The 72,089-nt window shown below is 34.9% G+C and overlaps 1 pseudogene; it reads right to left on the bottom strand.

The window, feature by feature from the left end:
• Positions 1 to 23,400: 23,400 nt before the first annotated feature.
• LOC133096169 (platelet glycoprotein 4-like) lies at positions 23,401 to 57,655 on the bottom strand (annotated as a pseudogene).
• Positions 57,656 to 72,089: the final 14,434 nt, after the last annotated feature.

Below are 72,089 nucleotides of genomic sequence, written 5' to 3'. Positions count from 1 at the left end.
TTTAGGCAGTCTGTCTGCTGATGGGTGGGGCTGTGTCCCCACCCAATTAGTTGCTTGGCCTGAGTCATTTCCACACTGGCACCTAGAGACTGTTGGGTGGGACCAGGTCTTCATGCTAATGACCTGGAGGAAGGATTCTACAATGGCACTCACCAGCACAAACATTTACATAGTAGAAGGACCTTTCAAGAATGGCTCCCACCAGTTCTTATGTCCCCAGGGTAAGCTTCAGGCACCCCCTGCCTGTCTGGCGATCTTTCTAAGACAGGTAGTTCTGGCCCATGCTCCTATCAAATAACTCTTTTGCTCTGGGTCCCAGAGTGTGTGAGGTTTTTCTGTGCCCTTTAAGAATGAAGTCTTTATTTCCCCAAGTTCTGTGGGACTCCCAAAATTAAGCCTCACTGGCCTTCAAAGCCAAATACTCTGGGGCCTTGTCTTCCTGGTGCAAGACCCCTGGGCTAAGGAGCGTGACATGGGGCTTAGAAGTCTGACTCCTGTAGGAGAACCTCTGCAATGTAATTACTCTCCAGTTTGTGGGTTGCCCATCTGGGGGTGTATGGTACTTGACTATATCACAAGTCTGCCTCTCCTACCCATCTTGTTTTTGTTCGTTCTTTGTCTTTAGTTGTAGAAGATCTTTTCTGGTAGGTTCTGGTCTTCTTACTGATGGTTTTTCTGCAAATAATTGTGATTTTGGTGTGCTTGTGAGAGGATGTGAGCTCAGGGTCTTCCTAGTCCACTATCTTGGCCTATCTCTCCTGAATAATTTCAATCAGATTACTTTCAAAATATAATCACTGTTGTTCTTGTTTACCAATTTTCTTGTTTAGTGTATTTCTGTAACAGCGTATTATAAGTAGCATAGGCTTCTTTAAGAAAATCTAGAGTTTTCAAGATAAATAGCACTTAGTTTAGCTCAGTTGCTTCAGTTTACAGATGAAGCAAATCAAATCCACTCAGAAAGTTATTGACAGTTAGGACTAAATTTGGCAGCTGGTCTATTTTTCTTCAACCAGTTCTTCTTTCCCCTTCACATATATGGATCATAATTTGTCTGGATGACCATTTCCTAAGGCCTGTTCTACACAATACTCATCCTGCAGGTTGTTCTGCAAAAATATGTTTGAGAAATACTACATAACATAGCTTGTTCTTGGTGATTCTTGGTACATCCTTATAAAAAATGAGAGAATCTATCTTAAAGAAATCTAACTCCTCACCTCAGTTTACCAAACCCTGAATGAAATGTGCTTGCCTTCTTCCCTCTGATGTTTCCTGCTACATTACTTTTGCCTCCAGGCAGAAAAAATTCTCTGCTTTGAGGACTCATGCAATTAGTTCAGACCCACCTGGATAATTTCCCTATTTCAAGGTCTGTAACCTTAATTACATCTGTAAAGTTCCATTGCCATATAACAAAACATACAGGTTCTAGGGATTAGAGCATAGGCAACTTTGGAGGGCCACACTGCTTATTGCAAATTCCAAATCATGTCTTCCCTGATTACCCAATATGAAGGAACTACTCAGCCACTTTATCACGTCACCTTAATTGAATTCTTTATACATGCCTTTTTCAAAAAATGTTATATCACTTGCTATAATGTAAGCTTAATAAGAAATGAGAACTAGAATCTGATGATCCTGGAATAATATTTGGCCCATAATAGGTGTTCAGTAAATATTTTCTGGCTGAATTTTGTTAAACTCAGGTTTTCCAAACTTATTACTCATAAAATTTAAGATACATGCTTGTTCGAGAAACCAAATATTGTGTGAAACGGGACAGTTTTTATGTTCTTATCTGTATACACATACATATATAAACAGACACATATATGCAAACATGTATATACATATACATGTGTGTGCACGCACATGCGTTTGTGTTTGTGTGCACTTGTACTTCCAATTGTTTATCTGTTTCAAAATTTTATATGTAATGCGAAATTTTTCTCATGACTGAGAAGTTAAGGTTCAGGTGCTTTAGGTACCCACTCAAATAATCTATTTGCATTTGGAGCTTGACTGCTGCCAGCTAAATTTGAGTGTTGGGCTCATTTATTTCCATTCAAGCACTTTCTTAGGAGTAAAGGGGCTTCTTTTCTGAGCCAACATGTATCTTCTTTGTCTTCCTTATACTGTACCCATTTATCAGGAGCTCTTGAAATATATGAAATATGCATAATCCTTCTATCACTTAGTAGCACTATTGGAAAGAAGTACTAAACATTTCTCTATGTTGGCTTTCCCAAATTAGAATTCTGTGTTACTACCCTAAATATTCAATGGAAAAAACTGTGTCCCATGCTTACATTTAGAAAACATTGGATTATAGGAATATTTGTGTCTTGGAACATATATCATGCTTTTATATTTATTGACTCCCCAAGAGGGCTATTTAGTTTGCAATATTTCCCAAATATTTTACAAGAGGACCAGTTTTTCCTATATAGCATCTATTATTATATCCCAGAATTAGTGTTCTAAGGGACACCATTTAGTAAACATTACTACAGAATATCTTAATTCTCAAATATAAGAAACTTCAAGATTTCCAATTTTATTAACACAGGTAGTATATAGGCTGTTGGTTACTTCAAAGACAACTTTAAAACCTTCTAGCTTTGGGGGTTTTTTATTATTCAAAATTGGTTTTGTTTTTATGGTAATATAACTTAACAACATCTCCATGGCTTGACACAACAACAGTTGATTTCTTTCTCATAACACATGCCTCACACGAGAGCTGGTGGGGCTGTGCTCCACACGGTCACCCGGGAAGTCAAGCTGATGGGAGCCCACCATCTCATCTGCACATTGTCAGGTGCAGCAGCAGCTGATAAGAACCTGAATGCTCTGCAATGCTTCTGAGGAAGTATTTTGTGGCACTTCCATCCATGGACAATCAGCCAGAATTTATTGCATAACTGCTCCTAATTGTAGGGGTCTGAGAGATGCAGGGGAGTGGACAAAATATTTGGGGCTACCACTGTATCTGCCACAGCTAATAACACTCCTTAACTTCTTTTTATGAGCAAAATTTCCATGGCATTAACAGATTGGTGTCTCCTGAATGTCATGATAGCTTAATGTAAATATTGTACAATGGTGAATAGAATTTGTCACAGAATGAGGACATATTAAATACAAAGGAAGATTAAATCATTAGTAAGATATCGCACATGTAAGAGTAAGAGAAGAATTTCAGAAAGTTACAGCAGGGAATTAAAGGCATATTTAGCATTCAGTTAAAAATGGTAGCTGTGTGGTCCAGGAATGTGTTATATGGTACGAAAAGTTAATAAGACAATGCAGTTACTACCATGATCAGATGATTAAAGTTAGCATGTCAGTAAAAGCCACAGAATAGGGAAAACAACTATTTCAAATATTGAGCACTTTATATGTACTTCTTTCTGCCTAAGCGCTTTATATTCATGCATAGATTAAGTATATTACAGTGTTCTTTTTTTAAAAAAAGACAAGAAAATAAATTGTGAGAGGCAAGCAAAATAGCGGCAGCCAAGGGTACTTTTAAAAAATGTACTTGGCATTTATAAGTATTAAGTAAAAAGAAACCATGGTCATAAAACTTTGGGAAACACTGAACAGTAATTTTTCCTCTTGGATATTTTATAGCACATTAAGTGCTCTGAGAAGTCTTCCCAGAAGAAATCACTTTAGTGTCTTTTACCCACGTTTACCAAACTTTTTATCATATAGCCAGAAAGAATAAAGAAAAACTAACCTATTATACCCTGCTCAGCCTGGCATACAACTGAAAGAAACAAAAAGAGGCCTTGCTTACTGCTTGCTTTCAAAGTGGTAGATTCCTGAAATTCAGTCTTCCTCAGCTATGATATAAGCCTACTATGTGTACAGTCCATTTGACCTTGTTGCATCTCCCCTGTGAGATTTGAGGTCAAGGGGAACTGACAGCCAATAGGCTAATACTCATGCTTTTTTACTGAGCTGTAACAAAGTCTTTAGTCTCTGTCCCAGGAGTATCATGTGCCTTCTGCCAACATCCGTGAACAGTTTAGGCTAACTTATTAGCCTGTAAGTAGGGTAAATTCAAATCCAGGATACAATAGTGCAATGTAGTAATAATAAAATTTTTGCTCTTTCCATAAGTTGATTAATTTGAGTAATTTTTGCCGGGCTACTAATTTTGACAGAGGAGACATATGAGTTACTAGACAACCAACTCACAGATGCTATGATCTAACAGAGTTACAAGGCCTTTGTGTGTGTGTGTGTCAATATCACATTTTATTTTTTTTTAATTTAATTTTTTATATTACAGCATAGTTGATTTAAAATGTTGTGTTAGTTTCAGGTGTATAGCGAAGTGATTCAGTCATACATATACATGTATACATTCTTTTTCAGATTCTTTTCCCATATAGGCTATTACAGAATATTGACTACAGTGCCCTGTGCTATACAGTAGGTCCTTGTTGATTATTGATTTTATATATAGTAGCATGTATATGTTAATCCCAAACCCCTAATTTATCCCTCCCCCCACTATTCCCCTTTGGTAACTATAAGTTTGTTTTTGAAGTCTGTGAGTCTGTTTCTGTTTTATAAATAAGTTCATTTGTATCATTTTTTTAGATTCCACATATAAGTGATATCATATGATATTTATCTTTCTCTGTCTGACTTACTTCACTTAGTAAAATAATCTCTAGGTTCATCCATGTTGCTGCAAATGGCATTATTTCATTCTTTTTATGGCTGAGTAATACTCCTTTGTATATATGTACAATGTTTTCTTTATCCATTCTTCTGTTGATGGATATTTAGTTTGCTTCCTTGTCTTGAATGTTGTAAATAGTGCTGCAGTGAACACGGGGGTGCATATATCTTTTTGAATTAGACTTTTCTCTGGATATATGTGCAGGAGTGGGATTACTGGATCTTATGGTAGTTCTATTTTTAGTTTTTTAAGAAACCTCCATACTGTTCTCCATAATTGTTGTACCAATTTACATTCCCAGCAACAGTGTAGGAGGGTTCCCTTTTCTCCACACTCTCTCCAGCAATTATTTTTTGTAGACATTTAGAGGATGGCCATTCTGACCAGTGTGAGGTGACACCTAATTGTGGTTTTGATTTGTATTTCTCTAATCATTAACGATGTTGAGCATCTTTTCATGTGCTTTTTGGCCATCTGTATGTCTTCTTTGGAGAAATGTCTATTTAGATCTTCTGCCCATTTTTTGATTGGGTTGTTTGTTTTTTATGTGATATTGAGCTGCATGAGCTGTTTGTATATTTTGGAAATTAATCCCTTGTCGATCACTTTGTTTGCAAATATTGTTTTCCATTCTGTGGGTTGTCTTCTTGTTTTATTTATGGTTTTCTTTGCATGCAAAAGCTTTTAAGTTTAATTAGGTCCCATTTGTTTATTTTTGTTTTTATTTTTATTACTCTAGGAGACAGCTCGGAAAAGACATTGCTGTGATTTACGTCAAAGAGTGATCTGCCTATGTTTTTCTCTAAGAGTTTTATAGTATCTAGTCTTACATTTAGGCCTTTAATCCATTTTGATTTTATTTTTGTGTATGGTGTTAGAGAATGTTCTAGTTTCATTCTTCTACATGTAGCTGTCCTGTTTTCCCAGCACCACTTATTGAAGAGACTGTCTTTGCTCCATTGTATATTCTTGCATCCTTTGTTGTAGATTAATTGACCATAGGTGTGTGGTGTTATTTCTGGGCTTTCTATCCTGTTCCATTGATCTGTATTTCTGTTTTTGTGCCAGTACCATACTGTTTTGATGACTGTAGCTTTGTAGTACAGTCTGAAGTCAGGGAGCCTGATTCCTCCAGGTCCTTTTTTTTTCCCCTCAGGATTGGTTTGGGTATTCAGGGTCTTTTGTGTTTCCATACAAATTTAAGAGTTTTTGCTCTAGTTCTGTGAAAAATGTCATTGTAATTTAATAGGGATTGCATTGAATCTGTAGATTGCCTTGGGTAGTTTAGCCATTTTGACAATATTGATTTTTCCAACCAAAGAACATGGTATATGTTTCCATCTGTTTGTGTCATCTTCAAGTTCTTTCATCAGTATCTTATAGTTTTCAGAGTACAGGTCTTTTGCCTCCTTAGGTAGGTTTATTTCTAGGTATTTTATTCTTTTTGATGCAATGGTAAATGGTGTTGTTTCCTTAATTTCTCTTTCTGATCTTTCCTTGTTAGTGTATAGAAATGCAAGAGATTTCTGTGTATTAATTTTGTATCCTTCAACTTTACCGATTTTCTGGATGAGCTCTAGTAGTTTTCTGGTAGCATGTTTAGGATTTTCTGTGTATAGTATCATGTCATCTGGAAACAGTGAGAATTTTGGATTCATTTTATTTCTTTTTCTTCTCTGATTGCCATGGCTAGGACTTCCAAAGCTATGTTGAATAAAAGTGGTGAGAGTGGACCTCCTTGTCTTGTTCCTGAACTTAGAGGAAATGCTTTCATCTTTTCACCACTGAGTATGATGTTAACTGTATTTTTGATGTATATGGCTTTTATTATGTTGAGGTAGGTTCCCTCTATGCCCACTTTCTGGAGACTTTTTATCATAAATCGGTGTCGAATTTTGTCAAAAGCTTTTTCTGCATCTGTTGAGATGATCATATGGTTTTTATTCTTCAATTTGTTAATGTGGTGTATCACACTGACTGATTTGTGGATATTGAAAAATCCTTGCATGCCTGGGATAAATCCCACTTGATCATGGTGTATTATCCTTTTAATGTGCTGTTGGATTCAGTTTGCTAGTATTTTGTTCAGGATTTTTGCATCTATCTTCATCAGTGATATTCACCTGTAATTTTCTTTTTTTTTGTGGTATCTTTGTCTGATTTTTGTATTGGGGTGATGGTGGCCTCATAGCATGAGTTTGAGAATATTTCTTCCTTTGCAATTTTTTGGAATAGTTGCAGAAGGATAGGTGTTAATTCTTCTTTAAATGTTTGATAGGCAAGGTCTTAATTAACATTTGAGTGCTTACTCTCTTTCATTTACTGTGGAAATGACTTTATATGCCCTAACTTGTTTACTACTCAAAGACACTCCATGATGGAGGTGCCAGTATCTTCATTTTACAGATGAGGAAACTAAGACACAGAGGAGTTAATTAATTTTCTCAAGGTCACACAGTATGTGGTAGGCCTGGAATTCAAACCTAGGTATCAGAACCAAATTTCTATCCATCACATCAAGAGAAAGGAGATATAGGAATTTTAAATTTATTCACAGTAGAAACCAGAACAATTGTTACAAAAATAATAATAAAAGATCTCATTGAAGAAAGATTTTTTGAAATATTAAAAACTTGAATTTGTAAATTTCTACCCATTAAAAGAAAAGCAAATCAAAATTTAATTGTCCAACAAGTGTAAGGAATACCTGAGACGAGAGCAAATGAGTTTTGAACTAAAAGGGAGGGCCCTACCGATTGAAGATACGGTTAACACTTCTCATTTAATCATTCAGATCGTATCAAGCAGAGCAGCCCCATTCAGATGGTAACACGGGCCTCTAATCCCCAAAGTCCAGAGTTCCTTGTTGGTGTGGCAAAGCAATTCAGTCAGCTGAAGAATAGCTGTTTTATGTAGTCCGACTTCAACATAACATATACTTTACATAACTGTGACTGGTTAGCATAATTGTAGTGTTGTAGAAAACTTTCAGGTTAAGCAAGCCACTCAAAATGATTACTCATGATACCAAGATCTACAAAATTGAAGCACCTGCTGCTACAGGGGTCAAAAAACTATAGCATGTGGGCCAAATCTAGTTCACCCTTTGTTTTGTGAATAAATTTTTATTGTGACACAGTCACACCCATTTGTTGGGTATTGTCTATGACTGCTTTGTGCTACAATGACAGAGCTGAGTAGGGGCAACTGCCACAGAGGCCATATGACCTGCAAAGCATGCAATATTTCCTATCGGGTCCTTTACAGAAAAAGTTCGCTGGCTCCTGTGTTAGTCCTTTAAGCACATTTTCATCAATAATAAATATCTTCTTTAGCATGTATATAAAAGTGAGTCAAACATGCAGCTTTAATGTCTAAAAGTGAACATTATTATTAGTATATGCTGAACTTTGAGAAATTTTATTTGTAAATATTTCTACAATGTGACAGGGAATTAAACTATTTGACCATTAATGTTTATCTCGTTTACTGATGTCAGTGGTTAAACCTACACATTAACTTGCCCATTTCATAGTTACTTTTAGGGACTTTTCCTTTCCCTAGAGGTCCAGGGATTTTCTCTCTTAACATTTCTCACGATAGAGCTTGCTATCTGTTCGTGGCCTTTGGTCTACACAGATCTTGGACTGTCTATTTATCTTTCTCAACCAGTTTCAGTCTTTCTCAACCAAATGATTTCAGGCAACTACTATCAAACCGTTGCTAAAAGATACTTATTTGCCACCTGGGCTTTATACTGCATACACTATTTGTAATTTTTTGTTTATTTAGCAAGTGTGTTGAATATTTTCCCTGTATTTTGCATGCTGGGTTACTCTAAATAAACAGAAATTTGTTTTTGATCCCAACATAACTATAGAGTCGGGTAGGAAATTACCTTGACACAGTAGTGGCCTCCAAATACACTTTGAGGCACTCTCCCAGAGGTCTTAGAACAAAAAATCTCAGAGAACTTTAGATGGTTGAATACCATAATTTAAAAATCAGTTTAAAATACATAGTGAGAAATTAGGAGAGAGAGATGGGATAGGTTTCCAAACTTTGGAGAGGGTGCAAGCAGGGCAGAAGACTCACTACACCTGAATCCTGAGGTACATGATTCAAGAGCAGGGGAGTCCAAACTCCAGAAGGTACTTGGTGTCTAATTCTACCCTTGTTGTGTTGGAGAGACACAGGAGCAAGTATTGCCACAGCTGTAGACAACCAGTGACCTGATGGACAGCATCGTTTTTACTTTTGTTTTTTCCCTGTGTGATATGGACAGGGGACAAATAGGATACCTCTGTGTCTCCTACAAATGTATTGTCTTACACATTTACTGACTCGTGTGCTTGACATTTCCACCCCTTCCTTTTTTCAAAAAATGCTACACTTTATATCTAATGAGTCACACTAGCTTCTTCCTTTCACACTTAGTTTCATCTATTCTTGTTATTTGTTACTCTTATTAGCATAGCTGAATACACTTTAAAAAACTTGTATAATTGAGAGACAGTCACTGCTCCATATCCACAGGCTTCCCATTCACAGATTCAATCAAACTTGGAGTTCAGTCTGTGGTTGGTTGAATCTGGAGATGCGGACGGTGGACATGGAGGATCAACTGTACTACATCATTTTATATATAAGGGACTTGAGCATCCCTGAATTTTGGTGTCTGTGGGTGTCCTGGACCAGTCCCCTGCAGATACCTAAGGATGACTGTCTAACATTACCTTAGTTTCAGGTGTACAACATAATGACTTGATATTTGTATATGTTGCAAAATGATCACCACAATCAGTCTAGTTAACAGCTATCACTGTAAATGGTTACAAATATTTTTTCTTACGATAGACTTTTAAGATTTACTATATTAGCAGCTTTCAAATATACAATACATTATTATTAACTAGAGTCATAATGTTGTACATTACATGCTCAGGACTTATTTATTTTATAACTGGAAGTTTGTACCTTTTGACTTCCTTCACACATTTCCCCCACACCCACCCCTTGCCTCTGACAGCCACTGATCTCTTTTCTGTACTCATGAATTTGTTTTCTTTTTTCTTTTGGATTCCACATGTAAGTGAGAGCATATGGTATTTGTCATTCTCTGTTTGACTTATTTCATTTAGCATAATGCCCTCAAGGTCCATCTGTGTTATCATAAATGGCAGGATTTCAAGTTTCATGGCTGAATAATATTCCATTCTGTGTGTGTGTTTGTGTGTGTGTGTGTATCAGATTCTTTATCCATTCATTCACTGATGAACACTTAGGTTATTTCCAGATTTTGGCTTTTGTATGTAATGCTGCAGTGAGCATGAGGAGTGCATATATCTTTCAAATCAATGTTTTTGTTTTCCTTGGATAAATAGCCAGAAGTGGAATTGCTGGATCGTATGGTAGTTCTACTTTTAATTTTTTTAGGAACCTCCAACCTTTTCCCAAGTGGCTGCACAATTTACATTTCCAAAAACAGGACACAGGGGTTCCCTTTTCTCCATATTCGTGCCAACACTTGTTGTCTCTTGTCATTTTCGTGGTTGGTATTCTAACAGGTGTGAGGTGAGATCTCACTGTAGTTTTGATTTGCATTTCCCTTATGGTTAGTGATGTTTGAGCATCTTTGCACGTACCTATTGGCTATCTTTATGCTTTCTTTTGAAAAATGTCTATTCAGATCTTCTGCCTATTTTTAAATCAGGTTGCTTTTTTTGCTATTCAGTTTCATGAGTTCTATATATATTTTGGGTATTAATCCCTTGTTACATATATGGTTTGCAAATATGTTCTCCCATTATGAGGGCTGCCTTTTAATTTTATTGGTTTCCTTTGCCTTGCAGAAGATTTAGAGTTTGATATAGTTCTATTTGTTTGTTTCTGCTTTTGTTGCCTTTGTTCTTGTTGCCAAATTCAAAAAATTTTCACCAAGAATGATGATAAGTAGTTTATAGCCTATGTTTTCTTCTAGGAGTTTTATGGTTTCAGAGCTTACATTCAAGTCTTTAATCCATTTTAAGTTAATTTTTGTGTATGGTGTAAGATGGTGGACTAATTTCATTCATTTGCATGTGGCTCTCCAATTTTTCTAGTACTATTTACTGAGGAGACTATCCTTTCCCCATTGTATATTTTTGTCTCCTTTGTCGTAAATTAGACAATCATATATGCATGAGTTTATTGCTGGGCTCTCTATTTTGTTCCATTGATATATGTGTCTGTTTTATGCTAATACCATACTGTATTGATTACTATAACTTTGTAATATAATTTGAAATCAGGGTTCATGATATCTCCAGCTTTGCTCTTATTTCTCAAAATTGCTTTGGCTATTCAGGATCTTTTCTGGTTCCATACAAATTTTAGGATTATTTGCTTTATTACTGTGAAAAATGCCATTGGAATTTTGATAGAGATTGTGTTGAATCTGTAGTTTGCTTTGGGTACTACAGACATTTTAACAATATTAATTCTTCCAATTCATGAGCATGGAATATCTTTCCATTTCTTTCTGCCTTCTTCAATTTCATTCTTCATTGTCTTACAGTTTTCAGTGTGCAGGTTTTTCACCTCGTTTTTGCCCCTTTTATTTCTTGTCTGATTGCTATGGCTAGGACTTTGAATACTATGTTGAATAAAAGGGTAAGAGTTGGCACCCTAGTCTTATTCCCAGTCTTAGAGGAAAGGCTTTCGTGTTTATACTATTGAGTTTCATATTAGCTGTGGGCTTGTCATATATGGCATTTATTATGTTGAGGTAAGTTCCCTCTAACTTTGTTAAAAGAGTTTTTATCATACATGGATGTTGACTTTTGTGAATGTTTTTCTGTATCTATTGAGATGGTGATATGATTTTTATCTTTCATTTTGTCAATGTGGTATATCACATGGTTTGATTTGAATATTTTGAACCATCCTTGGACCCCTGGAATAAATTCCACTTGAACATGGTGTATGATCCTTTTAGTGTGTTGTTGAATTTGCTATGCTAATATTTTATTGAGGATTTTTGCATCTATGTTCATCAGGGATATTGGCCTGTAATTTTCTTTTATTGTGGCCTGCTTATCTAGTATTGGTATCATGGTAATGCTGGCCTCATAAAATGAGCTTGGAGTGTTCCCTCCTCTTCTATTTTTTGAAAAAGTCTTAGAAGGATTGGAGTCATTTCTTCTTTCAATGTTAGGTGGAAATCACCAATGAAGTTGTCAGGTCCTGAACTTTCGTTTGGCGAGAGGTCTTAGATTACCGATTCAATCTCTTTACTAGTAATTGGTCTATTAAGTTTTTCTGTTTCTTCATGATTCAGTCTTAGCAGTTTGTATGTTTCTAGGAGTTTATCCGTTTCTTCTCGGTTTTCAAATTTGACATATAATCGTCAATAGTTGTCTCTTAGGAACATTTGTATTTCTGTGGTATCAGCTGTAATGTCTTCTCTTTCATTGCTAATTTTTTTTAAATTTGGGTCCTCTTTATTTCTTGGTGTATGTAGCTAACGATTCATCAATTTTATTTCTCTTTTCAGAAAATCAGCTCTTAGTTTCATTGAACTTTTCTATTTTCTTTTAGTCTCCATTTATTTCTGCTCTGATTTTATTTCCTTCCTTCTACTAACTTAGGAGTTCATTTTTTTTTTCTTTTTTTAGTTCCTTGAAGTGTGAGGGTAGGTTGTTTGAGATTTTTCTTGTTTCTTGAGGTAGACATTTATCACTGTGAACTCCCTCTTAAAACTGCTTTTGCTGCATCCAATAAATTTTGGTATTTTGTATTTTCATTCTCATCTGTCTCAAGATATTTTTTGATTTCTCTTTTGATTTCTTCTTTGACCCTTTGGTTGTTCATTGGGATAGTAGCATGTTGTGGAATCTGCACATATTTGTGAATTTCCCAGTTTTGTTCTTGAAATTGATTTCTAGTTTCATATCATTGTGATCAGAAAAGATGCATGATATTATTTTAATCTCTTAAAGTATTCTTAAATTTATTAAAATTTGTTTTGTGGTTTAACATATGATCTATCCTGGAGATCCATGTACACTAGAGGAATGTGTATTCTGCTTTTGGACGGAATGTTCTATCTACATCTATCTATATCTATATGTATATCCATATCCATATCTATATCTATATATAAGTCCATCTTGCCTGACTTATCACTTAAGCCCAATGTTTCCTTATTGATTTTCTGTCTGGATGATCTATACATTGATGTAACTAGGATATTAAAGTCTCCTACTAGTATTGTATACCTGACTATTTCTCCATTTACTTTTGTTAATATTTAGTTTATGTATTTAGGTGTTCCTGTATTGGATGCATAAATATTTACAATGCTTCATCCTTTTTAGATTGACCCCTTTATTATAATGTAGTGCTCTCCTTTGTCTCTTATCAGTCTTTGTTTTAAAGTCTCTTTTGTCTGCTATAAGCATAGCTACCCCCGCTTTCTTTTGGTTTCCAGTTGCATGAAATATGTTTTTCTATTCCTTCACTTTTAGTCTGTATACATTCTTATGTTTGAAGTAAGTCTTTTGTTGGCAGCATATGTATGAGTCTTTTTCTTTTTAATCCATTTGGCCACTCTTTGCTTTTGATTGGAGAATTTAGTCCATTTAAATTTATAGTAATTATTGATAGATATGTACTTACTGTCACTTTGTAAATTGTTTTCTATTTTGTAGTTTCTGTTTCTTCTCTTGTTCCCTTCCTTTTTGTTTTAATGACATTTTTAGTGGTAAGCTTAGCTTTTTTTCTCTTTCTCTTGTCCATCTATTTATAGCTTTTGCTTTGTGGTTCCCATGAGGCTTACATATAACAACTTATATTTATAACGGTCTATTTTATCTTGATAACTACTTAAGTTTGAACACATCCTACAGGTCTACATTTTCACTCTCCCCCTGATATTTTGTTTTTGATGTCACATTTTACATGTTTTTATCTTATATATCCGTTAAGTAATTATTGTAGTTATGGTTATTTTTACTACTTTAGACTTTTAAACTTCATACTAGCTTTACCATATATAATGTTTACCTTTACCAGTGAGATTTATACTTTCATATGTTTACCTGTTACTAATTAGCACCCTTCTTTCATCTTAAAAGGTCTCTTTAACATTTCTTGTAAGGCTGGTTCAAAGGTAATTTCTTCCTTTAGCTTTTGCTTGCCTGGAAATTTTTAATCTCTCTTTCAATTCTGAATAATAACTTTGCCAGGTAGAGTATTCTTGTTTGGAAGATTTTTTTTTCTTTCTGCACTTTGAATATATTATGCCTCTCCCATCAGTACTGCAAAGTTTCTGCCGAAAGTTCTGCTGATGGTCTTATGGGGGTTCTGTTGTATGGAACAAGATGTTTCTCTCTTAATGCTTTTAAGATTCTCTCCTTGTCTTTTACTTTTGATGTTTTATAATGTGTGTTTGTGTGGGTCTGTTTGGGTTCATCTTATTTGGAACTCTGTGTGCTCCTGGATCTGGATGTCTGTTTCCTTCCCCTAGTTAAGAAAGTTTTCATCCATTATTTCTTCAAATAAAGTCTCTGCGCCTTTCTCTCTTCTCCTTCTGGGTCCACTATAATGCAAATGTTAGTCCACTTGATATTGCCCCATAAGTCCCTTAGACTATCTTCAGTTTTTTCACTCTTTTTTCTTTTTGGTGTTCTGACTGGATGAGTTCCACTGCCCTCTCTTTGAGTTCATTGATTCTTTCTTCTGCTTCATTTACTCTGATATTTAACACATCTAGTGTGTTTTTCAGTTCAGTTATTGTATTCTGCAGCTCTGTGACTGCTATTTCATACTTTCTTACATTTTCTCTCTCTGTGTTGAAGTTCTCATTGTGTTCTCCTGAGTTCGGTGAGCATCTTTATGACCATTACTTTGAACTCTTTATCAGGTAAATTACTTATCTCCATTTCATTAAGGTTTTTTTTTCTGAGGTTTTATCTTGTTCTTTTTGTGAAACATATTCCTTTAATTCTTTAATTTGCTTGACTCTCTGTGTTGGTTTATATGCATTAGATGAAATAGCCACCTCTTCCAGTCTTGAAGAAGTGATCTTGTGTAGAAAATGAACCATATCACTCATTCATGCCCTAGCTCTTGTTTGTCTCTCACATATCTGTGATTGTCCAAGCAGCCTGTTTTATTTTTAATGGCTGCAAGTATTTGAGAGTGTACAATACCTATAGTGTCCCAAAGAGGAGGAGTTCAGTGAGCACCTAGATTCAAGCTGATTGGAAGCCAGACCTCAGGCTGCAGCTTTTAAAATATGCAAATTTATACTATCCTGTGGGACCACCATTGTAAGCACCCTTGGCTACCAAAGACAGATATTCCAGAGGTGTTCTCCTGGGTGGCAGTTGCAAAAATCAGGGCTTCAGCCAAGTGAATAAGCTCCTTTCTGGGAGATACCAGTGAGCTGTGGTGAGACAAAGGGAGAGAACTGAGCTGGCATTCACCAGCCTATGTTCCATGAGAGTATTTCCATAGACCTCTAAATGTGTGCCAGTCCTGAAGTCTGCCCCTCAGCAATGCTCCAGTACAAACAAATAGGCCTCTGTCACAGAAAGAATGGGGGTGTTTCAGTCTGTTTTCTGTGCAGTGGCCTGGGGGTGGTAGTCAACCAAGAACTGTCTCTCTAATTTGTTACAGTCCCATGAGACTTAGGAACACAAGGCCATCTGGCCTCTAGAGTCAGGCAATTAAGGGGTATCCCCTGGGAAGTAGCCTTCAAAGTCACAGCACCACATATAAAAGCAGAATCACCAAATTCATGTAAATTTGCTCCCCTCTCTGAGATACAGGTTCTCCTTAGCACTGCAGAGAGAGAATGTGAAATTGGCATCTGCTGGTTGGAGTGAGGCAGAGGGAGAGCATAAGCATGGTGTCCATGGTGGGGGTAGGGAACAAGGAAGAGGGAGAGTGTGAAGATGGTGTCACCAGCCTCTGTCCCAGGAAAGTATCCCAGCAGGCCCCTGTATGTGTGTTAAATGAGATGCCTGCCCCTCAGTCTGACATTTTAAGGTTAGCAAATGATCCTCTTTCATATACAATCTGGGTGCCTCCTGCTCTGCTACTTCTGTACCTGCTCCTGGGGCAGGTGAATCTGAGCGTGTGAGCCCTTTAAGAGCCATTTCTCAGTTTGTTATACCCTTGTGGGTCTCATGGATGCAAGATCTGTTGGCTTAGAAAGCTGGATGTTCTGGGGGCTCATCTTTCAGGTGCAGATATTAAAAGCTAAGGTGCTCAATGTAGGGTTCAAACTCTTTGCTCCTTTGGGAAGAGATATGGGTTTTAAGTCTCCTCCTGAATGTTGGTTGCCTTGCTGGGGGTGGGATTTTTGACGAGATTGTGTCTCAGCCTCTCCTGCCTGCTTTGCTGTGGAGTTTTTCTCATTTGCTCTATGTGTAGGAATCGTTCAGCTAGCGTTTAGTTTATTCAGAGAAAATTGTTTCTTATATAGTTGTAGATTTGAAGTGTCTGTGAGAGAAGGTGAGTTCAGGATCTTCCTATGTTGCCATCTTCAACTGGAACCAGAGGTAAATATTCAGTAATAACACAACAAATATAAATAATACAGAAAAATAACACATTTCAGGAAGAAATTGTTTGTAGAAGAAATTTCTGAATCCTAGTGACTCAACTGCCCATTCAGTTGGTTACTCCTCTGATACCCCTCCTTATACTTCTAGAAACATGCTACATGTGTGCTGGTGGCAGGCTGGGGTGGGAAGAGAATGGGGGATGGGCAAAAGGAAGTGGCTGACTATCAATACAGATAATTCTCACAATCTTATAGGACCTTTAATTTTAAATGATTATTCAGATATCTATGGAAAAATGTGCAACATTAATGTGTTAATATTTCAAAAAAGTTTCAGAAATAAGAAAATTTTTGGAATCCTGCTCCCTGGTCTCTATCAAAATCTGAAGATATTTAATACTTTCTCACAATCCAGATTTCTATTTTAAGATGGTTCCTCAGAAGTCTCCAATAACTAAATTCTCCTCTTTAATATTTAGGAGGTGGAGTTTAAAAAACTACCCACCACTTATTTCCTATCCTTTCATGTAGGCCCATCTTTCTGTAATGACCATAGTCCTCAACTATGTAGACTGAGGGTAGGATTAGAGAAGAACAGTAGCTGTCAACTTGGCTCTTTGAGCCTAGATAGTTCTCTCCTCCACACTGGCCTTATTTATTCTTCTGTAACTGTATAGACACTCATTCTTCTCTAAAAAAAAGCCCTCATCTTTGTATTCTTCTCCTTTTCTCCTGCTCCTTATCCCACTCTAGACATCCTACAAACTAGCAATCCAGACCATTATTTTGCCCAGAGTAAAGCTCCATAGCTGTCAATATATTCCTTATAACTTATATAATATGTAAAACTCCTGGATGCTGAAGAGTCCCTTTATCCCAGTGGATAATTTCCATCTCAGATAAATTCTGGAGACTATCTCCAGTGTTAGGTCAGAGGCAGGTAAGAGATACTATGTCCTACTTTACATGCAGTCAGTATGAATATTTGTCATAAATATTGTCAAGCAGATCAAATAACATATTCCAGAAAATTGAGACAGTAAAGTTAGTAGCACTTCATCTTCTACCCTGCCATATAGATTAGCTCTAATACTATCTGAAAATACCATTACAGGCTCAACAAGGCAAATTACAAAACTTAGTGGAATATTTATAGCAGATTTTCAAGTCTGATGGGTTTCCTTTTGTCTCAGTATGCTTATATAGCTTTGCTCTCTTAAGTCCTTGATAAATCAAAGTAATACCAGCAACAAGTCAAATAAAACTGTTACATAGGTGGTCCAATTTCTGTATGACTTAAATCAGGACTTTTCCAATTTTTTTTTGTATATGTGAATCACTTGAGGATCCTATTAAACTACAGATTCTGATTCAGTAGGTCTGGGTTAGCATCTGAGATTCTGCATTTTTTAAAAAGTACTCAGGTGTTCTGAGGCTGCTGACTCATATTTCACAGAATTAAAGAAACAGAACTTTAAAACATTTATGTTTTCCTAGCTATGTCACAGTTCTCCTTCATGAGTGTGTAGAATGGAGCAGTTCTGAAATGTGCACACATAAGCTTACTAGCATCTGAGAACAGTTGGGAAAAGAAAATAGGAGTTAATTTGTCAATAATTCATGCATAGACAAAAGCAGCTAATATATAATTATAGTAGCAATATCAAACAACTTTGAAGTCAAACACATTCAAAAATTATAAATGAAAAGTAAATCATTATTCTAATCATGGAAGTCTTTATGTTCACAAATATTTAAAAATGCAGCTACCTTTGAGCCAGGAAAGGAAAAAGCAGAGTATGCCTGTATGTATTTGATAACAATATTCAACACTAAGTCATTTTTAGTTCATTAGCTCAGCTCACTGCAAATAACTCAGAAAAACAATCATAGGCAATTCTGTTAGTATATGCAGAAAAGGGTAAGGAACAGTGATCATTTAAGTGGAGTGGTTATTTAGAGTTGTAGATGGGCCAGAAGAGGAAGATGAAGAGAGAGCAGCCACAGTGTCTCTAATACATTGAACTTCAACCGGAAACACTGAACTGAGAGGTGGAACTCACCTGCAACAAACTCCAGCTCCAAAGATAATTAATGTGTAGCTCAGATATTGATGATGGGACAGATTATTGCACATGTAAAAATCTAAACACAAATATCCAGCACCTTCACAAGAGTAAAATTTCAGGGATAACTAGTTTGCCTATAGCTACATTTTTTTCCTGAAATGAAATCCTCTTTTTTTCTGAGAACTGAAAGCTGTGTACATTCTTCTCTTCATGTACTTGTCAGCAAGAGTAAACGTTAACCCATTTTAATATGCTATAGATTCTCTAATTTGTGTTAACGCCTTTGCAGATGCTATAGATTTTCAAACTTTTGAACAGCTAGAGTTTTGTGGTGATTTACAAAATGGTTCTGTTTTTCTATGGAATAAAGCATACAAATTCATCCATGTGTGAAATTACACTTTCTGTAGGGCAAACTACAAGTCATACATTGTATGCATTCCCAAAAGTGCCTCATCCCATCTCAGTGTGTGCACACACACACACACACACACTCACATGCACACACATCCAAATATATTTTTCATTAAAAAATCTATGATTTTTTAAAGAAAGTATCATATTTTCTACTGGGTATTTTTAATGTATTTCACTATTGTTTGTGTATGGATTTTCTTTCATCTTGTTCATAATTTATAGGGTTTAAAGAAAATATGGTGAGGAATGATAAAGATTAGAATATACATATATTTAGTTAAATAATACTAAAGACACATAAGTCAAAATCTTTTTCCTGATGTATAAATACTATGAGATTCATTTCTGTATGAAGATTTAAAAATCTGAGTCATTGATTGGTTATATGGTTCTACCATGAGGTGGATATGCAATTTCTCACTCACTTCTTTTGAAGAGTTTCTACTTACATCATTCAGCCCTACTTATTTTAAGAACTTAAAAAGTATCCTTTATATTCCTCCTAGATCAACATGTCCACAAATATCCTAATGCAAAGAGAGTAGACTTTCAAGTATCAGAAGAGGATGTCTAGGATCTCACATGTCCATATCTTAAGAGGATACTTTTTTTCCCCTCCCAATTAAATGAAAGGACATTACATCAGTATATTTTGAATATCTTCAGATTTTCCAAACATCCTTCGGAAATGGTGGTATCTTGGTTTGGGGTTTTCAGTATTTACTGTGGCACCTAATATGAGGAGACTGAATTATTCTTGATTTTAGTAGCCAAACAAATCAGTTACAAATACTTTGTCCTATAAATTTCTGTTTGTAAAACATAAGACAGAATGTGGTCCATCTTCCCTTTCTATGGGGAGCCTTTTTAGGAGAACTCGTGCTCTCTGCCAAAAGTGAACCCCTGCTGAAGAAAGTAGGGTTATCCTTCACAGTCTAGAGCTTAAGTCCTGCTGCTGAAAAGGATGAAACCAAGTATCTTTAATTCCTTTTCCCCCAACTTGCTTTAAAAATTAGCTTAGTGGTCAAGATTGAATCAGTGGTCAAGAGTGAATTTAGAAAGAATGTTTCAGAAGAAAATGTTTCAGAAAGGAATATAGATGCATAAAGAAATAAAAGTTCAAATAGACTACTTCAGACATAAAATTAGAGTGTTTTGTGACATAACAGGAACTAGGCAAAGCACAGGAATTTAAGAAAGGACATCTTTTAATGATTGAAACCAGTCTTTCTCCAGTTACTATGAAAGCAAGAAATATTACAACAAATAACTAGGAATGCACATTCTACACTTTGTACTCTTCCACACAATAATTTCTTTATTATCATTTATATCTCTTAATACTAACAAAGCATTCTGAAGTTGCCAAGCATAAGTTGTACGCAACTGAGTGAAAAGATCAAAATCTACTCAGTTTTCCAGAAGAGCTGCAGAACATGGAAAATGACAAAGTCCTTCTACATGTCCATTTGCAGAATCATTGACAAAAATATAAGCCATATTCTTATAAAGAGCATGGTTGTAGTGCCTACTGATGCTGTACAAAGGATTCCATAGAGAAGGAAACTTAAGTAATGTATAATAAATGGTTCATAGGGCAAACATTTGGTTACCATTCTTAAATGTCTTTCAAAATAGTTGATGCTTGTGAACTGCAATGTCCTGACAGTCCTGGGGTCTGTGTGTTGCAGGGACACTGATGAGGGTAATGGTATTTCCTCTTTGATGAGGAAGACAAGAGTTCAGGGTCCAGGATTTGTTCATATTGCCTACTCCTCTGCCAAATTTGCTACCAGGGAATGATTTAGTGAATCAATACCAAATAAAAATAATGGGATCATGAATAAGTGAAGTCTATAGCAACTTAAATCAATTCGATTGTGTGTACCTGTTGAATTTTAAAAGGTACCTATTTTTGTTCAAAGTATGGACTTCAGTGGCATCCTAATAATCCTTTAGAAATGTGTGATGCTCAGTGCAAAAAAAAGTGCCCCCAGTTCTTCAACTATAAGATAACGTGTGTTTTGCAAAAATAAAGCATGCAAATCTTCATTTTGTAGGTCGATATTAAGAATGGTCCTGACGTATTTGGTGCATGAATGTAGAGACTCATTTGCTTCCTGGAAAGTGGAAGAGAGGTAAGTACTTAGTACTTATCAGAAAGTTGTGAAAAAATAAAACAGATAATACTCAAATTCTATATATATATAAGATATTATATTTTCTATAAGTTAGCCCAGTTTCTCAAGCTACAGAGAAAAATTCTCTGATGAACTTCATGGATAAGGCAATTACTTTCCCATTCCAGGATACATGGAAGGCTGCTTCCCAGCTCTCAAGAGCTGCGCATGGCCAGCTAAGGAGGGGTAGCTCATTAAATCTGCTCTGGATGAGCATTTCCACTCTTTTCTGTCCCTTCAGACCATCCTCCATTTAGCAGTGTATATACTGCTACTTTCGAAAGGATTGGCTTACTCTTTTTGTGATTCATTAAGTAAAAGCACAACTTAGCTCCACTATCTTTGCTTTATTCCCTCTTGTACACCCATTTCCTTATTTTTTCAATTGTGTGTAAATCTGCCCAAAGGCATAATTATAACAATACTAAAACTGAGCCTCGTTTAAGGAAATCTATATCTGTGATTCTTCTAAATCTAGTAAATCAAGTAATCTACAGAGAACAGTGTTCTTCTCTATTTGTAAAGAAAAAAAGAGACAAATCAAATGTGTAAAGAGAGTAACTTTTCCTTGTAACTGTCAAATGCTTAAGCCAAGTCAATATACTTGTTGACAAAGACACTCTAGAAAGTTTTCAATCTTTCACCTTAATTTAACCACATAGAGACCCAGGATATTGGACACTCAGAGCTCATTAAGCACTGATGAAATAGATCATATAATTTTAGTAGAGAATAGTATCAGAAAAGTTTTACAACTACAATACTTCATTTTGAAAAACATATTTTCCCACTAGAACAAGGTTTTGTTGTAATTTGGCTTTTAAGTGGATAATCTTTTCTATCTGTTATATAAACAGTTGTATGAATTACTTTGTTTAATCATAACTTATCTGTTAATTGACTAATGACAGGTCTTAAAGGTGATGCAGTATTTCCTTCATTATAATGTGAATATATTAGATTAGCATTTTGAATATATTCTGTTCAAAGGATTGTAGGAAGAATTGTTCAGTCTTTTTTTTAGTGAATAAATATAGGCAGAAAGCATCAGAACAAAAGATTGAGTTGCCTTCCTAGGCCCAAGCTCTCAGTCTCACACACACACAAATATTGTTCCAAATGTTCCACTTTATTTTTTTAATATTAGATTTGATTCACATTTTGAAAATGGACAGTTTTGCACTGTTAAAATTTTAAATTTTCTGGAATGTCTCAAATAGAATGGTTGCTGATGAATCCCTGGCTATTGGAAACATAAAATTTTATTAGGGATTAATTGTGATAATTCATGTAAAATAGCATAATTTTGGTGCATAATAGAAGCTCAGTAATTATCAGTGGCAGCTCCAGAACTTCTGTATAAGACAGCTTACAGTCAGCAATCTGATTGGAAGTAGGGTAAGAAGACTTGTTTTGAAGTTGTGATTTTCATACTAAGTATATTGCTTTTATTTTGACTGTATATATTTTTTGAGGTTCCAGGGAAGGGAGGGTGGATGGAAACTATGGTTAAGTGGAAAATTACCCCCCTCAGGCCATACTTATGCCACGTATGATTATTAAAGAAAGGCTTCCATTTAGGGGAGATAAGGTCAGACAGTCATTCCTCTATGTACAAGGGGCACAGGCAGTAATGTCTAAAACACAGAGGCCTGAAGCACCTCTACAGTTTTGCTAAAACTCCTCCTGTCCACATTTACCTGATTTTTTCCTGTAAACTCTGAGTAATTCAGTTTTCCTGCATTGAACATTGTTTTTATTCTATTTTTTTGTACTGTTGTATTCAGTTTTAGTTCATGAATTGTAATCATTCATCAGGGCATCCACATTAAACATATAGGGTGCACGCCGTGATTTTGGATGGCATGTCTATATGCTAAAATCCTGTTTCTGTATTAATATGTTATCTTCATTTTAAAATAGCATATTTATCCTATTTTATCTCTATCATTTACTGAGTTTTTATTTCTCATTAATTTCTAGGTTATTTAATTTTGCTTTTTATTTTCTTTTCTCTTGTAAATTTCAGTCTCCCGAAATATCTACCATTTTCATTTTTACATAACCTTTCTTAGTCAGTGACGTATTAAATTAATTGTTTGTGATTTCTAAAATAATTAGCTAGAAATAATCAAGAAATGAAAAGTTAGCACATATATAGCTTTTGTGCAACATTCTAACTTTTCAAGGGTGACAATTTCATATTTTAGCCCATTCCTCCCAGAATAAACATGTAATATAGTGATATGCTTGATATTAATAGGCCTTATTACTCATTCAGCCTTCATTTATGTTTTAACTTACATTAAGCATCTCAAAACTTCAAGAATGTATTAAAAACATTAGTGACTAGACATGTTCAGAAATATTTGCAGCCTAATTTATAACCTCTTTTTGATAAAATGAAAACAGGTAATATATAAACTAACGTTATTGAAGCTGTATATAATTTTTGTTATATACTTACTTATTTTACTTTGATCTGCGTGCACACTATGAAATCATAAAAGCAGTAAACATCACACCAACACTCACTAAGATCATTTCTACCAGACCAAGGAGGTTTATTTTTCCAGTCACTTGATTTATGAACATTGCTCTCTTCTCATCACCCAATGGTGCCAGTCTGTAATCAAGTTAATAATTTTTAGCGTTATTTGGGTAGTTTAGTGGAGAAAAATACTCAAAACCCTCCACTTATGTATCAATCTTTTTTCAAAACACTGCATAAATTTTAGTTGTCTTTATCTGTAAGACAAACCAATGGAAGTCCTTTTGCATGTCAAACAAGGTAATAAATGCCAAGGTGGAATATTTAGAGAGAGAACTATAATCCTCTTCCCTTTAAACATGTTATATAGCAGTTTTCAATACACTGGCTTCACTGATCAACACAATGGTCTTACAGAAATATTTTCCAGTTTTCCAAAGGATGTTTCCTAGTGACAGAGGGAAATGGCAAAGGTCAACAGTTTCCTTCCTCTAAAGGCTTATGAAATGCATTTCCTAATTCTGTGGCTAATCAGTTCCATGATTCACACTAAAAGTATCTTGTCAGGTAATAGATAAACTGCCTATACCTACTCAGACCTGGTCTTTATAAACTTGGTTGGCTTTTATTAGCAGTTCACAATTCACATTGAGTTATTTGGAGTTTCATATTTGCCTGACTCTTTCCCATCACAGGCAGTATGACAAGAAATAGTGTTAAATAGATGCATTATGAAAATAATCTTAAATGATAGGAAGTACTTTGTCTTTCTAAAATAAAAGCACTGAAATCTAACATAATCCTGACATTTCTGTGTGGCTTGGTTCTCTCAAAATAATTAATTATATAATTAATAATATATAAACTTGTCCATATGAGTAATGGAAACTCATACAACTTCAAATACTATACACACTTATTCAATTTTCAAACATCAAAAGCTTTTTCTATATACAAAGAAGTTTACTGTTTTTGGTGACTAATAGATTAAAAAATACTAACCTCATTAAGCCAAAGAATAGGCATCATATAGTTCTGCTTCAGACCCCTTAATGCTCTGTTATATACATTGAAAATAATTATGAAAATTTATACTAATACATTACACATATATAACAGAAATGTTAGTAATTACTAGTGTAAATGAATGTTCAGAAATTAGTTGCTCTTGCTACTAATTTTTGTTCCCTGTAATGAATCATTTAAATTTTAATATGGCTGTTTCTCAGACATCTTTCACTCTTATAAATCTTTCTAATACAGATTTCTAATTAGATTAGCTTTTTCTAAGCATATATTTTCCCTTTCAACAAATTATGCCTAGGAAACTAAAATATGAAGTCTAGAAACTATTGTCATGGAAATATTTGGACAGCTAGCAAAATGAGCAATGCCACCATATACTCATTCCAAATGTGTGTAAATACCATTTCAATACAATATATATATAATTCTAAATTACAAATGAAAGTTACAAGCATTTAATAATTATTTAATGACATTAAGCCAAAAAGAAGTTGAAATTTTATATTCTTTCCCCTTCCTTTCATAGATATATTCTTACAAGAAAATACTAAAAATCATAATGAAGCTTGTTCAGGAGACTCACTCAATTTTTCTTGCTGGCTTAACCAGTATATTGATCTGCAGCTGTTTTGAAAATCATAAGTAAATCCAGATATCTAAAAAGAGAACAAACTAAAATAATTACCAACTTCCTTTAAAAAAAAGTCTTTTATAAATCCAAAATTTATTTTTACTGTTATGTAGAACTTAAGGTGAAACTGTACTACTTGAAACTTATGAAATTTATTAAATAATTAATTGAACATATTAAATATCACATACATAACTCTCCATAATTAAATTTTATGTGTATATGCCTGTGCATATACAGATGTATACGCATATGCGTATACATGCACACACACAATTCCTTTTCCCAGCCTCGTGTCTAAGCTTTAGTTAGATTTGTGATATTTGTCTGAGCTGGTTTTGGAGGATGAACAACAACAACAACAGTACTGATACCTAGAACTCATATAGTCAATTTAATTCCTGAACTATGCATGTTCAACTATATATCAGCCAGAACCCGTGTATCATCAGTATAATTATAATACTACTTCTGTCATTATTTAAACTGAAACATGCCTGCTAAAATTCTGGCATGTCATTTAAATTTTGAAAAGGAGAATATTAAAATAAATTAAAAGGTGAAACTATTACACTATAGGAAATTTAATAGATTTTTCCTGATGCTAAGTATAATAGATCTTGCCTCAAATACACATATACCCATAAAATCTCTTTTAATCCTTATTTTAGTATTTTCTTGTAAGAATATATCTATGAAAGGAAGGGGAAAGAGCAAGCATTGCTTATATGTAATTTTCATTGAGATAAAAGTAAGTAAAGTAAGTAATTTATCAAGATTGTGATGTAATAAATATCAATATATGTGATTGAGAAAATGGAGATAATTTAATTTTTCCTTCATTTTTAGAAAAACAATATTAACCCAATCAGATCAATAATGTAGTTGCTTCCAGGTTCAGCATCTAAGTACATACTATGTTCTTCTTCATTTGGATTTAAGCCTTCAAAAGGTTCTGTAATTTCAGGACTTGCATGTAGAAAATGAGGAAGTGAAATGTACACAGGTTTTCCTGAAAACAAGTTTTAACAGACAATTGGGATAAATCATTTTCCTCATTACACATACCTCTCAGAAAAGATTTCCTTGAAAATAAAGCTTTTTAAGTTAAAAAAGAAATGCAAATTTGGCTTTGAATACTAATTGGAGGGCCAGGGTAAGGGAAGATTTTAACATCTAATCACTTTTGAACAAAAATAAAATATAAACTTCTCCTAGTAACCAGTCAATTGATGTCTGTTGTTCATTGCTTAGGTGTTTATTTTAAATATGTAAAGCTTAGCTGCTGAACACAAAGTTACAACCATATACCTTCATGTTTCAGGCAGTAATATGTCTGTGGACTGAGAATTTATTCAAGAGGTTTTTCTCTCTTTAGTCACACTAACTCCAACATGAAGTAGGTGAGCAAAATAAGATAGACTCCAAATTTCATGTTTGAGTCAGTTCTTGTTTCAGAGACATCCTGAAATATACTTATTTTTATTTACCATTTTCTAGGGTAGAAAAAGTTAGAAAAATGTCAGCTCGATAAGTTGGGATGCTCAAAGTATTCTGGGAACTATTTTCATTTTACCCTAAATCTAAAAGGAGTACAGGGATTCTGCACAGCAAAAGAAACCATCAAAAATGAAGAGCCTACCTATGGGATGGGAGAAAATATTTGCAAACTGCATATCCCATTAGTGATTAACATCCAAAATATACAAGGGATTCACACAACTCAAAAAAATAAATAACCCAATTAAAAAATGCGTGAAGGACCTAAAGTTATATTATCCAAAGTAGCACAGGGAAATATCAGTATGGTTTTAGCTAACAGTAACTAAGTTTTGCAACACTGAAAGCGTTGAAAGCGGTACAAAAATCAGAACAAAAATACCCTACCATCACCCTAACTTCCTGCCCTTATTGCTTTCTCACTTTAAATTTCTGGTGGAAAGGAATCCTGGGTGAAGTTTACATTTTAAAGCATACTGCAAATTATGCCATGGATAGTGACACTGAGAACTTGTACTCACCTTCTTTGCATTTGCTAACATCTAGCACACCATATAAGGTACAGTTTTTGGAGGTAATTTTTTCTGTGCAGAAACAATGGTTGTCTGGATTTTGAAGTGGAGATGCAAAAGTTCTGGATGGAAAAATGAATCTATACACAGGGATTCCTATCAGATCAATTTTGGCTTCAAACACAGCATAGAATGACCTAAACACAGATAAGAAAGAGTTTCATTCTGGGAAACTGAACTTCATTCTGGAGATCCATTTTTTCCTATTTTTAAATTTATATTATTGCTTTAACTTACAAAAATTAGATATAATCTTGTTAGAATTCAGGCTTAAATCTTAGGGGAAAAAAATCTTGGGAAATTTTAAGGCATAGCAGAACTCAGTACTTGAGTATGAGTTATTCTTGTCTTTGTTTTCAAAAGCTCCTGAGATTATTTTTTGCTTATGAACTACCAGAGAGTATTTATATTGAAGACATTTCTCATAGTTAGTTTCCTCTATGGACTAAATATTTATATGACTCCCTCAAATCCTTTATTTGTGCCCAGTTTAAATGAAATAAACATAAAGTTTCAATCTTCCAAAGCTTAATCCTGGAGAGAAAGGCTGCTCACTTGCTGGGGTGCACGCATGTGGGTGTTTATTGTATGTCTCCTACGCTCCATCGTTTACTACGTGTCCACCATAACCCCTAAGTTTGTTGTCTAAGCTGTGAGTCTGTTTCTGTTTTGTAAATAAGTTCATTTGTATCATTTTTTTTAGATTCTACATATAAGCAATATCACATGGTATTTGTCTTTATCTGTCTGACTTACTTCACTTAGTATGATAATCTCCAAGTCCATCCATGTTGCTGCAAATGTCATTATTTCATACTTTCTAATGGCCGAGTAATATTCCATTGTATATATGTACCACATCTTCTTTATCCATTCATCTGTCCATGGACATTTAGGTTGCTTCCATGTCTTGGCTATTGTCAACAGTGCTGCAATGAACATTGGGGTTCATGTATCCTTTCGAACCACGTTTTTCTCCGGATATATGCCCAGGAGTGGGATTGCTGGATCATATGGTGGCTTTATTTTTATTTTCTTAAGGAACTCCATACTGTTCTCCATTGTGGCTGTACCAGTTTACATTCCAACAAAGAGTGTAGGAAGATTTCCTTTTCTCCACAACTTCCCCAGGCTTTATTTGTGGATATTTTGATGATGGCCATTCTTATCAGTGTGAAGTGATATCTCATTGTAGTTTTGATTTGCATTTCTCTAATAATTGGCGATGTTGAGCATCTTTTGATGTGCCTCTTGGCCATCTGTACGTCTTCTTTGGAGAAATGTCTATTTAGATCTTCTGCCCAATTTTCGATTGAGTTGTTTGTTTTTTTGAGCTGCATGAGCTGTTGAAGATTTTGGACATTAATCCCTTGTTGGTTGCATTGTTTGCAAATATCTTCTCCCATTCTGTGAGGTGTCTTTTCATTTTGTTTGTGGTTTACTTTGCTGTGCAAAAGCTTCTGAGTTCAGTTAGGATTTGTCTTGTTATTTCCATTACTGTAGGAGATGGCTCAGAAAAGATATTGCTGTAATTTACATCAGAGAGTGTTCTGCCTATGTTTTCCTCTGAGAGTTTTATAGTATCCAGTCTTACATTTAGGTCTTTAATCCATTTTGAGTTTATTTTTGTCTGTGGTGTTAAAGGATGCTCTAATTTCATTTTTTTTTTTAACATGTAGCTGTCCAGTTTTCCCAGCACTATTTATTGAAGATACTGTCTTTTCTCCATTGTACAGTCTTGCTTCCTTTGTCATAGATTAATTGACCACAGGTGTGTGGGTTTATTTCTGGGCTTTCTAGCCTGTTCCATTGATCAATATTTCTGTTTTTGTGCCAGTACCATACTGTTTTGATGACTGTAGCTTTGTAGTATAGCCTGAAGTCAGGGAGCCTGATCCTCCAGCTTCGTTTTTCTTTCTCAAGATTGCTTTGGCTACTCAGGGTCTTTTGTGTCTCCATACACATTTTGAAATTTTTGTTCTAGTTCTGTGAAAAATGCCATTGGTAATTTGATAGGGATTGCATTGAATCTGTAGATTGCCTTATGTAGTATAGTCATTTTGACAATATTTGTTCTTTGAATACAAGAACATGGTATATCTTTCCATCGGTTTGTGTCATCTTCAGTTTCTTTCATCAGCATCTTATAGTTTCAGAGTATAGGTCTTTTGTCTCCTTCAGTGGGTTTATTCCTAGGTATTTTATTCTTTTTGATGCAGTGGTAAATGGCATTGTTTCCTTAATTTCTCTTTCTGATCTTTCCTTGTTAGTGTATAGAAATGCAAGAGATTTCTGTGTATTAATTTGTATCTTGCAACTTTACCAGATTCATTGATGAGCTCTAGTAGTTTTCTGGTAGCATCTTTAGGATTTTTTATGTGTAGTGTCATGTCATCTGCAAACAGTGACAGTTTTACTTCTTCTTTTCCAATTTGGGTTCCTTTTATTTCTTTTTCTTCTCTGATTGCCATGACTAGGACTTCCACAACTATGTTGAATAATAGTGGCAAGAGTGGACATCCTTGTCTTGTTCCTGATCTTAGAGGAAATGCTTTCATCTTTTCACCATTGAGTATGATGTTAACTGTATTTTTGTCATATATAGCCTTTATTATGTTCAGATAGGTTACCTCTGTAGCCACTTCCTGGAGAGGTTTTTATCATAAATGGTTGTTGAATTTTGTCAAAAGCTTTTTCTGCATCTGTTGAGATGATAATATGGCTTTTATTCTTCCATTTGTTAACATGGTATATCACACAGATTGATTTGCGGATATTGAAAAATCCTTGCATCCCTGGGATAGATCCCACTTTAGCATGCTGTGTTGTCCTTTTAATGTATTGTTGGATTTGGTTTGCTTGTATTTTGTTTAGGAATTTTGTGTCTATGTTCATCAGTGATATGGCCTGTAATTTTCTTTTTTTGTGGTGTCTTTGTCTGGTTTTAGTATCAGGGTGATGGTATCCTCATAGAATGAGTTTGGGAGTATTCCTTCCTCCGCAACTTTTTGAATAGTTTGAGAAGGAGAGGTGTTAACTCTTCTCTAAATGTTTGATAGAATTCGCCTGTGAAGTCATCTGATCCCGGACTTTTGTCTGTTGGGAGATTTTAATCACAGTTTCAATTTCAGTACTTGTGATTGGTCTTTTCATATTTTCTATTTCTTTTTGGTTCAGTCTTGGGAGACTGTACCCTTCTAAGAATTTGTCCATTTCTTCCAGGTTGTCCAATTAGTGACATATATTTGCTTGTAGTTGTCTCTTATAATTCTTTGTATTTCTGTGGTGTTTGTTGTAACTTCTCTCCTTTTTCACTTCTAATTTTATTGATTTGAGCCCTCTCCCTTTTTTTACTTTATGAGTCTGGCTAAAGGTTTATCAATTTTGTTTACTTTTTCAAAGAACCAACTTATAGTTTTATTGATCTTTTCTATCATTTTCTTCATTTCTATTTCATTTATTTCTGCTCTGATTTTTATGATTTCTTTCCTTCTACTAACTTCAGGTTTTGTTTATTCTTCTTTGTCCAACTGCTTTAGGTGTAAGGTTAGGTTGTTTATTTGAGATTTTTCTTGTTTCCTGAGGTAAGATTGTATTGCTATAAACTTCCCTCTTAGAACTGCTTTTGCTGCATCCCATATGTTTTGGATTGTCAGGTTTTCATTTCGTTTGTCTCTAGGTATTTTTTAATTTCCTCTTTGATTTCTTCAGTGATCCATTGGTTGTTTAGTAGCACGTTGTTTAGCCTCAAACTGTGTTTTTTTACAGTTTTTTTTTTTATTATAGTCGATTTCTAATCTCATAGCATTGTGGTTGGAAAAGATGCTTGAAATGATATCAGTTTTCTTAAATTTACTGAGGCTCATTTTGTGGCCCAATGTGTGATCAATCATGGAAAATGTTCCATGTGCACTTGGAACAGTATATTCTGCTGCTTTTGGATGGAATGCTCTCTAAATATCAATTAAGTCCATCTGGTCTAATTTGTGTTTTCAAGTCTGTGTTTCCTTTGGTCTTCTGTCTGGATGATCTGTCCATTGATGAACGTGGGGTATTAAAGTCTCCCACTATTATTGTGTTACTGTCGATTTCTCCTTTTATGGCTGTTAGTATTTGCCTTATATATTAGGGTGCTCCTATTTTGGGTGCATATATATTTACAATTGTTATTTCTTCTTGGATTGATCCCTTGATCATTATGTAGTGTCCTTCCTTGTCTCTTGTAACATTCTTTATTTTAAAGTCTATTTTATCTGATATGAGTATTGCTACTCCAGCTTTCTTTTGATTTCCATTTGCATGGAATATCCTTTTCCATCCTCTCTTTTCAGTCTGTATGTGTCCCTAGATCTGAAATGGGTTTCTTGTAGACAGCACATATACAATTCTTGTTTTTGTATCCATTCAGCCAGTCTATGTCTTTTGGTGGGAGCATTTAATCCATTTACATTTAAGGTAATTATCGATATGTATGTGCCTATTGCCATTTTTTAAATTGTTTTGGATTCGTTTTTGTAGGTCTTTTTTCTTCCTTCCTCTTTTGTTCTCTTCTCTTGTGATTTGATGGCTAACTTTAGTGTTGTGTTGGATTCCTTTTTCTTTTATGTGTGTGTATCCATTGTAGATTTTTGGTTTGCGATTACTGTGAGGATTTGATATAGCAGTCTATATATAAACAAGGTTGTTTTAAGTTGCTAGTCTTTTAATTTCAAATGCATTTCCCATATCCTGCATTTGTGCTCTCCTCTTCTCACAGTTGCTGGTTTTGATATCATATTTGTGTGCAGATGATTTCCTACCTTGACTTTATGTTTGCCTTTATTGGTGAGCTTTTCGATTTGTAATTTTCTTGTTTCTAGTAGTGGCCTTTTCTATTCTGCTTAGAGAAGTTCCTTTAGCATTTGTTGCAAAGCTGGTCTGGTGATGCTGAATTCTCTTAGCTTTTGCTTGTCTGTAAAGCTTTTGATTTCTCTCTTGCATCTGAATGTGAACCTTGTTGGGTGGAGTATTCTTGGTTGTAGGTTCTTCCCTTTTATCACTTTAAATATGTCATGCCACTCCTTTCTGGCCTGCAGAGAAATCAGCTGAATCAGTTTCTGCTGAGAAATCAGCTGATAATCTTATGGGAGTTACCTTGTATGTTATGTGTTGTTTTCCCCTTGTTGCTGTTAATATTTTTTCTTTGTCTTTAATTTTTGTCAGTTTGATTACTATGTGTCTCAGCATGTTCCTCCTTGGGTTTATCCTGCCTGGGACTCTGTGCTTCCTGTACTTGGGTGACTGTCTCCTTTCCTATGTTAGGGAAGTTTCCAGCTATTATCTCTTCCAGTAATTTTTTGGGTCCTTTCTCTCTCTCTTCTCCTTCTGAGACTACTATAGTGCGAACGTTGGTGTGTTTAATGTTGTCTCAGAGGTCTCTTAGACTGTCTTCATTTCTTTTCATTCTTTTTTCTTTATTCTGTTCTGCAGCAGTGATTTCCACCATTCTGTCTTCCAGCTCACTTATCCGTTCTTCTCCCTCAGTTACTCTGCTATTCATTCCTTCTAGTGTATTTTTTAAAATTAATTTAGTTATTCATTTATTTTTGGCTGTGTTGGGTCTTCGTTTCTGTGTGAGGGCTTTCTCTAGTTGCGGCCAGCGGGGGCCACTCTTCATCGCGGTGCATGGGCCTCTCACTATCGCAGCCTCTCTTGTTGCGGAGCACAGGCTCCAGATGCGCAGGCTCAGCAGTTGTGGCTCACGGGCCTAGTTGGTCCGTGGCATGTGGGATCCTCCCAGACCAGGGCTCGAACCCGTGTCCCCTGCATTGGCAGGCAGATTCTCAACCACTGCGCCACCAGGGAAGCCCCCTTCTAGTGTATTTTTCATTTCAGTTATTGTATTGTTCATCTCTGTTTGTTTGTTCCTTAGTTCTTCTAGTTCTTTGTTAAACATTTCTTGCATCTTCTTGATCTGTGCCTCAGTTCTTTTTCCAAGATATTGGATCATGTTCACTGTCACTACTCTGAATTCTTTTTTGGGTAGATTGCCTATCTCCATTTCACTTAGTTGTTCTTCTGGGGTTTTATCTTGTCCCTTCATCTGGGACATACTTCTCTGCCATTTCATTTGTCTAATTTTCTGTGATTGCAATTTCCATTCTGCAGGATGCAGGATTGTATTTCTTCTTGCTTCTGCTCTCTGCCCCTTGGTGGATGAGGCTGTCTAAGAGGCTTATGCAGGCTTCCTGGTGGAAAGGTCTTGTTCCTGCCCACTGGTGGGTTGAGCTGGGTTTTGTCCTTCTGATGGGCAGGGCCATGCTCATGAAGACGTTAAGCAGCCTGTCTGCTGATGGGTGCGGCTGTGTTCCCGCCTTCTTCATTGTTTTGCCTGAGGTGTCCCAGCACTGGAGCTTACAGGCTGTTGGGTCAGGTTAGGTCTTGGGGAGGAAATGGCGGCCTCCAGGAGGGCTCATGCCAATGAGTACTCACCAGAATTGTCACTGCCAGTGTCTTTGTTTCCACCATGAGCCACAGCTGCCCCCCACCTCAGCAGGAGGCCCTCCAATACTAACAGGTAGGTCTGGCCCAGAGTCGTGTGATGTCATTGCTTTTTCCTGTGGGTCCTGGTGTGCCTGGGACCTTGTGTGTTCCCTCCAAGAGTGGAGCTTCTGTTTCCCCCAGTGCTGTGGAATTCCTGCAATCAAACACCGTGGCCCTTCAAAGCCAGATTCTCTGGGGGCTCCTCCTCCCTTTGCCAGACCCCCAGGCTGGGAAGCCTGGTGTGGGGCTCAGGACTTTCAATCCTGAGGGAGAACTTCTCTGGTATTATTATTTTCCAGTTTGTGGGTTGCCCACCTGGCAGGTATGGGATTCGGTTTTATAGCAGTTGTGCCCCTCCTACCATCTTGTTGTGGCTTCTTCTTTGTCTGTGGATGTAGGGTATCTTTTTTGGAAGTTTCTAGTGTTTTGTTTTTTTTTTGGTTGATGGTTGTTCAGCAGTTAGTTGTGATTTGGGTGTTTTTGAAAGAAGGGGTGAGCTCACGTCCTTCTATCCTGCAATCTTACCAGCCAATCAGTCCAGAAATGTGTATACATGTAATTTTTAAATCCTCCAGTAGCCACATTTAAAACTGATAAAAATATCAGTTATATTTTATTTAACCCAGTATATCCAAAATAATATCATTTTAACATATAATCAATATAAAAATTAACAAAATCTAAAGATCTTTATACTTATAACACATTTCAGTTTGTACTAGTCACATTTCAGGTGCTTAATAGTGACAAGTTACTAGCTGCTACCATATTCAGCAAGTCTGTATACTGTACATATTCAATGGTATTCAATTTTGTATTAAATTTTCCCACTCCTTAAAAATAAATGAAAGTTTAAAAAAAAAACAATGGCAAAATCACATGTTGTTAAAACTGTGATTGTGTTTATCTACCCAATCAGTAGAATGGCAATTTTCTTACCTTGAGCTTCCTTTACAAGTTCTTTTGGTAAATGTTGTTCTTACTTTCGATTGTGATTCATTCACCTAACCTTATGGCTGATTAATGTTTTTAAATCATTTATTGAAGTTCTCTCACTAAACAGAATTTCATGCACATAGTTTGAAAATGTATACATCAAAATAAGAAGGGCATTTGTTGAGTTTATTGAACCTCTACAATTGTTAAGATCCATGGCACACACTGGATGTAAGAAGAAATAACTAGATAATTCCTCCATTTACTCCACAAATGAATATCAGTAAAATGAGCCACCACTGAATGTGTTTGTCCAAAACAGTAAGACCCATCCTTTAGTTATGAATACCACACTCTTTTTCTTGTAACTGCACCAACCTTGGAATCTTCTTACATTTCACTTATACTCTTGTGTTAAGTGAAATATAACAGAATATCACAGTGAACTTGATCCTGACATTGAGATAATGGGATACTGAAGGTTAACTTAAACTCCCCAGATAGGTCCTTAAATGGGCATTGTCTACAACTGCCTTCCCAACATCTTAGCCATTAAAGGAAAATAATACATCAAAAAACCTTAAAAATCATCTGAAATATCATCAAAGATTATGTCATAATGACACCATAAATTACCATGGGTCATGACCCTAAGATAGTGGATACTAGCAGGACTCTTTTTTTTTTTTTTAAATACATTCAAATGTAAATCAATATTTTCATTTTATGTCTCTTTAAGCTTATTGAAGAAGGTATAGGAAGTACTTCTAAATCATGATAAAAATGTTGGAATTCTTCCATTTCATCAGTCTCTTCTCCTAGTGCCATAACCAACAGTCTCTCTCACACAGATTCTGTCTGAGTCCCTGGCCTGTCCAAACTACCTCCACTCCTAGTTTGTTTTACTTCTATTTTCCTCTTAGATACTTTTAACTTCATGCCTGTTTCTCATGTATTTATATTATGGTCATTAATGAATCCTCCAATTCCTGTTTTAAAACTTCACTACTTCTTAGTTTTGGACAAAGTTTTTAAATACATTTTTTAAACTCATAAAGAATACTATTTAAAAGAAGCACAGTATATTTCTCTCTGTATCAAAGGATTGAAGTTTATTCTTAGGAAATTACTAAAGTTAGTGGTATTGGGACACCTGACAGTTTATTCACAGAAATGCGTCACTTGGAAAGGAATTTCTTCACCCATCCCCGTGGCTCAAAGCTCTACAAATCAAACTCAACAGTGGTTTTGCTGGTTTTTTTTTTTTCTTTCCTAAAAGAGTGTTAACAAAATTAAACATGCAAAACTCACCAATACCTTTGTGAAAATGAACATTCCCTGTGTTTCCTTTTTATTCCCTACCTTTAACATAACTTTGTTTTAACATTTTTCATCTTCATTATATACTTTCCTATAAAGTATTGCCTCACCAGCTTTGTAAACATTATGCTCTGCTTCTATTGATATTTCTTAGTAGCTGAAAGCTCACCTCTGATTTTAATTACCTCATCTTGATTCCCCTTGCTTTTTAAACCTTAATTCTTAAACTAATAGGCATATGTGTACTTTGCTTTTCTTCAAGGAGAATAATAAGTTGGATCTAACTATACTTTAAATCTAAGTTCATACCACCTTCTTTCTTCCCAACTCTAATTCAGAATGTTCATTTGTGCATACATTTTTCATGGTTAGTACATTGGTTGGTACATATGTAGCCTTGTTTTTGTTGCTTCTGTTGTTCTTTTCTCTGTAATTCTGATCATCTTATTCAAAATAGATGGCTCTACTTGCAAGTTCACTGATTCTACTTCATATTGAAACCTCCCCTTGGATATATGTTTTACCTTTTGTAATTATATTGATTTTTAAATTCTTTCAGTTTAAATTATTATCTATACAGTATATACAAAACATGTGAACAGTAACTACTACTCTAAGTTTTTCTAACCCCTGACTTCTGTGGCCAGGAAGGCAGTTAATTAAGTAAAGGTTTTACAAAGCAAACATTTCCCTAGGAATGCAGTAAAGGTTTATCCTCAGTGGTTAATCTTGAGAAATTCAGTCACATTAGACAGACATTTACTAAGCCTGTATAAGAACAGAGATTCTGAATTATGTTGTAGGGATATAAAGACAGGTAAATGCATACCCCTCCAGAACATTGCAGGTACGATGGTGGATTTGTAGGAGAAAGGAGGTGATTTCACTGAATATTACCACAAAACAAATGCCCTTACCTGTACCATTAATGATGTCAAAATAGCTTGCCCACTAAGAGACATGCCTTAGGAATAAAAAAAAAAAAAAAAGGAAATGAACATTCTCATTCCAAGAACACCATCTCACATTACTTTGTCTATTATGATTCAGTACTTCTGCTAAAATAATAAATATTGATTAGACTAGATGTGACAAATGCTAAGTTTAAGAAATATTCTAAATCATTTGGTCTATGTTTTGTTTGAAGTTTTCATCTTGTTGAGATAAATGAAGTGCCTGTTACCATTAAGTGGCCAGATTATAAAATAAAAACTGCCAAATGTTGTTAGAAACAGTTTGGAGCAGCCAGAGTTCTTCAAAAAAAATTTTGAGAAATATTTATCAGAAATTTAGATCTCTACTTAGGGTTAAGTTTTTTTTGTTGCAATGGGAGAAGTGGATTGTATCATAGTATGTTGAGTGTTCAACTGAATAGGAGGAAAGTATTAAGTGGATAACTGATGCAAACTCAGTACGAGGGAGAAGAGGAGAGTGTGGAGGAGGACAGAAAGAAGCAGATGTTTGATCAATAGCGATTGGAAACATGCAGATAATCAATTTATACTTTTCCCTTCTTTTAACTCTTGCATGAACTGGCATTAAAGTAAGACAAAGTTTATTAATTTATACTCTGGTATCTACTTAAGATGTTTGTATTGTTTCCTGATATATACACATATAACAGTAGAGATAGTTTGCCACTTTTTGATGATGGAAAGCAGGTTTTTCAAACTCCTAACATACCATCCAGTAAGATGTCAAGGCAAGCTGTTGCTTCTTTTTTAAACAGAATAAGCTATTAATCATATTCAGTCTTGCCGTGGTCAGTTAAATTAACCTTATCATAATCTTAAACTCATGCGAAATTCTTACTCCAATTAGGAGCATATAGTAACTCTCCTCAAAACCTCTCTGTAATATTGAAATGGAGGAAATGCTCACTTTCCTCAGTATACAAACACATATGTGATATCCCCTAAAATGAGCATTTAGAAGTGTTTGTTTTCCTCCATTAGTCTTTTCTATAAAAAATATGTGACTATGGACTCTGTTGAAGAAGAAGGATTACACAAGTGAGTATTTAACTGTTTTATGCAAATTTTAGATAGGAACTCAGTGTGAGGTAATGGGTAATTAATAAAAAGATTTCATCTCTTTTGATTTTGATTACTTTATTCTTCGTCAGGAAATCACTGATGTAAAACTCATTTTAACTTTGAGAAGAAAAGGCTTTTTCCTTGATATTTATTGGGATTCTTCCTATTTTAGACATATGAATTAGGTGTCTCCAGATAAACAGTCAGGAGCTAGGGAAAAGTAGGAAATCATGGCTGTATGAACGTATCTCATTCTACTGCTACTTCACAGGAGGCGTGCTCTTTATCAAGTTTAATATGTCAATGTTAGAGCAGGAAATAGTAATTCCATTTTCATATTGATAAAGTTTTAAAAAGCTGAGTTATCAATATATAAAATTATTTCAAGAAAATTTTGAAGGGGAAAGTCATGAAAGCATTGGCATAGATTCATTAAGCTTCCATCTTTATAGAGATATTTAGTCATGTCCCTGGAATGACTATATTTCATGCTCAGTAAAGAAATAAAACAACAGTAAGATATATTTTCCTACCTGTTGGATGATAAGTTGACATATTGACTTTCTACCTTTTCGTTTGCAGTTATATAATTGTATGAGTGCACAATAACGCTGGTTATGCAGCAGAGATGGAAGTAGTCCCTTTAGATTTCTTTATGTAAGAGACCCTATGCATAAAGGTCAACCCTCAGTGGGGCTGACACTCAGCACCTATGCACTAGTGTGACCAGTCGTCACAGCTAAAGGGTTAACGCCTGGCAGAACAGGAGTTTCTAGGGCTGAGATACAGGCAGGTCTGTTCCATAGGTTGGTGCCTGTGCCTTACCAGGTGTTAAATAAGTTTCTTGCTTGCCTTAGAGTATCCTAGTGACACACACACACTTTGTGTGAATACTTACTTTTTGCCTTTAAATATGTCAATTATGGCAATATTGCTCATGTCGTCTTTTCCATTGAAAACTTTATAAACTCCATCTGAAGTATTGTGGTCTGAAAAGATATGTACAAGAAAAAATTACTTCTAGAACAAACCATATTTTCCAAGTTATAAAATATGTAATTAACTCACTTTTGCATTTCTCAAACACTGGTTGTTCATAATTATTTTATGTGATTTGAAATATATATGCAATAAAGTTTTAAAATTATTGGTCTTTCACATTTTAAAAAGACAGAATGTTAAAGGTGCCTAGAAATAGCTGTAGATGCTGAGACAAGGGAAGAAAACAAATATCAGAATCTGACGTGATCGAACTGCAGCACTCTTTGTCGTAATTAAGCCAGAAAGGCCATTGTGATCACTACTCCTATTATATTGAGGTGAGGAGATAGTGAACAAAACCTATGAGAACAATGACAGATTTCTAGAAGTTTTCTCAATGGTATGATCTCTAATAAGTGGTTACTAAAGATTAGGTACATAGAATTAAAAACAGAATTAGCCAAGGGAAGAAGAGTATTTGAGTTAAATAATAGTAACTGAATTCATTATTCCTCAAGGCTTTCTATACTTATATTTAATTGATATATAAGCTTGTAATCCTAAAACCCATCTAAAATAGAATAACAACAATGAATTGGAAAATATAACTAATATCTCATATAGTGCCAAGTGAAATCATATTCAGTTTTTCAGTTCAATAGTCATCTTGTTCTATTCGTGACTCAAAATGTTAAGCTATAACTAAATACATCACCACATTCACATGTTTTTTAATTTCATAACTGCCATTTCATGACATTTGTAGATTACTAAGAGTTCATATCAACTAATTTTATGAACATATGACATTGCTGAGTTATCATTCTCGTGTAAATTTTGGGTAACTTTTAAGTTTACATTAAAACAAATTTGTAAGAGGTCTAGAGAAAGAGGAATGATATGATAAGTACATTTAACACAAAAATATGGCATTAAGCTTGATTATTTATAGATAGGAAATCAAAGCCAAAACTGTATTCAAAGCCTTACCAGCTTACAATCTAATTTTAGACAATTTATGTATTTGTCAAAGAATGGAAACTTGATTAAATGTCAGCTTCTTAATTTTAATTGTTAAATTCAGATACGTAAATTTTCCCAACTAAGATAACTGAATTCATCTGAGATGGAGACTTTTAAGTAATCAGAATATGTATTCTCAGATCAGAAATACACACTAAATAATAAAATTATGAATTGCCAATGCCACCATATTTATCCAGTTAAAGTCTAACAATATCGACATTCATATTTGGTACTCACAGGAAAAAGCACACCAACTGTAGTAGTAATAGGGTGTGGAATCGAGCTCAAGAATGGATCCTTATAGCCCCACAATAGTTCTTTCAAAGTTCTCTTTTGAAACATAGAAGAGCTTGATCTTTTGATATGTAAATTGAGTACTCCTTGAATAAATACATTTGGATAGAGATGGGGTGCAGTGTCCAAAAAAGAAATCACGGTTTAAGACACCAATTGCAGTATCAGATTTTTAACAAATAAATGGAAAATACTAGAATTAAGCTTAATAAAAGGGTTGTCAACTATATCTTTAAAATGACTGCCAAATCTTGCCAGGACCAAAAGTGTATTGTTTTTGTTTCTTCGTCTCTGAATGATTACATTTCTCTGGAGACTTTCAAAGTTAAATCCTACTTTTTAAAATGATACACTTTAAGTGGTCTTCTAATTCAGTTGATTATTACATGATTTTGTCATCTTCCCAAAGGGCCATAATTCAAAATAATGCCATAAGAACACATTTTCATAAAAATGACAAAATAAATAATATCTAATGATAGTTCTAATCATGAGATTAATTACAGTGGATTCTAGAGATTTCAAAACCAATAATTTTGCTGTTTGTTTACTCACTGCTACAGCCGATTGAGAACAGTGAAAGTGTCATTCTTGGTTCCAACTGATAGTGAGGGTTCAAAGATGGTACCATTGGGCTGTAGGAAAGAGACTGTGTGGGTCTCGGAGTCCCAGGTTATATTTTCCTTGGCTAGATAGCAAACTCTGAAAACAAAAGTAAATAAAATTCAAAATAATTGTTTCAAGTGAACATTAAGTCTCAAATGCCGTTCATTCATGCAACAAATAATTTTTGAGTGCATAGACTATGTCAGAAATTAGGCTAAACAAGTAGGTTAAAATGATCAATAGGCCAATGCTGAGCCTCTAGCAAAGTTGAGAAGAGGAATCTTAGATGTGCATAGCAGAGGAGAAGGAATACGTGTTATTATAGTGGGTTACACAGATTCTGTGGGAAAACACAGAACAGGAACAAACCCAGGCTTGGGATGGTTGTGGTGGGGATAATGGGCAAGATGGGAGACTGGGATTGACACGTATACATTATTGATACTATGTATAAACTAGACAACTGATAGGAACTTACTGTATAGTACAAGGAACTCTACCTAATGCACTGTGGTAACCTAAATGGGAGGGAAGTCCAAAAGGGAGGGTATCTGTATGTGTATGGCTGATTCATTTTGTTGTGCAGTGGAGGCTAACACAGCATTGTAAAGCAACCATCCTCCAATAAAAATTAAAAAAAAAAAAGATACAATTCCACATAAGTGGTCTGAATGACAAAGAGTTTAGTTAGGTAAAGTAGGATAGAAAATAGCATGTATTAGGTAAGAAGTAGGAACAAGGTGTAATTTTAGAAATGCAGATGTTTCAATTTAGTTGGTTTAAGGAGTAAGGAGAGTGGTGGAAATAAAGCGACTGTAATAGGCAAGATCTGGAACATAAAAGGGTTGCATCCCATACTTAAATGTTTAGCTTTTATCCTGAGAGTCAGGAGGAGACAGCAGAGAGGTTTAAACAGGGGAACAGTAAGAGCACGTTTTCTTATATTAGAAAGACTGTTCAAAGTGCACAGACTTTCCTGTACTGGCTTTTCCATAATTTCCAGTATTTTAATGAGAATTAAAGATAGCTAGCTAATGGAATACAATTTCCACTTTAGAGATCAGTTCCCCTCCATCCCTGCTCCATACACTGTATACTCATTAGTTCTAAGCTCCTGGAAAGTACCAACTACTTTTTAGGAATGAGGTGAAGGGTGATTATTATGGAAAAAAATCTTTTGCAAGTACAAGATATTTACTGAGATGAAATAGGGTATATATTATTCATTGCTCTATCATATATTTGAATGTCTGCTTTGTGAGGCTACAGTAGATATCTGTTGTTATCTAACTAAGGTAAAGACTGAAAAAACATGAAACTGAAGTGTAAAAACCAAAACAAACCAAAGAAAACCTGACCTGATTTCAATCAGGTATAATAAAAAAGTAAATTCCTATAGGATAGGTATTATGTGTGTTTTGTATCCCCAAGCAGTGTCTGGTATATGGTAAGTACTTGGTAAATATTTTTGAATAAATAAATAAATTAATTGTTCATATTCTTTAAAAAGGGAATTCACAAAAAGATAGAAATATCTTATTTCTAATATAATTTCATCAAAGCTTTGTTATTTACTGTTCTTGGAGTACTGTAGACATACAAAGAATGTAAAAATCTGAAACAGCAGCTAGGACAGTCTATTAGTAGTCAGTTACTCTTTTCTCTTAGATAATTGTATTTTAAATTTAGATTACATATTATTAACATTTAAAATTAAAATACTTTAATTTTCAAGAAGATTTATGTATATATAGTAGTTGAAATAATAGCAAAAATAATTGTGACCCAAATTCTAGTTTACTTGGTTGTACTTACAATACTATACCAGTAGATGGCACTCACTGAGGGAAAAATCCTTCAAACTGAGGGCTGTGCTTAGAATGTACTCTTAAAAAGAGAACATAATCACTCAATTTTTGGTTTAAAAATGAGAATATATACAGCTTTTAAAAAGCGTTGGTTAATAAGGTCAAAGGGAGGAATTTGCCTCAGATTTAGCCCAAGATTGCTTTCTGTGTACTCCTGTCAAAGCAAAGTAACTTAAATTATTATTATTATTATTATTTATGTTGGATCTGAGAATATTCTGAAGGAGGTACCAGGTCTTCACAGAAATGGTATAGGTTGGAATATATATCATTAAGATCTCTATCCAGGCAATTTTATGCTTTGACCCATGTCACATCTTGTCAAAGTTTCATCAAGCTCACTTTAGCAGCCAAAAGCCAAATAAGCCTGTGGTTCTGTTTGAGGAGAGACTTCCTCCTCCACTTAGTATTTCAACTGAGTTCAGGGTGTAATTGATGGAGAGGCAGGTTCACCTCATCATGTGGAAGACTCTCAGACTATTAACTTTTTCTGAAAGGTAAACGGTCATTTTCCCATCATTTAAGGCATCCAAGCAGACACTAAGGACTCTGTTTTGTTGACATCATGAGACAAGATGACTCATAGTTGATCATAATTTCCTCTAACATTGTTATGTAAATAGGAGTTTATTGTTTTTGTACTTTAGCTGCAAATCCAACTTCTCTTCTCTAACCCTCACCTCATTGCTTCTCCAAGTAAATCAATTATATCTAACCCACCCTACTTTCATCCCAGAGAGAGATAGGTTAAAGCCTCTAAGAATAAAATTTATATAACCTATCAAGCAAGACTAGGACAGGATTCAATATTATGTTTATGTTTTCCCATACTCCAATTAATATCCTTAAAAGTAAAAACATAACCCCTCCAAACAAACAAAAAATTAAACAAAAACTGTGATGAGTTCTCAAATTCTAGAAACTATTCTCTTTTCTTACATGTGGTCAGTTCACAGAGTTGTGATTTTTAAACAGTTATGCTTAGATTCTTATTAGGTCATATGTGAATTCTAGATTTTCATAGGTACACATCATAGCTACAACATTTTTTGAACAAGATATTCATATAGGCTTTTGATAATGACATAGAACTATAAGACCCTGAAAAAATAAAAATATTTTTGAAGGTAAGATTTTTTTCTGTAACAATGAAAACCAAGTCTTCTTTGACAGAGCTGTGAATAGTCGCAGACCTGTGCCTGAAGACAAGGAGATGTGGGGATAATTACTAGGACAAAATAGGCACCAAGGTGGTCTGCAGCTTATATATCATGTGGTGCGGCAGCAGGCATCACCCTCCCAACTACTGTTATTTCAATATATTTGAGTGTGAGTTGTCAATCTAGAAACATATTAATGCATGGAGAGGAAAGAAATTATATAATTGTAGAATATCTGAAACAGATAAGAAAGTTAAACTATGAATTAGAAGAAACCATTATAAATATGAAATTTTGTAATAATGCTTGATCATAGTGTATAACTAGTTGTAATTATTCTTGAGGAAAAATCACACATTTGTATAACAAAAGATATAGCAGGACTTAACTCTGTTCCCATATGGGCACCATGAATGTATTCCTAATCCTTGGTTAGGTTTAGTGTTTTTAGCACCTCAATCTTTCCTTTCCTTACTTTGATAGTTAGAAAAGACACATAGTCTAAAATTTAGACAGAAGAAAATGTACTCAACAATTAAGAGCTATCAGTCCTAAGTTTGTATGAATATGGTAAATCACTTCAAATCCCCTGGTATCAGTTTTTTTAAATTTACAATTGAAAAGTTCTGGCTAATTATTTCCCCCTAGTTCTTATAGTTTAAGAATGAGTTCAAAAGTCTATTAAACTGTTAAAGCATGTAAGATAAAGGTATAGCTTATTTAGTCTCAGTACTGGAGAAAATATAAGAATGAAACTACTGAATAAATACAAATACCCTTAAGACCTGGAAAATAGTTTGAATAGAAGTCCTTAGCAGGTATTGTAGTTAGGTAGAATCAGTTTAATGCTGTGGTTCTCAGAATTGAGCGTGCACTGAAATCCCCCAGAGTATTTGTAAAACTCATTGCTGAGCTCCAAACCAAGAGTCTCTGATTCATTTGGTCTAAGGAGGGGCCTGAGAAGTTGCATTTCTACTTAGATCCCAGGAGATGCTGATGTTGTTGGTTCGGGAGCCACCCTTGGAGAACCACTCGTATAACCTACACTTTCAACTTTACAATTTTAAAGTGCTCTGGTTTTAAAATTGTGATAGATGGTTTTTTATTTAGCATGCATATTTTAGACTTGCTGAGAATACATGCCACAAGTGTAAAACTCCTGTAACTTCCTAAATGTAGGGCAGTTAATTGATGCTGGTAAATTCATAATAAAATATATATTTATTATCATCATTAAATCCTTAGATTAGGGTTTTATATAGGCAGAAACAAAAATTTCAGTGTATATTAATGGTAAGAAAATAACAAGTACATTTCAATACAATGACATTTGTCAAGTGGAAGCTTTTTCAGAAATACATATGGTCAAGGAAAGAATGCCACTTATTGCGGGGACTCACTCACCGGTACTTGTAAGGACCTCTTTGCTTAACTTTAATTTTGCTGCTGTTAACTGCCACCTCCTCTGGATTCTGCACATCAAAGATCCAAAACTGTCTGTAAACTGCTGTGCCTGTTTTAACCCAATTTTTAAAAGCAATTGTACCTTCGTCAAGGACAGCTTCCTATGAAAAAGAAAACAAGTTTGGGTTATTTCTTTGTAGTAGGTACGGGCACTTGTCGGAGTTTAAAACCTTTAATTATTCAATAAAAGGACTAAGCTCAAATATCTTCCTCATGAGAACCTTTGTAACCTGCCATATGTTTGCAACAGAAATGTTTTCAACAAATTATGATAGCAATCTCTTTTAGTTAATCTTTTACAAAGAGAATCAGTGTGTAATATTGCAGACATGTCTGTTGATTGTAAGGCCAACCATTGGCAAGCTTTAGAGTGACCTTATGCGAGAGTACACAACACAGTTTACTAAGGAAATTTTATTAAACCTTTTCCAAAAAGTTCTTATCAGGTTGAACATTAACTTCTCTTCTGCCCTCAGTGAGTTGGACTGAGAAGGCAAAACAGAAAAACAGAAAAATCTAGTGGTATTGGAAGCTTTTTCTCTTTTTTCAAAAATTGGATACTTCAGGGGGAAGTCACTTAACGTTTGTTAAATTAAGAAAAACACAAATTTTACTTCTCTCCTTCAAAATCCTGCTCAATGTGGCTTCCCTAATTCTCAGTATATTTACAGCAACCTGTTAGTACATGTTTCCAAAAATTACAACAGTCTAATTCAGTACAATTAGGTTACTACTTTTTAGATAAAAGGATGAAGGAATTTTTCCTTTTATTCTTTTGTGAAATCCATTAAAATAATTGATGCCCCTTGTAGTAATGATAGACAAACAGAAAAAAATACCAATGACAGAATCAGAAAATCCTACATTAGAAATCTCTCCTGTGCTTCAGGAGCTGGGACTGAGTAGAAAGTCACCAAACCCCTTGGGTCAATTTCAGTATCTGTAAAACAAGGGAATTATCATAGATGCTCTCCTGGATTCCTTCCAAGGCTTTCACTCTCTGAGCAGGAAACCTATGAAGCTCTAGTAGCTAACGCAGACAAAGGTGACTTTGTAGCAGGCAGTGTTTCCAAGTAAGTACCTTGGGAGGGATGCCCAGGTGTAAAGTTCCAACTTACCTTAGAACTAGAGGAAGAGGAAGGAAAGTATTTCACACAAAATGAGCCTAACGAGACCCATGAATACAGGGACAATCTGACTTCTTTGTTCCCGTCACCTGGAAGCATCAATTCATAGAATGATGGATCAGGAAAGGACATTGAACATTAGCACATTTTCTAGGAGAGCGTGCTGAGGCTCTGAGAAACCAGGTGTCTGGCCCACGGGTAACCAAGGCGAATACCTAGAAGTAGAATCATGACGAGGATCCTAGTCTCTGACGCTTAAGCTGGTCCTTTTTTACACCGTGTTTTTACTAATTTTTTTGTTCCTGTCACCTCTGCACTTAGTTGGTAGAACTCAAATTGAGTTAACTGTCTTCAGGATACTTTACTTATTGCTTAATGTAGAAAATAAGGGAATTCCTTAGAGAAGAACAGGGCATCAGGTATAATGCCATTACGAAATCCTGTGTTGTTGCAATCCTTTTACACTGGGTACATTGGAGCTACTAAAGCAATGTGAGACCTTCTTAGTTTTTACAAGCAATTGTCCTTGGAAATCTTTTTATTTGCTCCTAAAAAGTCTTATTTCCATAGCAAGCCCAAAATTAAGACAGAATTGCACATTGATAAAGTATTATTGCTATTCCTCTAAATGTAAAGATGTTTACCCTAAATGATCAGAGTGTTATAGCTGAAATCTATATGGAAGCTGAAAGCTATGTTAATTTACCCATTTCAAGAGACTTTATGAGGGGAAAACACACATGAGCATACACACATACACATGATTACTCTCACACTATAGAATCTTAAGGACTAATACAATATTAAGTGTTTATCATGTACCTCTGAAGGTACATATTTTATTTCAGTTTTTAATGAGAGGAACACAATATATGCTTATAGAATTGAAAAGGCACTGTGATAGAATGTACTTGGCAGGGCAGAAAACTCCCTAACTATCATGCTTGTGAATTTAATATCAAAAGGCATCGTAAGTGTATCGTGCTTTTTCTTCTAAATGCCATGAATCACTTTGCCTTGTTTGTTCATCTGGAGACGTGGTAGATAGATAGATAGATAGACAGATAGATAGATAGATAGATAGAGATATATATATATATTTTTTTTAAATGGGAAAGTTGAAGCACAAAGAGTTGAAATCAGTGCATGAATTATCAGCTGTTAGAGTTAGGGTCATCTAACCCGATCCATGTTTTTTACAGGTAGAAGTGGGTCCTAGAGAAACAGATGTCTGATTCAGTGTTGTATGACAATTTAGTAGTAGGTAATGGAGAATCAGACCTTTTACTCCAGTCTTGTGTAGTTTCCATAATACCATGACTTGTTCAGAGACAAAGAGAAAAATACTGAAGCAGTCAGAACAGAAATAAATTTCTTCTGATCGTAACACTACCGTATGTATTAGAAAATTGTATTGGCCTACTTGAGCACTAAGACTAATTTTATCTTCAGTTCCTTTAGTTTTAAAAGGAGGAAAAGTTTTTATGTCCTTTGTGAATGTAAGAGGCCTTGATTTTAAATTGACCTTGGGCTATCTGGTCTATTTTGCACAACTTTCACTAAATTTGAAGTACAAAGGTGATAAATATGTGTACAGAAAAAGTAATATAATTTAAGATCCTCTCACTTGGCTGAGAAGTACATCAGTATGTGTCCCTGACTTTAAATGTTCAGATTATCCAGCCCTAGTAATAACTGGATTCCAGCCTGATGACTCTTACATGGCATGGTCTGCAGCTGCATTGAAAGCCATTTACCTTGAAACTTCTCTTTGCTACGTTAATTTGAAAGCAGATGTTTGGGAGAATAGTAACTTCTATCTAGTCACATGGTCACTTCATTATTGCTGTTACAGGAAAACAGTACTCATCAACATGATGGTCAACTTTAGTGTAACTATTAAATTGTCCTTAATATCTTCCTATGCATGAAGTGTATAGAATACATACGTAAAAATATATATAGTCCCATTTCTCAAGGCTCTTATAGAGGTCCAAGAAACAGAATCATACACAGCAGATTTTAATCTTTGAGTAGATTTCCGTGTCCTACTCCCAGCCTGACCAAATACATTGGCTTCTTTACTCAAAGCCTAGAGTGAAGTGGTTAGCAATGAAACTAGATGCTATGAGTTTGATCCCCAATTTGGTCACATGCTAACCATTTAAACTTGGGCAGGTTATTTAATTTCTTTGTACCTCAGTTTCCTTATCTGTACAATGGGTATAATAAAAATATTAATATTAGATTGAACTATATAAAATTAGTATTTTTGAAAGTCAAAATAAGTGGAATATGGAGATTAAATATTTATCCTCATAGGTTGTTATAAGAATTAATAAATGTGAGCACTGAGAATAGTGTTAGCATATAATAAGCATTCAATAAACATTGGCTACTATTATTATACAAATTCTATCCACCCTTTCTAGGGAGAACTCTCATCTCATTTACTTCCCAGATTGCTTTCATTACTTTGTTCTTAACATTACTGTCTAAACCAGTCCTGTGGAAATAACTCACGTAAAATCTTATGACACTTCTTTTTCTATTTAATCATTTTAATATTTACTCCCCATCTAGTGAAATCAAAACTTCCTTAAAAAAGTAGAAACATACTGAAAACAGTATCCATCCTCTCCTCTCACTACTAAAATTTGTTCTGATTTGGACCAATTACAAGCAGTTTTCCCATGTTCAAAAAATTTTCTCGTGTGTGAATTATGTATATGTATGTCTGTACATGTTGAGAGAAAGAAATCTTTAATTCCCTTCTTTGTCCTTTTTCTGAAGTCCTTTGGTAGTTTCTACTTTCCACATTTGTGATAGCTCATGCCATTGACTTTTAGTCTGTCTAGCAAAATTGCATAAACCTGCTGGGCCCATACAAATCTAGTAGGAATCATAGTCTAAAATACTGGTAAAGAAATTTTCACATACAATGCATAAAAAGCATGAAGTCCCTAAAAAAAATTCCTTGGAAATAAAGAGTAAAGATATATATATATATATATATATATATATATATATATATATATGAAGTAAAATATATGAAGTAAAACAAATGGACCATTTTAGGCTATTCCAACTGCTGGTGTCAAGGTGCCATCTTTTAGAATGAGAGGGCATCATAGAGTCCCAACTCTATACTTTAAAAATTAGATAACAACATGAGATGATTTTCTGATCTTTTAAAATTAAGCAATTTAATTCTTCTTCTTTTAGTGGCACTTTTATACAGGTAATAACTCTCAATTTGGTATTAGTCCATAAAATGAAGCAAGTAATCTGCAATGATTTCAAAGGTAAACAAAATCTGATCAGTACTAAAACTTGTATACATTTCTAAAAATAACAGCAGTAACCTAAGTGCTCCTGAGGCAGGGGTAAGACACTTTGCTCTCTGGGATTACACATAACTCAGAGATGTGTGCCAATTTCTCAGTCCTTTGTCTCTACATTCAAACTCTCTAGAAAACGAATCTACTGTTTAGTTTTATCTGTAATCTCTATAGTAAAGATTAAATCTCTCTGAGCTCTGATCTTTGATATATACACTGATGTTCATATCAAATCACTTATAAAACCTCTCTCTTTTTCTCCTAAGATATACATTTCTATCAATAACTCAGTTGGACATTTTGCAGTTTGTTCTTTTTACTCCTCTCTCTCCCTGTTTAGTCCCTGTATCCCATTGCATCCTATCACCCATCAGTTCTATGTACTCCACCACACTAGACCAGAGTGCCTTTTGTTATGTGCAGACTGTGGAAAGATCTTTCTAAAGGGAGTCTTAAATTCTCCTTGAAAGTGGTCATGTCCTATATTAGTGTTTCCTGTTTTTGGTCTCCTCACTGTCCAACACTTTCTATTGTAGAATTACAGAGTACAAAGCTGTGTAAATCAGCAAGTCCCTCCTTTCAGATTGCCTAGGTTTGGAAACTGACTCATCCTCTTTTTGGCTAGGTGAGTTGGCAAGTTGATTTAAGGTCGTGTGACTGTAAAATGGGTAAAATAAGAGTACCTTCTCATAGATACTTGTGAAGATTAAATGAATTTGTATATATGAAGCTCTTAGTAACACTAAATAACACTAAATTATTTAGTATATAGTATAGTATATTAGTATATAGTATATTTGATATCAACCTCTAAATGCAGATTTTGTTATATCTAACCCCTACCAGAAAACGTACACCAACTACTATTGTCTATCACGTCATTAATTAGTCTTCTGCATAATGTTCAAAGCTTCCTAAATCTTACCACATGTTGTTGTCTTTCTAATCATCTCTCTTGTTAATCCTGTATTTCTGGCACATTTTCTACATTGTTCCTTCCCTCATCACATTTAGTTGCATTTCCACAACTTTATCCATCGTATTAACCAGTTCTTTGACACCTTTATTGCAGTCCACTTTGGACATTCAAAGTTTTATACTTCAAAATGCAACTCAAGTCTCATCTTCTTCCTGAAGTTATTGAGTACTCTGAGAAAGTTCTTTTTCTAAATAACATTTATTTTTCCATATTCTATACTTTATAATTCAATTATAGAGTTTCACAGGTCTCTATATTTTTTTACAATTTGCTTTTCCCCAGTTAAAACTTATATTTCTTGAGAAAAATATTTATTTTATTCTCTCTTAGCCTCTATACAAAAGCAAATTTCTGATGTCTGAAAACTCTTATTTCCTCAGGATTAGCCATTGTGAACTTAGAGATAAGTATTAAACAATTAAAATAGATGCTAGCACCTCTCCTGCACCTCTCCTGCCATCTAACAGAATCTATATGTATAATATTGTTTAATAATAAGAAGAAAGTATAGTTGTTCACTATTCAGCTATTGATAATCAATTATGTATCACAAAAAAATAGTCTTAATGTAAAATGCTATGCACTGGAAGATTGTTGTGACTTTTCTATTCTGAAAACTTTTCCATAATATAAGTTATAGTCTGTGTGTTAGAACTGACCCTGTTCTCTCTACACAGAAAATTCAGAAGGGAAGCACAGTTTATAGAATAAGAAGGGTGTTGAGCAATGACAATTCTGTCACACCATTAGATAACCATCACCTCACCATCACCTCTATGTCTCTGTTGAACTGTATAAAAAATAGTATCAAGAAATCTGGCAATTCCAAGGAAGGAGATGGCATTCAACTTATAATATTTTTTTTCAATTAAATGTATGCAGTTGAAGATAGGCAATCTGTTAGTAACAGAAAAGATAGAAATTACTATATTATTACTAAGCCAATATAGCAGGCAAGTATAGAAAGTGTACCTTAAAATGTCCTATTTTTCTGTCTTTTATACTGAGGCAACAGCTGTAATGGTACAATGAGACAATTTATTTAAACTGTAAAACATAAGCATTTTAGCTAAACAACAAAAACAAAGCATTGGAAAATAATAACTTCTTGTCCTAAGAAACTTGATTTGAAATTAAATCTACATATTTATTTGTCAAACATGGATGAGACAGATAATGGTCTTGGCAGGAACAGAAATTGCAGTATGAGTTGGTAGTCTAGCCCATTTTATGAATCAGTTCTTGTTCTCCAATGTGCACTGTGCTTACTAACATCTAGACCACCGACATCTGAACCAGGCTGAGAGCTGAGGCCAGCACTCAGATATGTTTTATTTGGCCAGCATTAGGTTTAAAAAATGAACACACATGCCTTTAGGCAGGGCACACACTTTTAAATTCCAATAGTCCCTCTCTTCACTTTATCTTATTCTTGGCATCTTCAAAATTTTTTTTTAACTTTGTCTTCAAACCCTTGAAGCCACTTGAAATTTGAATTTTCCATCCCTGGTTTAGCACTTCAGCAGATCTGCTACTCCTTATTCTAGTTTTCTGTCTCTTTATCAATTAAAGTTGGTGAGTGTGAAGCGGAATTAGAAAGAACTAGGATGGAGATAAATTTTGGTTTGTTGTGCAAAGTCTATATACCAAATCACTTTATTTTTACTTAAAACTATAGTCAACTTATTATGTATATACTGGGGTATGTCCTATATATCGTTTCTGAAAATATTTTTTAAGAGTCAAGTATAAAACTTCATCAATAGGAAATATCAATATTTATAAGACAATCATATATTATTTATTACACATATTTTAAAAAGCAGTTTAGCAAACAAAAAATTATTTTTACCAGTTTTACCAAATATTCCTGAATCAATATTAAACACAATCATGTTTAAGTTATATATAAGAAATATGATTTTACTTTTCTGAATATTAACCAGAGTGCAACTACTTTTGTAAATATACTCTCACAAAATACAGTTACTTATTTCTTATTCAAAAGCATATCAATATACAGTTTGGACATAATTGAAAGCAATTAATAATAAGCAGTTAAGGAATACAAAAAATAACTAGATGTAATATATAATATCAAAAAGTCATCATGAGAGGAGGAGAGTACAAATGCAGGTTTTTAAATATGCATTTGAAATTGAGATCAACAACTTAAAACAATCATGCATGTATATATAGACTGCTATACAAAAACCACATGGTAACCACAAATCAAAAGTCTATAATATATATACACACAAAAAAGAAAACAGAATAAATCATAACAGTAAAGCTAGCCATCAAATTACAAGAGAAGAGAACAAAAGAGGAAGGGAAGAAAAAAGACCTACAAAAACGAATCCAAAAATATTAATAAAATGGCAATAAGAACATAAATATCAATAATTACATGAAATGTAAATGGACTAAATGCTCCAACCAAAAGACAGAACAGCTGAATGGATACAAAAACAGACCCATATATATGCTGTGAACAAGAGACTCACTTCAGATCTAAAGACACAGACTGAACATGAGGGGTAGAAAAAGGCATTCCATGGAAATGGAATTCAAAAGAAAGCCAGAGTAGCAATACTTATATAAGACAAAATAGATTTTAAAATAAAGACAGTTATAAGAGACAGAGAAAGACACTCCATAATGATCAAGGGATCAAAGCAAGAAGAAGATATAATACTTGTAAATATATATGCACCCAAAATAGGAGCACCTAAACATATAAGGCACATAATAATGGACATAAAAGGAGAAATTGACAATAACACAATAATAGTAGAGGATTTTTAACACCCCTCTTACATCATATAGATCATCCATATATAAAATCAGTAAGGAAACACTGGCCTTAAGTGACACATTAGGCCAAATGGCCTTAATTGATATATATGGAACATTCCACTTGAAAGCAGCAGAATACACATTCATTCCAAGTGCACCTGGAACATTCTCCAGGATAGATTGCATGCTAGGCCACAAAAGAAACCTTGGTAAATTTAAGAAAATTGAAATTATATTAAGCACCTTTTCAGACCACAGTGCAATGAGACTTGAAATAAACTGCAAGAAAAAAACTGCAACAAAACAAAACACGTGGAGGCTAAACAATATGTTACTAAACAACCAATGGCTCACTAAAGAAATCAAAGAGGAAATCAAAAATTACCTAGAGAGAAATGAAAATGAAACATGATGATCCAAAACCAGTGTTTTGCAGCAAAGGCAGTTCTAAGAGAGAAGTTTACTGTGATACATGTTTACCTCAGGAAACAAGAAAAATCTCAGTTAAACAATCTTAACTTACACCTAAAAGAACTAGAGAAAGAAGAACAAAAAGAAACCTGCAGTTAGTAGAAGGAAAGAAATCATAAACATCAGAGCAGAAAAAAATGAAATAGAAACTAAAAAAAAAAAAAAATCAATAAAACTAAAAGCTGGTTCTTTGAAAAGATAAACAAAATTGATAAACCTTTAGGCAGACTCATCAAGAAAAAAAAAAGGAATAGTCCAAATCAGTAAAATCAGAAATGAAAAAGGAGAAGTTATAACTGACACTACAGACGTACAAAAGATCATAAGAGACTACTATGAACAACTGTGTGCCAATAAAATGGACAACCTAGACTAAGAAATGACAAGTTCTAAGATACAGTCTCCCAAGACTGAACTAGGAAGAAATAGAAAATATGAACAGACCAATTACGAGTAATGAAATTCAATCAGTAATTTAAAAACTCCGAATAAATAAAAGTACAGGATCAGATGGCTTTACAGGTGAATTCTACTAAATATTTAGAGAATAATTGGCTCCTATCCTTCTGAAACTATTCCAAAAAATTGCAGAGGAAGGAATACTTTCGAACTCATTCTATGAGGCCAGTGTCACCCTGATACCAAAACCAGACATAGTACAGAAAAAGAAAACTAAAAGCCATTATCACTGATGGACATAGATGCAAAAATCCTTAACAATATGTTAGCAAACAAATCCAACAATACGTTAAAAGGATCATACATCATGATCAAGTGGGATTTATTCCAGGGATGGAAGGATTTTTCAGTATCTGCAAATCAATCAGTGTGATACACCACATTAACAAAATGAAGAATAAAAACCATATGATGATCTTAATAGATGCAGAAAAAGCTTTTGATAAAATTCAACATCCATTTATGATAAAAATTCTCCAGGAGGTGGGCACAGAGGTAACCTACCTCAACATAATGAAGGCCATGCATAACAAACCACAGCTAACATCATACTCAATGGTGAGAAGCTGAAAGTGTTTCCTCTAAGATAAGGAACAAGACAAGGATGTACACTCTTACCACTTTTCTTCAACATAGTTTTGGAAGTCCTAGCCTCACCAATCAGAGAAGAAAAAGAAATAAAAGGAATTCAAATTGGAAAGGAAGAAGTAAAACTGTCACTGTTTGCAAATGACACATATTAAACATAGAAAATCCTAAATATGCCACCAGAAAACTACTAGAGTTCATCAATGAATTCAGTAAACTTGCAGGGTACAAAATTAATATAGACATCTGTTGCATTTCTATACACTAACAATGAACTATCAGAAAGATAAATTAAGGAAACAATCCCATTTACCACTGCATCAAAAAGAATGTAATACCTAGAAATAAACCTACCTAAGGAGGTAACAGACCTGTACTTGGAAAACTATACAACACTGATGAAAGAAATTAAAGACAACACAAACAGATGCAAAGATATACTGTGTTTGTGGATTGGATGAATTAATATTATTAAAATGACCATACCACCTAAGGGAAACTAGAGATTTGGTGCAATCCCTATCAAAATACCAATGGCATTTTCCACAAACTAGAACAAATAATTTAAAAATCTCTATGGAAACACAAAAGACACCAAATAACCAAAACAATCTTGAGAAAAAAAAATAGAGCTAGAGGAATCAAGCTTCCTGACTTCAGAGAATTATACAAAGTTACAGTAATCAAAACAGTATTGTATTAGCACAAAAACAGACACATAGATCAATGGAGCAGAATAGGGAGCCCAGAAATAAACCCATACCTATGATCAATTAAACTTCAACAAAGGAGACAAGAACATACAATGGAGAAAAGACATTCTCTTCAGCAAATTGTGTTGCAAAAGCTGGACAACCTCATGAGAATCAATGAAACTAGAACACTCCCTCATACCATATACAAAAATATACTCAAAACGGATTAAAGGCCTAAATTTAAAACTGGATATCATAAAACTCCTAGAGGAAAACAGGCAGAACACTCTGTGACATAAATCGCAGCAATATTTTTTTAGCTCTGTCTCAAAAAGCAAAGGAAATAAAAGCAAAAATAAACAAATGGGACCTAATTAAACTTAAAAGCTTTTGCAGAGCAAAGGAAAGATTGACAACACGAAAAGACAACTTACTGAATGGAAGAAAATATTTGTAAATGCTATGACCATGGATAAGAGGTTAATATCAAAAATATATAAACATCTCATACAACTCAACATCAAAAACACCCAAACCTAACAACCTATTTAAAAAATGGGCAGAAGAACTTAATAGACATTTTTAAATCAGGAAATCAGATGGCCAATGGGCACATGACAAGATATACAACATTGCTAATCATCAGGAAAATACAAATCAAAACCACAATGAGATATTACTCACACGTGTCAGAATGGCTATCATTAAAAAAATGACAAATAAGAAATGTTGGCGAGGATGTGGAGAAAAGGGAACCCCGATTCATTGTTGGTAGTAATGTAAATTGGTTCAGCCACTGTGGGAAATAGTGTGGAGGTTTCTCAAAAAAACTGAAAATAGAACTACCATATGACTCAGAAATTCCACTCCTGGCTATATATGTGAAAAAAACAGAAACACTCATTTGAAAAGATACGTGCACCCTAATATTCATAGCTGCATTATTTTCAATTGCCAAGATATGGAAGCATCCTCAGTGTCCATCAACAGATGAATGGATAAAGAAGTGGTATATTTTCACAAAGGAATAACGACTCAGCCATGAAAATTTTTTTAGCTATTTGCAGCGACGTAGATGGACTTGGAGGGCATTGTGTTAAGTGAAATAAGACAGACGGAAAAGGCAAATACTGTATGATATCACTTATATGTGGAATCTAAAATATACAACAAAGTAGTGAGAAAAAAAAAAGAAGCAGGCTCACAGATATAGAGAACAAACTAGGGGTTACCAGTGAGGAGAGGAGAGGAGGGAGAGACAATATAAGGGTAGGGGATAAATGGTTATTATGAAATTACATGAAATCATGTGTGTGAAACTTGAAAATTGTAAAGCACAATAGAATTTAAAGAATCTTTCAATAAAAAATGGTATATATGTGTACAAAAAAGCATATCAACATATTATTTGGACATAAAAGCAATTATTTCCACTTATCTGCTTACCTACAATAGTTTTTTTTTTCAGAACTTGGTTGACAAAGCATTCATACAGAATATACATAAAAATTTGACCATTTCTCTATCATGTAGACTTTCAGTGGTTCATAATAACCTTTGCGTAGACGACACAAAGTTGCCAGTTACAATGAAATATAAGAGAGACACCCTAAGCAAAAAGGGAATAAAAATGCAATGAATCACAATGACAAGAAATATTCTTGATAAAACTTGTACCTTTTTAACTGTCTTCTCAATAAGCATGTCTCCAACTGGCATTAGAATACCTCCAAACACAGCCAGGACTGCACCAATGACAGCACCAGCGATGAGCCCACAGTTTCGATCGCAGCCCATTTTTCTTGTTCAGGGAAACACTGAGGTTCAGCACCTGCTTCTTTCAAACTCCCAGGTCTGATGAACGTGGTTTCCAAGAGGTCTGGTTCTATCATTGGAAGGAGATCATAAAGCAGAAACTTAAATATCAGTACAAAAAAGATCATAGTACAAGGAAAACATGCAACTGAAACAGATCATTTTGCCAGTTATAAATATATATATATTTTTTAACAAAACTTTCTAGGTCTTGTCCTTTCTTGATTTGAACTACCTACCAGTGGTAGAAGTAATAAATATTGTCACATAGAGCATCTCTTTAAAATTATCCTCTTTAAAATTTTCTCCCTATGGATGATTAGCACACTGAAATATTATTTAAGGAGAACATGCTTACTGTACTCTCACCCCCTGCCTGCCTTCCATCAGCCTGGGACACTTACCAGTATGTTCACCCTCTATCTGGCTTCTCCACCCAAACACAACCATCCGCATGCTACCTGGAGTTCTCTTGTAAACTGAATGTGGGTGAACTGATGTCTTTTCCATTTAAATGCTAAGCAGATGTTTTCTTTACTATACGTTTTTCACAAATAGACACGGATTTTACAGGTAGTGATCTGATGAGTCTCAGAAAGAATCAGTTCTTCTAATCATTTCTAAGCTATCTGTTAAAACAGAAAAGCATGAGTAAATTGGAAAATACATTGTCAGAAAATTAATACTAGACCACTTTCTAATATCATCAAAATTATAATCACTATTTAAAGAAAATTCCATTTTCATGAATATTTAGTTCATGCCTGAATCCTTTCTTGGAAACAGTGTTGAAAACATTGGAATATTTTAAAGAAGAGTACTTTATTTTCAATTTGATTGTTAATAATTAATTTTAGATAGTCTAAAGGTGAAAGAATTTGAAGAAAATATTTAAGGTAGTGGATGCCTAGTTTCTGTGATAGGCCTTGTTTTCTTACTAATCTCAAATATATATTTTTTAACATATTCGAGTGCAGTATTGTTCATTTTGTCATGGGCAACTGATTAATGACAATTCTGTTAAAATCAACCAGATGGTTTCAGTATGTATTTCACCTAGTCAATCTTATCTTTGGTATCTTTATATGATATATGCTTATTTCATAAAGATGGCAAGAAAACTCTTAGTGGAATGAGTAGATCCTATTGTAACAAAGAATTTATTATTCTAATATTTGAAAATATACTCATTTGAGCTATTTTGGTTGCAACAGGATTTTTTTTTAATGGAGTTGACCTGATATTGATAAGCTGATTGTGCTTTGTAGCTTTTAATCAAATATTCCCTACTTCAAAATGCCCCTGGCCAGGAAAAACAAAAATGCCAACAGAATGGAGGCTATAGACAAAAAAGAGGCACACATAATATTTTTGTCAACCTTGTAAATATAGTAATAAAAATTATATTTTGTTATGGTCTCAGATTTTCCCTCCATAGCTTTGTTGTGGTAGAAGTACCACTCTTATGAATTTATTAGTATTTCTTTCCACTTTAGGAACCACTTGGTTTTTCAGAATTATTACCTGCATAGCTAAGAAAATAAGGGAAATTAGATTTTCCCCAAAATGCCGAAAGACAAATGTTATAAAAAATTTTCATGGAAATTTATTAATATTTTACTCTTTTTATCTATTAGGATTTCCCTTTACCTGTTCCACTGTAAGTCAGGATAAACAAACTGATTCACACTGAGGTCCTGGTGGCTAAGAAGCTTGAATAGTCATGAGTGTCACATGTTTTTTTTCCATTGTAAGTGAAAAACACACAAGCCTAAACAAGTGACTTATTTTTCCTGTGGAATTTTATGTGTCACTGAGCGAGTAGGGTGGGCTTTTTAATTAATTGCTTGGGGGTGGAGGGTGAAGAATAACAGGCTACCTCCTATGGCTTTGGCCAGGGTTGTCATAATGCAGTGGAACAAGTTATGTAAACCTGATAATAATGACTAGATATTCTCAGGTAGATAATTGTACAGCACCTGAAAATTTTCGTGGAACATAATCTTTTAAACAACCATTGTAATTGCTAAGTAGAGAATATCATCCAGGTGTTCTGTACTATATACAAGTGATCATATTCAGGGGAGCTTATTAAGTAATATTTTACTGGATGCCCATTTCATAGACCATTCCCCAGTTTTCACCTGCAAGTTATACCTAAGGTAGTCATTGAAGTACAGGGATCCAACCTGGTGTAATTGAGACTGGTAGACTGAAGATGAAACCAAAGCCTGATGTGCTGCCACTTAATCGCTCTATACGTCAAATTCCTCATGTGTAACACAAGATGCTAAGATGAGATCTGCAGTTTTTAATTTAAGCAGCTGAACTGGTTCTTCACTCAAATTCTTACACGGAAGACCAAGCAGAGTGACTATGATTACAGCAGTGGTGGGAACCCTGAGACCCCAATGTTCTTTGCAGTTCTGACAGATGGAATATAAAATGATTTAAAAATTATAATTTGGTTGTTGCTAAAATGGATATACGTGTGTGTATTTGCCACTTTTCGGATTCTATGCCATCACCTAGTTGAGAATCTATCTGACCTTTACCAGAATCATTCTCCTTTATTCAAGCAGCCCCATGGACTACAGGAAAGAGTTTCTGCAAGGGGCAAAGAGTCCCAAGAAAGTCCACTGGATGACCCAGGGGGCAACACGTTCTTCAGTGCCTCCCTCTTTAACCTGAAAACTCATTATTATGACTTCTAAGAACCCTGAGCTGAGAGACATCAGATCATGGGCAGACCTGCGTACTGCCTAGACTCTGTCTGCTTTAAAGTTAAAACTGAAGTGACATAGTGTATACAGCCCACTGCTGTTGAGTCAAGTTCATGAGAAAACAGAAGTGTCAATAATTTATTGTGTTGAATTGCATGGTTAGGCAGTTCCTAGTCTAACTCTGGATGATGCATAAGCAATGATACAAGAGTTACTCTAACATTCCTGCATATGTGTACTGATACTTTCAACAGAAAAAGATTGAGTTTATCTACTTTTTCAAATTTTTAACTGCATGACTCACTTTTGTTACCTTGATGTAAGTTTCCATTTTTTTCCCTCTAAGAATAGGGAAGATATTTCACATGAGTGTAGTCCTGCTTTATCAGCAGCTTTGCTTTCTGTGGTTTCAGTTACCCACAGTCAAATAAGGTCAACTGAGGGTAACTAAAACTGTCCAAAGCAAAATCTTGAATAGGGGGGTACTGCTTAGGGTTTGGTGCTATCCATGGTTTCAGGGCCATGCTGAAAGTCTTGGAAGGTGCCCCCCGACACCTGTGGATAAGGGAGTGATTACCGTACTTGGGTACATTTATTATGCTTCAGTGCCTTGTCACCATGAATAAGTATTACTGTCATAATCATACTTTAACCTTATGCTTCATACTACAAAATTATAAATACAGTTGACCCTTGAACAACACAGAGGGGTTATAGGCACGGACCCTGTGCACAGTGGAACAACCACATTATAACTATATAGTCAGCCTTCCTTATCTGTGGTTCTGCATGGATTCAACCAACTACCCATTGTGGATTGGGCAGTACTGTAGTTTTTATTGGAAAAAACTGCATAAAAATGGACCCATGAAGTTTCAACCTGTTTTGTTCAAGGGTCACCTGCAGTTTTATTCACCTGAAGCAAAGGAGGGACAAACACATTATGTAAGGCATGCACTGAGTACTTAAGGAGAAAGTTCAGGTTACTCAGCACATCCTATTCAACAGCTTTTCCAATTATGTTTATCTTCAAAAAAAAAAAAACATGAGGTTTGTCCCCACTTTTCTCTCAAATGCAGCTATTTGTAGCATGTAAAATTTTTTCTTGCTTACTTGGTTTTCTTAATAATGCAACATCTTACATATTAAAATTTATTTTATTTGCTAATTTTAGATTAAATTTTTTACTTTATTCTTCATAGAAATAGACAAGATATTGATGTCTGTAGTAATTTACTGCTTGTTTAAAGTACTTAAATTTAGAAAACAAAGGTGCTGGAAAGAAAACTAATTACTAGGACTTATGTCAAGAAGAGAAAGTAAAAAGTATGTTTTAAGATATCACTAATCACATACTTTTCTTGAGTCTGTAGGGATATCAGCTGTATCCTATCAGTTCATAGATCATAAATTCTATTTCTTTTGTAGAATTCGTGAGTATATCTACATGTGGGCTTTCTTTGAAAGAAGGAAGAATAGAATTTTTCTGTTTCTTTTTTTGTTGTCATATCTACATAGTCTTTCTAGAATGAGCAGTATGCCTTTGCACTGTGTTGGAAACCTGGTGGTAGGAACTGAGGCTGAGCTATAAAAAGCATCTCCAATAAGTAGTTCAGAAAAGCAGAGAAAGTTCCCAGAGAATCTGTAATTATTCCCATGTGTGGATAGAGCTGTGTTCCCGGAAACTCCACCTAGAAAAAGCATCACCCAGGGACTTCCCTGGTGGCTCTTTGGTTAAGAATCTGCCTGCCAATGCAGGGGACACGGGTTCGATCCCTGGTCCGGGAAGATCCCACATGCCACGGAGCAACTAAGCCCATGCACTACAACTACTGAGCCTGCGCGTCACAGCTACTGAAGCCTGCATGCCTAGAGCCCGTGCTCCGCAACAAGAGAAGGCCACCGCAATGAGAAGCCTGTGCACCGTAACGAAGAGTAGCCCCCGCTCGCCACAACTAGAGAAACCCGCATGCAGCAATGAAGACCCAACACAGCCAAAAATAAATTAATTAAAAAAAATAAATTAAAAAAAATAAAAGCCATCACCCAGAGGTAAAATTTCCTGGGATGTGAACTACGAAACTTTAAAACAGTTTCTGATTACAAGAATATATACTTGTACCGTAAATGAATGCCAGGACCTGGATGACATTTTCTAACTCATGAGTGAGTATCTCAAGTTTCCTATTCTATCCATAAGTCTTCTTTCCACTTTTCCTTAGGGAAAATAGGGAACCAGATCAGACACCTCTGTTTTCCACTAGACACACATTATTATTCTTTTGATACTCAATCTTCCTCACCTAATAAATATAGTATCGCCCATAAAACTCAGTTTTAGAGTTTTGGGTGTCATTAACACAACAACAGGTTGAATACGAATGATGAAATTTAGCTTTCAAAATTAATTAAGTTCCTTTTCACACTCTTACTTTACACGATATCTAGGTGTGTTTACAAGGACATGATTCCCTAGACATGAGTAAGATGCAGATACACATCCAAGCTAGTTAAACCAGACATTTAAATCTGGTTGTGTTTCATCATGTGGAAACAGAAGGTCATTAGACTAGTACCTATTTTACATGCGATCCCAATATGTAAAGATAGTTAAAAGAACAGCTATTCTGGTCAAAGTGGGAACTATGGCCCGTTCCCCTTCCAGTCACATCTCATTTGGGCTCTGAGTCATCCCCACAGAACCCAAGGGCTCTGTGGAAAACGTTTAAGTAACTAGATTAGCAGATCTCCAACACATTTTTTTCTTGAAGTTACCATTATCCTTTTAATTTACTTGTGCATTTCCATCCTATCAGAATATATGGAGGTTAAAATATGTAATAGAAAAAAGTTTATAGATATCTATAATATAAAACAATAATATACATCACTAAATTATGCTTTTCAAATATAACAATTTAAAACTTGTTTTGGACCGGCCCTGAACCAAGATGGCGGAGTAGAAGGACGTGCTCTCACTCCCTCTTGTGAGAACACCAGAATCACAACTAGCTGCTGGACAGTAATCAACAGGAAGACACTGGAACTCACCAAAAAAGATACCCCATATCCAAAGACAAAGGAGAAGCCACAATGAGACAGTAGGAGGGGCGAAATCACAGTAAAATCAAATCCCATAACTGGTGGGTGGGTGACTCACAGACTGGAGAACACTTATACCACAGAAGTCCACCCACTGGAGTGAAGGTTTTGAGCCCCACGTCAGCCTTCCCAACCTGGGGGTCCGGCAATGGGAGGAGGAATTCCTAGAGAATCAGACTTTGAAGCATAGTGGGATTTGATTGCAGGACTTCCACAGGACTGGGAGAAACAGAAACTCCACTCTTGGAGGGCACACACAAAGTGTGCACATCGGGACCCATGGGAAGGAGCAGTGACCCCAGGGGAGACTGAACCAGATCTACCTGCTAGTGTTGGAAGGTCTCTTGCAGAGGAGGAGGGTGGCTGTGGCTCACCGTGGGGACAAGGACACTGGCAGGAGAAGTTCTGGGAAGTACTCCATGGCGTGAGCCCTCCCAGAGTCTGTCATTAGCCCCACCAAAGAGCCTAGGTAGACTCCAGTGTTGGGTTGCCTCAGGCCAAACAACTAACAAGGAGGGAACCCAGCCCCACCCATCAGCAGACAAGCAGATTAATGTTTTACTGAGCTCTGCCCACCAGAGAAACAGTCAGCTCTACCCACCACCAGTCCCTCCCATCAGGAAACTTACACAAGCCTCTTAGATAGCCTCATCCACCAGAGGGCAGACAGCAGAAGCAAGAAGGACTACAATCCTGCAGCCTGTGGAACAAAAACCACATTCACAGAAAGATAGACAAGATGAAAAGGCAGAGGGCTATGTACCAGATGAAGGAACAAGATAAAACCCCAGAAAAACAACTAAATGAAGTGGAGATAGGCAACCTTCCAGAAAAAGAATTCAGAATAATGATAGTGAAGATGATCCAGGACCTTGGAAAAAGAATGGAGGCAAAGATCGAGATGGTGCAAGAAATGTTTAACAGAGACCTAGGAGAATTAAAGAACAAACAAACAGAGATGTACAATACAATAACTGAAATAAAAACTACACAAGAATGAATCAATAACAGAATACTGAGGCAGAAGAAGGGATAAGTGACCTGGAAGACAGAATGGTGGAATTCACTGCTGAGGAACAGAATAAAGAAAAAAGAATGAAAAGAAATGAAGACAGCCTAAGAAACCTCTTGGACAACATTAAACTCAACAACATTCACATTATAGGGGTCCCAGAAGGAGAAGAGAGAGAGAAAGGACCAGAGAAAATATCTGAAGAGATTATTGTTGAAAACTTCCCTAACATGGGAAAGGAAATAGCCACCCAAGTCCAGGAAGTGCAGTGAGTCCCATACAGGATAAACCCAAGGAGAAACATGCCAAGACACATAGTAATCAAATTGGCAAAAATTAAAGACAAAGAAAAATTATTGAACGCAGCAAGGGAAAAACGACAAATAACGTACAAGGGAACTCCCATAAGGTTAACAGCTGATTTCTCAGCACAAACTCTACAAGCCAGAAGGGAGTGGCATGATATACTTAAAGTGATGAAAGGGAAGAACCTACAACCAAGATTATTCTAGCCAGCAAGGATTTCACTCAGATTTGATGGAGAAATCAAAAGCTTTACAGAAAAGCAAAAGCTAAGAGAATTCAGCACCACCAAACCTGCTCTACAACAAATGCTAAAGGAACTTCTCTAAGTGAGAAACACAAAAGAAGAAAAGGACCTACAAAAACAAACCCAAAACAATTAAGAAAATGGTCATAGGAACATACATATTGATAATTACCTTAAACGTGAATGGATTAAATGCTCCAGCCAAAAGACACAGACTTGCTGAATGGATACAAAAACAAGACCCATATATATGCTGTCTACAAGACACCCACTTCAGACCAAGGGAAACATACACACTGAAAGTGAGGGGATGGAAAAAGATATTCTATGCAAATTGGAAACCAAAAGAAAGCTGGAGTATCAGTACTCATATCAGATAAAATAGACTTTGAAATAAAGAATGTTACAAGAGACAAGGAAGGACACTACATAATGATCAAGGGGTCAATCCAAGAAGAAGATACAACAATTATAAATATATATGCACCCAACATAGGAGCACCTCAATACATAAGGCAACTGCTAACAGCTCTAAAAGAGGAAATCGACAGTAACACAATAATAGTGGGGGACTTTAACACCTCACTTACACCAATGGACAGATCATCCAAAATGAAAATAAATAAGGAAACAGAAGCTTTAAATGACACAATAGACCAGATAGATTTAATTGATATTTATAGGACATTCCATCCAAAAACAGCAGATTACACTTCCTTCTCAAGTGTGCTCGGAACATTCTCCAGGATAGATCACATCTTGGGTCACAAATCAAGCCTCAGTAAATTTAAGAAAATTGAAATCATATCAAGCATCTTTTCTGACCACAGCGCTATGAGATTAGAAATCAATTATAGGGAGAAAAATGTAAAAATCCAAACACATGGAGGCTAAACAATACGTTACTAAATAACCAAGAGATCACTGAAGAAATCAAAGGGGAAATCAAAAAATACCTAGAGACAAATGACAATGAAATCACGATGATCCAAAACCTATGGCATTCAGCAAAAGCAGTTCTAAGAGGGAAGTTTATAGCAATATGATCCTACCCCAAGAAACAAGAAAAATCTCAAATAACAATCTAACCTTACACCTAAAGGAACTAGAGAAAGAAGAACAAACAAAACCCAAAGTTAGCAGAAGGCAAGAAATCATAAAGATCACAGCAGAAATAAATGAAATAGAAACAAAGAAAATAATAGCAAAGATCAATAAAACTAAAAGCTGGTTCTGTGAGAAGATAAACAAAATTGATAAGCCATTAGCCAGACTCATCAAGAAAAAGAGGGAGAGGACTCAAATCAATAGAATTAGAAATGAAAAAGGAGAAGTTACAACAGACAGTGCAGAAATACAAAGCATGCTAAGAGACTACTACAAGCAACTCTATGCCAATAAAATGGACAACCTGGAAGAAATGGACAAATTCTTAGAAAGGTATAACCTTCCAAGACTGAACCAGGAAGAAATAGAAAATATGAACAGACCAATCACAAGTAATGAAATTGAAACTGTGATTAAAAATCTTCCAACAAACAAAAGTCCTGGACCAGATGGCTTCACAGGCGAATTCTATCAAACATTTAGAGAAGAGCTAACACCCATCCTTCTCAAACTCTTCCAAAAAATTGCGGTGGGAGGAACACTCCCAAACTCATTCTATGAGGCCACCATCACCCTGATACCAAAACCAGACAAAGATACTACAAAAAAAGGAAATTACAGACCAATATCACTGATGAATATAGATGCACAAATCCTCAACAAAATACTAGCAAACAGAATCCAACAACACATTAAAAGCATCATACACCATGATCAAGTGGGATTTATCCCAGGGATGCAAGGATTCTTCAGTATACGCAAATCAATCAATGTGATACACCATATTAAAAAATTGAAGAATGAAAAATATATGATCATCTCAATAGATGCAGAAAAAGCTTTTGACAAAATTCAACACCCATTTATGATAAAAACTCTCCAGAAAGTGGGCATAGAGGGAACCTACCTCAACATAATAAAGGCCATATTCGACAAACCCACAGCAAACATCATTCTCAGTGGAGAAAAACTGAAAGTATTTCCTCTCAGATCAGGAACAAGACAAGGATGTCCACTCTCACCACTATTATTCAACATAGTTTTGGAAGTCCTAGCCACGGCAATCAGAGAAAAAAAAGAAATAAAAGGAATACAAATTGGAAAAGAATAAGTAAAACTGTCACTGTTTGCAGATGACATGATACTCTACATAGAGAATCCTAAAGATGCCACCAGGTAACTACTAGGGCTAATCAATGAATTTGGTAATGTTGCAGGATACAAAAGTAATGCACAGAAATCTCTTGCATTCCTATACACTAATGATGAAAAATCTGAAAGAGAACTTAAGGAAACACTCCCATTTACCACTGCAACAAAGAGAATAAAATACCTAGGAATAAACCTACCTAGGGAGACAAAAGACCTGTATGCAGAAAACTATAAGACACTGATGAAAGAAATTAAAGATGATACCAACAGAGGGAGAGATATACCTTGTTCCTGGATTGAAAGAATCAATATTGTGAAAATGACTATATTACCCAAAGCAATCTACAGATTCAATGCAATCCCTATCAAATTACCAATGGCATTTTTTACGGAATGAGAACAAAAGATCTTAAAATTTGTATGGAAACACAAAAGACCCCGAATAGCCAAAGCAGTCTTGAGGGAAAAAAACGGAGCTGGAGGAATCAGACTCCCTGACTTCAGACTATACTACAAAGCTACAGTAATCAAGACAATGTAGTACTGGCACAAAAACAGAAACATAGATCAATGGAACAAGATAGAAAGCCCAGAGATAAACCCACGCACCTATGGTCAACTAATCTATGACAAAGGAGGCAAGGATATACAATGGAGAAAAGACAGTCCCTTCAATAAGTGGTGCTGGGAAAACTGGACAGCTACATGTAAAAGAATGAAATTAGAACACTCCCTAACACCATACACAAAAATAAGCTAAAAATGGATTAGAGACCTAAATGTAAGACCAGACACTATAAAACTCTTAGAGGAAAACATAGGAAGAACACTCTTTGACATAAATCACAGCAAGGTCTTTTTTGATCCACCTCCTAGAGTAATGGAAATAAAAACAAAAATAAACAAATGGGACCTAATGAAACTTCAAAGCTTTTGCACAGCAAGTAAACCATAAACAAGACAAATAGACAACCCTCAGAATGGGATAAAATATTTGCAAGTGAATCAATGGACAAAGGATTAATCTTCAAAATATGTAAACATCTCATGCAGCTCAATATTAAAAAACAACCCAATCCAAAAAAGGGCAGAAGACCTAAATAGACATTTCTCCAAAGAAGACATACAGATGGCCAGGAAGCACATGAAAAGCTGCTCAACATCACTAATTATTAGAGAAATGCCAATCAAAACTACAATGAGGTATCACCTCACACCAGTTAGAATGGGCATCATCAGAAAATCTACAAACAAGAAATGCTGGAGATGGTGTGGAGAAAAGGGAACTCTCTTGCCCTGTTGGTGAGAATGTAAATTGATACAGTCACTATGGAGAACAGTATGGAGCTTCTGTAAAAACTAAAAATAGAATTACCATATGATCCAGCAATCCCACTACAGGGCATATACCCAGAGAAAACCATAATTCAAAAAGACACATACACCACAATGTTCACTGCAGCACTATTTACAACAACCAGGTCATGGAAGCAACCTAAATGCCCATTGACAGACGAATGGATAAAGAAGTTGTGGTACGTATATACAAAGGAATATTACTCAGCCATAAAAAGGAACGAAATTTGGTCATTTGTTGAGACGTGGATGGATGTAGAGATTGTCATACAGAGTGAAGTAAGTCAGAAAGGGAAAAACAAATATTGTATATTAACACATATATGTGGAACCAGAAATATTGTACAGATGAACCAGTTTGCAGGGCAGAAATTGAGACACAGATGTAGAGAACAAACGTATGGACACCAAGGGGTGAAAGCCATGGCGGGGTGGGCGTAGTGGTGTGATGAATTGGGCGGTTGGGATTGATATGTATACACTGATGTGTATAAAATTGATGAGTAATAAGAACCTGCTGTCTAAAAAAATAAATAAAACTAAATTTAAAAATTAAAAAAAAACGTTTTGGTGGTAGGCTTAAAAAATTAAAACAATAATTTCATTGACTTCATATATTCAATATTCTTCTAGAAACAAACTCCTCTTTTCGAGTAGTTTTTGGAGTACTTGATTATAGAAATTACTATCGATTTGAAATGATTCTCTTAGAGTCATGTCATTTTAAATAGGATTATCTAGGGCCATTCTTGATTTTTGAGTCCTAGACAGAAATGTTATTATATTTATTTCCACCCCAAGTTTTACTAAAATAGTAAAATACTGTAAGGTTTGCAATGGTTATGATTCTGGGTTTTGAATTAAATTAATTTAGGTTCAATTTTGGGTTTAATATTACAGTTTCTGTGTGGCTCAATTTTCTCTAAAATGGGTATAAATACATCATATATGGTTACAGATATCAAATAACATTAAATGAGGTAATGAATAAAAATTCCTGTATAATGCATGTTATGTTATTTGAAATGTTATGATGAAATATTATTTTGAACAACCGTAACAGTGAACTGTTATTGCGTATTGGCCAAGTACAGTATCATTCTTTAAAAATCTAAAAAATAGTTTATAGTTTATACAAATAAGAATGATTATTTGCAAAACACTTATGTTAAAATAACATCTGATGAGATGATTTATTTTTATGTTTATAGAATTTAGAATATCACGCAAATGAAAGAACAGCTTCTAGCTTAGAACAATACCCCTTGAAACTTTAAACCACGACTTGGGCCAGTGAACTAAAACACCTTGTGATTAATCAGATAATAGTTATAGAATTAATTTCTTCAGGAAGAAAAAATCCACAACATTTTTTGGCCAAAATTTTCATAAAAATAAGTGTAGCAACAATAACTTCTAAAATAAATTCCAAAATTTTCAGTACATTCTGTCCAAATACCTCTCCAGTTGTAATTATGATGTTTCTCCCAGGTTAACCTGCTATCTGATGATTGTCTATTTGATTTATTTTTCCAATCTAGTAATGACTCTGGTAAATGAAAAAAATTCTGTGTATTTTTTTCTCTAATCCAATGGGCCACTGGACCCACTACAAAAATTTTTTTTTAATATACTATTTTGGTTAATTTTTGGATGAATATTAAAAGCGATGTTTCTTTTACTAATTTAAACTACATAGTAAAGTACTGAAAAGTACATGCAAAGATTTTAAAAACATCTTTCCATATGTTACTTGATAATTTCAAAAACTGTTTGAAATTTACTCTAGAGAATTTATGCCATTTACAGTTACATATAAGTTCACTTACTATAATTAAATTGAAACTTTTAATTTCTCCAGAATGATTTGTCCTTATTAAACTTAGTATTATCATTCAAGAAAACAATTTGCTGATATTTGTAATAAGCTTCCTAAATATCCAAAAACATTAATTTTGGTTTATTTTTATTCTACCAAATTTTATATAATTTATAAAAATTTATATAAATCAGAATCATTATTTGGAATTAATATAAATTACCATTTCCAGTAGCAATTACAATACCTTTGTTCAATTAAAAAAATGCTTAGTAAGAGCATATCCGAAATAGACATTGCATTTACTATGTTGACAAAGTCAGGTACCAAAAATTGTGCAATTAAGATAGAAGATTAAACGAACTAATGACTCTCTAAAATAATAAGTAGTTAACAACTGCATATTAGAAAGCATGTTAGCATAAGAGTGGCAAGTTATTTATAAGAAGTAATCCCACTATACTGATTTTTATTTATGTTGATTTTCATTCATAATTTAAACTAAAAATCATGTATAAATAGCCTAAGTAGACAATGAAAATTCTGCAACAATCAAATTGGATAGTACGTCATTTTAAATATTAACAAATAAATGTTTACAGATAAACATAAGATTTTAAACATCAAGAAACAAAATACCATAGACTAGTGGGCAAAGTTTTAATATTTTTTAAACATAAAAGGTAGAAAGATTGATAACTTGGAAAACAACACAAACCTAATTTTTAAAAAAGCCTAATGACTTCAAGAAAACAGTTCCTGTTGCTGTTGTTGTTCTATAACTTCTTAAGAGTGTTTATATAATAGTGTCATCTCCTATCATTTGGGAGATAGAAATCCTTTTATTTAAAACAAATCATTATGACTTATCTTTAGAAAGGCTAAGAAGGACTTTTCAAACAAATGCTCCAATATTTGAACAGACAATTCTTAGGACAAAATGGTATTTCCCAGAAAAACCCTACAGTGAAATCCTCATTACAAAAAGTGTGTGAATTTAAATATGCTTAAAAAAATCCAGTGTCAGAGCCCAGTGAGTGATTTGTTGCAAGAGGAATTAAAGCAGAAAGAAAGGAAGGAAGGAAGGAAGGGAGGGAGGGAGGAAGCGAAACTGTTTTAAAGTTTTAAACTGTTTTAAAGTTTTGTAGTTCACATCCCAGGAAATTTTACCTCTGGATGATGCCTTTTCTTTATTTTTTAAATGTATTTTTTAAAATTAATTAATTTATTTTAAAAATTTATTTATGTATTTATTTATTTTTGGCTGTGTTGGGTCTTCCTTGCTGCAAGCGGGCTTTCTCTAGTTGCGGTGAGTGGGGGCTACTCTTCATTGCAGTGCACGGACCTCTCATTGCGGTGGCTTCTCGTTGCAGAGCATGGGCTTCAGTAGTTGTGACTCGCGGGCTCTAGAGCGCAGGCTCAGTAGTTGTGGTGCATAGGCTTAGTTACTCTGCAGGTCTTCCTGGACCAGGGATTGAACCCATGTCTCCTGCATTCTAAGGCGAATTCTTAACCAATGCGCCACCAGGGAAACCCCTGGGTGATGCCTTTTCTAGGCGGAGTTTCCCAGGAAAAACAGCTCTATCCACACATGGGAATAATTACAGATTCTCTGAGAACTTTCTCTGATTTT

Source organism: Eubalaena glacialis, chromosome 8, assembly GCF_028564815.1.
Source record: "Eubalaena glacialis isolate mEubGla1 chromosome 8, mEubGla1.1.hap2.+ XY, whole genome shotgun sequence".
NCBI lineage: Eukaryota > Metazoa > Chordata > Mammalia > Artiodactyla > Balaenidae > Eubalaena > Eubalaena glacialis.
The sequence above is the reverse complement of the archived record's forward strand: the minus strand, read 5'-3'. Positions and strand labels throughout refer to the sequence as shown.